This window comes from Hylobates moloch, unplaced genomic scaffold, assembly GCF_009828535.3.
Source record: "Hylobates moloch isolate HMO894 unplaced genomic scaffold, HMol_V3 SCAFFOLD_9, whole genome shotgun sequence".
In the NCBI taxonomy this organism is placed as follows: Eukaryota; Metazoa; Chordata; class Mammalia; order Primates; family Hylobatidae; genus Hylobates; species Hylobates moloch.
In genome coordinates, this window is record NW_026652284.1 from 68604650 (window position 1) to 68665798 (window position 61149).

The 61149-nt window shown below is 35.4% G+C and overlaps 1 pseudogene; it reads left to right on the forward strand.

Moving 5' to 3' along the window:
• Positions 1-46122: 46122 nt before the first annotated feature.
• Positions 46123-47105, forward strand: LOC116813391 (RNA ligase 1-like; annotated as a pseudogene).
• The last annotated feature ends 14044 nt before the right edge of the window (positions 47106-61149 follow it).

Consider the following 61149-nt stretch of genomic DNA (forward strand, 5'->3'; position numbering starts at 1 on the left):
AGTGGGCACCTGGGGTCACCAATTCCAGGCCTTGTCTCATCTATGGGCTTTTCTGGGCCCACCCTGGAATAGAGGGGAGAACAGGCATGGAAGTATTTGCCACAAGCTTACTGAAGAGAGAGACTCAAGCATGGAAGTATTTGCCACAAGCTTGTTGAAGAGTTCTTGGGACTTGAGTGAACATTGATGGTAGCCAGGCAGTACTCACTGCAAGCCTGTGGTAGCAGTGGCCATAGGGAGAGATTTCTTCTGCTTGAGGAAAGGAAAGAGAAGAGTGGGAAGGACTTTGTCTTGTAGCATGGGTGCCAGCTCAGTCACAGTAGAAGAGAGCACCAGGTAGAATCTCAAGGTTCCTGACTTTAGGCCCAGGCTCCTAGACAACATCTCTGGACAGACACTGGGCCAGGGGGAGCTTGTTACCCTCAAGGAAGGACACAAGCCTGGCTAGCTTCACCATATGCTGATGGAAGAGCCATTGGGCCTTGAGTGAACATTGGCAGTAATGAGGCAGTGTTTGCCATGGGCCTTGGATCAGACCGAGTGCTGTCCTGGCTTCAGGTTTGACCCAGTACGGTCCCAGTGATGGTGGCCACAGGAGTGTTGTTTCACCCCTCCCCCAGCTCCCAGCAGCTCCATATGGAGAAAGAGACTTTGTTTGGGAGAAAGTAAGGGAAAAAACAAGTCTCTCCATGTTAATCCAGTGAATCCCCTCCGATCTTACCCAAGATCATCAAGGCAGTACCTCTATGAATTTGCAAGGGCCACATACTTACTGGGCTTGGGGTGCCCTCAATGTAGATTCAGCTGCAGTGACTAAACATTTTGATCAAAACACAATTCCCTTTGAACTTTTGGACAGCCTTTCCAAGAAGGATGGGTACAAATAAGTCCAGATTGCAAAGATGAAAATAAACACCTAACTCTTCAATGTCCAGGTATCAACAAACATCCACAAATATCAAGACCATCCAGGAAAACAGACCTCACCAAACGAACAACCTAAGGCACCAGTGCCTAATCCTAGAGTGGCAGAATATGTGATCTTTCAGACAGAGAATTCAAAATAGCTTAAATTGGGAAAGCTCAATGAAATTTAAATAACACAGAGAAGGAATGAAGAATCTGATCAGATAAATTTAACAAAGAGAGAAAAATACTTTTTAAAAATCAAGCAAAAATTTTGGAGCTAAAAATGCAATTGACATACTGAAATATGCATTAGAGTCAATTTATCTGATTGGATAAACAACCTAATGTTGGGTCATAAAGAATGAGAAGAGCAAGAGCAAACCAAACCCAAAATTAGTAGAAGACAGGAAATAGTAAAGATAAAAGCAGAAATAAATGAAATTTAAATTTAAAAAAAACCACAAAAGAGCAACAAAATAAAAAATTGGTTGTTTAAAAAGATAAGTAAAATTCATAAATCTTTAGCTAGACTAAGAAAAAAAGAGAGACAATCCATCCCCTCTGAAAAATAAAATCAGAGGTGAAAGGGAGACATAACTGATACCACAGAAATTCAAAGCATCATTAGAGACTACAATGAGCAATTATATGCCAATATATTGGAAAATCTAGAAGAAACTGATAAATTTCTAGACACATACAACCTACCAATGTAGAACCACAAAGGAATCCAAAACCTGAATAGACCAATAACAAATTATAGAGTTAAAGCTTTAACAAAATGTCTCCCAGCAAAGAAAAGCCTGGGACCTAATGGCTTCACTGCTGAATTTTAGCAAACATTTAAAGAACTAATAACTAATCTTACTCAATCTATCTGAAATATAGAGGTGGAATGCATACTTCCCAAACTCATTCTATGAGGCCAGAATTACCCTGATACCAAAAACAGACAAAGACACATAAAGAAAGAAAACTACAGGTTAATATCCCTGATGAACATTGATATAAAAATCCTCAACAAAATACTAGCAAGCCAAATTCAACAACCTATTAAAAGTAGCATTCACCATGACAAAGTGGGATCTATCCCAGGAATGAAAGGATGGTTCAATATACACAGACCAATCAATGTGATAGATTGTATCAATGGAATAAAGTACAAAAACCATATGACTATTTCAATTGATGCTTAAAAAGTTGACAAAATTCAACATCCCTTTATGATAAAAACCTTCAAATATTTGATATGGAAGGAACATACCTCAACATAATGAAGGCTGTATATGACAAACCTCTTCAATCTGTACATTAAACAACCGAACAGTTACAAGTTCAGAATTTGGAAGAAAAATCTCAAAGAAAAATATAAGTAGAAAGTGAAAGAGAATAATAAAGTAATAGAACATACTGGCAAAGATGGTTACCACAAAGAAATCCTATTTGAATTGACTTTCATCATTTTTTAGCACAATTCTCAATCCTGATCTCTTCAGCAAGTATTTAATTAAAACATGGAGTATCTATCTTGTGCTAAGCACAGTGCTAATCACTGAGATACAATGATAAACCAGACAAGTTTCTTGCCCTCATGCAGCTTGTATTTATCTAATAATTCTTAAAAGAAAGATATTGGTACATTGTTTTATATAGTAACTATTATAAAAATAAATATGTATTTGGTCTCTGCCTCTGGTTTCTGACCCAGAGCTTTAAAAATTCTTATTTCCGCCAGGCGCGGTGGCTCACGCTTGTAATCCCAGCACTTTGGGAGGCCGAGGCGGGCGGATCACGAGGTCAGGAGATCGAGACCATGGTGAAACCCTCTCTACAAAAAACAAAAAATTACGGCATGGTGGCGGGTCCTTTCTTATTTCCTGAGTAATGGGGCTGATAGCAGCATCCTACACAGAGTTCCTAAATCTCTTGAAATTTTCTGGGTGATGGGAGGGTCTTTTAGTCTAATAAGGCTCTTGGTGGGCTCCTGGATAGCTTCTTGGTAAGCACTGGTCACCAGAAATATGAAGCCGTGATTAGAAGGGTAGAATTTTCAGCCCCATACCCTCATCCTTTGGGGAGGGAAGAGTGGGTGGGAAGTAAATGAATAATCCACCATTCATACATGATAATGCTTTCATAAAACTCCCTGAACTACAGGGTTTGGAGAGCTTCTCAGTTGGTAAACACAAACATGCACTGAAAGGGTAGCACATTCTAACTCCACAGGGACAGAAGCTCCTCTCCTCTGAACCCTGCTAGGCCTTGCTCTATGTACCTCTTTATCTGACCGTTCATTTGTATCTTTTATAATATGCTTTATAATAAACGTATAAGTGTAGGCAGTGTTCCCCTGAGTTCTGTGACCATTAAGCAAATAATGGAACTTGAGAAGGGAGTTGTGGGAACCCCATAATTATAGGCTAGTTGGACAAGTGTAGGTATCCTTGGCACCAAATACTTATGGCTGGTGTCTGAAGTGGGGACAGACTTGTGAGAATGAGCCTGTAAGCCGTGGGGTTTGCACTAAGGCTGGTTTGTTAATGCTAGAATTAAATTAAATAGTTGGATACTCAATTGGTGACGGTAGACAACTGGAGAATTGCTTGATATGAAAAATCCACGTTTAGCGTTAGAAGTGTTGTGAGTAGAGAAACACTTTTCCTTGCTACTTTAAATGACATTGCGTCTAACAGATGTTTGATAGTAAGGAGAAATATAAAGTTTACATCAGTATAAAGTGACATCCAGAAGGAGTCATTCTTGCATATTTTGGCAAATGTTCGTACTTCAAATTATAGAACATATCAGTAAGGACTCAATTCAGATACAGGTTTTGATGTGTTACTATAATTTCAGAACAAATTGGTACATAAAATTGCATATCCATTCAACATACTTTGTCATTTTCAAATAGTTTTTTTCTGGAACAACCTTCCTCAGAATGTTATGTGGCAGGTAATTTCCTGGTCAGTACTGTTAGCAAAAAGAAAGAGCTTTTGAATTGCCATGCCTCCATCCTTTTCCTACCTCAAGGCTTTTCGTAGTAAGAGTAAAGAAATGTAGTACACTTTCTTGGAACATATAGCAATTTCACTATAAAAATGCCTGAAGTGTCAGCTTCAAAGGATGATATTAGTAATTAAATATTTTCTCTATTTTGACTGTAATGTTAAAAAAAAAGTTTTTGAAAAGGCAAGTGAAAAGCCAGTTATACATCTTTACAATCATTATATTTCAAGACAATATGAAGGGAGCAGACATGAAAGTAAATGAATGTGATACATTTAGTTAGTATGAAAATATGATAATACAGATTTCAGGTCTAATTCTGTAACTTTTATTTAGTTTCACATACATAGATGGAAGTATGTAAATTATTAGTGATTATACTTAAAGAAAAACAAAAAATGTAGCTCTAATTTGGAGATGAAAAATCGCACACATGTTCATAATTCTGATTTAAGATTAATGCTGTCCTAATTACACCCAATGAATGTAAGCAGAAATTTTGTCTCCCAAACTAGTTTTGTCTGATTAAATATTTTTGATGTGTTAATGCTAAACTAATAGATATATTGTGAAGAGGTTTCTAGCTAGATTATTACTTCCCATTACATGCATTACCATGAATTGCCTACACTGTCTTCTCTTGTACCCATCAGCCTGTGAAAATTTATTTGATTACTATTATAAAGTTGATGGTGTGAGTACTCTTAGGTATATCTGCTATTCCCCATTCCCCAACAATAATAAACATATTATGATAGTTTGCAATTAACTCATGGTGGTTTAATTATATGGTGACCTAAGCAGTTAGCTCTCACAAAGAGTTATTCTCTTTGTCCCATAATTTTTTAAAGAAATGCTTTTTGTAACATTTAACTATGCATCATGAAGACAAATAATAAAATCGCTAGAGTCCAAACTTGTTTTTGGATATGTTTGCATAAAATAGATGAGACTTAAAGATACTGAGACGTATAAATCTTGCCAGTAGACTGTTTTTCCTATTTTTATAGATTTCCCATTATTAAAATGTTTTTCTATTTCGGTTAAGTGTCAATGATTTAAAATTTACCATATCACTTAAAAATTTTAATAAGTTTTAATCACTGCTGTTGAAACATACTATACATTCTTTTATTTAATGAAAAAATACCTAATAGAAAACTAAGAGAACTTGGTTTCCATCTTTGATATAAAAATCTTAAACTTGTTAAGATTTTTAAAGCTATTGCCAAAGGATAATTAGCTCTGCCATGGACCAAAACAGGAATGAGATAAAAGAAAGATTTCTGAAAAAAGGTGACATATAAATTTAAATTCAAGACTTAAATGTACTCATGATGGAGGAATTGAACAAAATTGGATGTAGGCAGCTAGCTCATTAATCAGTAAACTGAATTATTTTATTTAGGATGAAGAGAAAATGAAATGTAGGACTGGATGAAGAAAATGAAAAAACAGGCTCACAGACTGAGATAATTATGCTGCTAGACTATTACTACATTTTTTTGACAATTCCATTAGAAGTGCTACAAAAATCAAAATGACAGTTTCTTGATTTTTGACATTATATGAGATCGTTTAATATGAGATTAACTTTCACTTTTATATCACACTTCATAAGAAAATAATCAGAACAATAATGTTATCTTTAAAATAGCCATGAAAGAATACACAGGTATGATCAAAAATAAATTTAAAACTAAAAATTTACTCATACATTAGAAATGTAACTAAACATGAAAGAGCTGTTTTAGAAAGAGAACTATCATGAATCAGTTCTGATGAAATACTCTTATGAGAATTCCAAAGCTAACTTTATTTAATTTTTTATAAATTTTCTGGATGGCCAAGTCCATTTACAACTTAGCGGAATGCTGGTTTCATTGTAGAGCAAAACTTAATTCATATACTATTCAGTATTTATATATTGGTTGGTATGCAGAAGTTATACTAAGGTAATGTTTTATTATTAAGAAAGAATTTGCTATGCAAGGATTCAATCAGTGAAATCAATTACTTTAACTATATTATTTTTATGTTATTTCAGCTGCATTATTATGATTACATGTTAGGAGCAGATATTATTTTATTGCTGCATGTTATGGTATGAATGTTTGTGTTCCGCCAAAATTCATTTATTGAAATCCTAACCCCCAAGCTGATGGTATTAAGAGGTGGGGCATTTGGGGAGGCAGTTACGTCATAAAGATAAAGCCCTCACCATTGCAATTAGTGCCCTTATAAAATAGTCCCAGGGGAGCTTCTTTCTGTGTCCTCACATGGTGGAGACGGTCAGTGTCTTCTGTAAGAAACCAAGTTCTTACCAGACAACTAATGCTGGCACCTTAATTTTGAACTTCTCACCTTTCAGAACTGTGGGGAATAAATTTATATTGTTTATGAGCTGCCCTGTTTATGGTATATTGTTATAGGCGTCCAAACAGACTGAGGCACTATACTAAAATTATACAACAGTGTTCTCCCTTTTTCATTGTTAGAACATACGAAATTTCTGTATAAAAACAAATTTTATATTATAGTATCATTAGGGATAATAAAAATATCTTTCAAAAAGCATTTCTTGTTAAATACAATTTGTAAAAGTTTTAGATTTTAGAAGTTGCCAGAAATGAGGGCTGTTCCACAAACATCTAATTAGCAGCAAATTAAAGCCAATTAGCAAAACAGGAATTTTCTGTACTGAAGAGGCATAAAATATGCTCCTCTTTAAAGTTAAATTATATAGAGAGTTTTCATATACTCAATACTTACTCAAAAGTATTTGAAAGTAAAACAATTGGCTTAATCATTGTAAGATTTAAATTTTACATAAATTTTACTTCTCATTAATGCAGAAAATGTCTGTTTTGATGAAGATTGTTTGATAGAAGAAGTATTAATCAGAGTAAAGTGGAGTAATGCAATTATTCTTTTTCCTTCGGGAAATATAAACAATAAATTCTGAGACTAGAAAATATTAATTACTATAATATTTTTCAAATTGTCAGGTAAATTATCAAATTTTAAATTTATTTTTGTGACAAATTTGAAAATTTTTTGTAGGCTCCTATGTAAGTTTAATTCAAGTAATTGAAAGCCTGAATATCTATGAGAGGCTCACACCTACTTTCCCAGAAAATACAGTTCTGTTTTTATGTTAAACTGTTTAAAACATGACTACACTTTTTTTCTTTTCTTTTTAGGGAGTTCTTACTTCACATAGGAAATCAAATTTAAGATTGGTTAGCCATATGTTACAATTCATTTTTAATCTGTATCAGATGGAAAATATATAGTAGAAATGACATGCCAGTCTTTACTCAGAATATTGAAAAACATGTAGTCTTCCTGATTGAAGGCAGACAGCTTGAGTATATATATTTTTGAATCAAAGGGACAGACAATAGAGGGCAAAAAGACCGTTAAGTTTTCCCCAAAGTAATGAAATTTAAAGGTGGAAAATTTTAAATCACTGTTCTAAAGATTTGTAACCTAATTAGCAAAAATAGTGAGAATAGGAAGCAAAGAGATAGAAGGAGCTGGTAATAATCTGACCTATTCTTGGGCCATATCACAAATTACAAATGGTTAATTTGTGAGTGATTTCACCTGTTTGTCCTACAGCAAAACTTGATAATAATTTTAAAAGACAATTTACTACTTTGGCACATAAAGTAGAAACAGTTAAGTCTTCAGCTAAATTTGCTTAAAATTCTAAGACAGATTGCCTTGAACCATACTTAAATTATACAAATGTTGAGGATCGGGGTTGAGGAACACTAACTTTTTTTTTTTTTTTTTTTTTTTTGCCTCTTCTCAGCAGTGAAGAAACTGAATAGTCAGTGTAGCTGGACTGCGTACCAAAACTTTCTAAAAACCAAATTAATGACGTCCTCAATTTTATATAAGATACTCTAAGTCATTAATCAGAATTAATACAAGTATTTCAATTACCATGAATATATATGAATGGCTTCATATAATTCTTAGGAAAGAATTGAGATTGAGATATTTCCAGGTGGCACATATAAATTAACAAAGATTATTTTACACTTCTGATAATTAAAGACACAAGGAAGGCAAATTGCTGTGTTTTACCACATTAGCTGGGAAAAAGAAATACAAGTAGCTCTAGGATCTACTGTTTGAAATATATCAATGCATATAATCTTCAATGCTTTTAGAATAAGTTAAATACAACATTTAGAAAATCAGAATCCTGAAGTAATTCGGATATTCTGAAGATAATTTTGGAACATGGACTAACATTTAGCTTTTTGACATATCAACATTTAAAATAAATATTCATGTTATTAGAATATGAATGTTTACTTCCTTTCATTCAAATTGCTTATACTACTGCAACAATTAAACAAAATATTGAATTTTACATATTCAGGCCACGAAGACTAAAATACTCTTCATGTAATGGCATTTCAGAAATACAGCAAAAAAATTGCAAAGGCACTGATTTTTAACATTTCAAATCAAATAAAGAAAAACAAACTCAGATTGAAAAATAATTATTTATAGCTCTATAATGGAAATGCATTTTCTTGTATTTAAAAGAAACTCGCAATTATTTCTTATGGTGGCTCAGGCTTTTACAGTGTTTTAGTGTTTAATTCTTTTGTACCTTATGGTAGTTAAATCTTATAGACGAAGGTGTGTATGTATGTGTGTGTGTATATGTAGAAAATAAAGACAGTGTTCTATAATTTAACCTTTGAAGTGGTTTTGAATTTTATGTGAATATACATTTTTAGAACTCATTCTACTCTCATCTTTTTAATTCTACTAGAAATAATTAGATTAAGACAAATTATCTTAAGAAAGAATTTTATGTTTTTCTTTTTCAAGTTTTTAGATTCAAGGTATACATGTGCAGGATTGTTGCCTGCATATATTGCATGACGCTGAGGTTTGAGATACAAATGATCCTATCATCTGGGTATTGAGCATAGTACCCAATAGTTAGTTTTCCAACCCTTGCCCCCTCTCACTCTCTCCTCTAGAAGTCCCCAGTTTTGACTGTTGCCATCTTTATGTCCCTGAGTACCTCTTGTTTAGTTCCTTTATGTCCCTGAGATCCCATTGTTTAGTTCTCACTTATAAGTGAGAATATATGGTATTTGGTTGTCTGTTACTGCATTAATTCACTTAAGATAATGGCCTCCAGCTGAATCCATGTTGCTTGAAGGGACATAATTTTATTCTTTTTTATGACTGCATAGTATTCCATTGTGTATATGTACCACATTTTATTTATCTAATTCACCGTTAATGGGCATCTAGGTTGTTTCCATGTGAACATGTAAGTGCATGTGTCTTTTTGGTAGAATGGGTTGTTTTCTTTTGGATATTCATTCAGTAATGGGATTGCTAGGTTGAGTGGTGGTTCTGCTTTTAAGTTCTTTGAGAAGTCTCCAAACTACTTTCCACAGTGGCCTTACTAGTTTACATTCTCACCAACTGTGTAGAAACATTCTCTTTTTTTCACAGCCTTGCCAGTATCTGTTATTTTTTGACTTTTTAATAATAGCCATTCTGACTGGTGTGAGATGGTATTTTATTGTGGTTTTTATATGCATTTCTTTGAGGATTAGTGATGTGAAGCATTTTTAATTAAAAAATAATATTTAAATAGTAATTTGAACTATGTATTTTAATATGAAAAGATTAAATTGAGATAATAAATAGATAAAATTACATGAAAAATTTTTATAATTATCTAATGGAAAATGTTCAATTCTGTAAAGTTATATATATATATATATTTTTTTTGAGACGGAGTCTCGCTCTGTTGCCCAGGCTGGAGTGCAGTGGTGCAATCTCGGCTCACTGCAAGCTCCGCCTCCCGGGTTCACGCCATTCTCCTGCCTCAGCCTCTCCGAGTCGCTGGGACTACAGGCGACCACCACCACGCCTGGCTAATTTTTTTGAATTTTTAGTAGAGACGGGGTTTCACCGTGGTCTCGATCTCCTGACCTCGTGATCCGCCCGCCTCGGCCTCCCAAAGTGCTGGGATTACAAGTGTGAGCCACCGCGCCCGGCCCAAGTTATATATTTTTAAAATAAAAAGCAGTGATAAAATAATATATACCACTGTAAACAGGACTGGCATGGTTGGGTCCAAGCTTCTGCTTTTCTCTAAGAAAGCTTTTTTGGCCTCCAGATTTAAAAGAAACTCGCAATTATTTCTTATGGTGGCTCAGGCTTTTACAGTGTTTTGTTGTTTACTTCTATTGTTCCTTATGGTAGTTAAATCTTACAGATGAAGATGTGTGTGTGTGTGTGTGTGTGTGTATGTGTATGTATGTACGTAGAAAATTAAGGCATGAGTAAAGATAATGTAGATGAAAGATTCTGATTCAGTCACTGATTAGATATTATATAAGTACTTCGAAATTTTGATACTGATACAAAAATCTATGGTATTGTTTTATCATGATGTTAAATGAAATAATTTATGTAAACTCTTTAGCATAGTGCATTACTCCTAGAAAACAATAAATACAGAGTAACTATTATTACATTATGAGATGTCAGTTCCTCATACAAACACATGTCCCACCAATGCCATCCGCTAAAATACTAGAAACAGGACATATAATTTTTTTCTGTTACCAATATACAGTGAAGGGAGAAACGACCTTACTGAAAATAGATAAAAATAGACTTAATATTCCACAAATAACTTCTCTGTAAAGAAATAGACTGATACTTATTTTAAAAATTTACATAGGTATGTTCCAAGTTCAAGAAAAGTTATTTTAGACTACAAAATTGATTTTCCTGTTATGTAAATAATAGCCTTGTATCTGAATCTAGCTGCACAATTTACTCAAAATGTTACTTTGGAATATAAAAGTTTGTTTGACTACCCAAATGAAAATAAAAAGGTAATTTTGAATGCCCCACTGTAACTTATACTGTACTGTGCAAGTTAAAGAATAGAATTTTCACAATTAGTTGTCAAATGATTGCCAAATTGTGCTATAAGTTGATTTAACCCAAATGCAAGCCTATTACTGGTTAAAGTGAGCCCTCTCATTATTTCAGACAAATAGAACTTGTGACTTCATTTCTGAAAAAAGTCTACATTAAAATGTTAACCAATTAGAATAAAAATTAAAAATCCTATTGTTTATTCAATATTTTCAATTTCTAAAATTAGAATATTTTATAACAAATAGAGGTTCGGCTGGGCTCGGTGGCTCACGCCTGTAATACCATCACTTTGGGAGGCCGAGGCAGGAGGATCATCTGAGGTCAGGAATTCGAGACCAGCCTGACCAACATGGAGAAACCCCGTCTGTACTAAAAATACAAAATTAGTCGGGTGTGGTGGCATGCGCCTGTAATCCCAGCTGCTCAGGAGGCTGAGGCAGGAGAATCACTGGAACCCGGGAGGCAGAGGTTGCAGTGAGCCAAGATCGCACCCTTGCACTCCAGCCTGGGCAACAAGCGTGAAGCTCCATTTCAAAAAACAAAAGGCAAATAGAGGTTCATGAGTAGTAAAATGTCATGTTTTCCCTATTGTATACATATTTTATTTTTGATCATAATCATCACAATTTATTAAATATCAAATGAGTCTCAGGATTATGTTGATTGTGGTGGCTAGTATTTCTGCCAAGTTGAACTTTATAGTATGCTAAAATACAATATTTTATTTATTTTTTTAAATGTGTAAGAAAATATTTGACTTAACTGATAGTTTAAATATCTTTGAGTCTTTAAAGTAATGTATAATAAGAATGTACAATAAGAATTGTTCATTAAAATAATATACAATGTACAATATAAAATGATGTATAAAAATATAAAATAATGCCTAAGAAAAGCAAATAACCAATTTAAAAAAATGAGAAATAGATCTAAATAGATACTCCATTGCAGAAGATACACAAATAACAGACATATGAAAAGATAGCATCATATGACCTTAGGGAACTGCAAATTAAAACAACAATGGGATACCACTACACAACTCTTAGAATAGCTGAAAACCAAAACATGAACAATGCAAATGCTGGCTAAGAAGTGAAGCAAAAGAAAAATTATTCTTTGTTAGTAGGAATCAAAATGATACAGCCATTTTGGAAGACAGCTTTGTAGTTTCTTCTAAGAATAAACATACTTACACCATAAGATCCAGCAATCTTACCTGTCTACCCAAATAAGAGGAAAACTTATATCTACACAAAAACCTGCACATAAATGTTTATAACAGCATTATTCATAACTGCCAAAACATGAGCTTAACCAAGATGTCCTTTAATAGATGTATAGATAAACAAATTATGGTATATCCATACAATGGAATGTTATTCATCTATAAAAAGTAATCCATTATCAAACCATGAAAACACATGAAGAATTTTAAATAAATATTGCTAAGTGAAAGAAGCCCATTGAAAAGCCTTCATACTGTGTGGCTCCAAATTTATGACATTCCGAAAATGGCAAACATATGAAGACTATAAAATGATCTGTGGTTTCCAAGAGTGCAGGGGGAAACACACGAGATATAAATAGGTGGAACACAGGTATATCAGTGAAAATGTTTTGTATGATATGGTGTATACGTGTAATTATATATTTGCCAAATCCTACAGAAACATACAATACAAAATGTGAACCCTGATGTAAACTATAAACTTTAATAATAATGTATCAATATTGGCTCATCAATTACAACAAATGTGCCACACTGATCCAATATATTAATAGTAGAGGATAGGTTGGGGGAAAAAGGATCATATGGAAACTCTGTTCCTTCTACTCAATTTTTTCATAAACTTAAAACTGATCAAAACATAAAGTCTCCTAATTTGAAAAAAGAAAGCTAATAAAAGCTTAACATCTCTAACCCAAAAATCTGAAACCCAAAATGCTCCAAAATCTGAAACTTTGTGAGCACTGATATGACACCACAAGTGGAAAATTCCACATGTGACCTCAACTGCCAGGATTCAGTCGAAATTCAGTGCAGAACACACAGTTTATTCAGTACCTGCAAGGAAAAAAGAGACCCTCCTAGCCCCCTTCATCTGCAATATATCTTTTCTGAGCATGCCCAGATTCCTCCCTACAACCATGCCCACAAAGGGAATTACAATGGCACATATGTAAGTTTGGATGTGTCAAAGGCAGGTTCCCTATGATGCTCCACATGGGGCCATGACCTACTTGTATTACTCACTGCGTATTATCGATGATTCTCTTTCTGTGGTGTAAAAATGTGGATAATGTCAAAATGGCATAAAGATACTCCTATGGGTAACAATGATAAAAAAAAAAAAAAGGAAGCACTTATGTTTATCTATAGCACAGAAAGTCAAGCTATTGAAGAAAATCAGTATGGTGTTGGAATAACCACCATGTATGACCTGAAGAAACAAAAGAATAAACTGTTGAAGTCCTATGCTGATAGTGATGAACACATATTAAGTAAGATTAGAAAAGCACTACATAAAGCTAAAAGTGAATAACTTGATAGTATATTTAAAGAGTGGGCATATTAATCTGTTATCACACTGCTAATGAAGACTTACCCAAGACTGAGTAATTTATAAAGGAAAGAGATTTAATGGTCTCACAGATCCACATGGCTGGGGAGGCCTCACAATCATCTAGGCAAGCAGAAGATAAAGAAAGAGCTAAGGCACATCTTACATGGTGGCAGGCAAGGGGCCTTGTGTAGGGGAACTCCCCTTTATGAAACCATCAGATCTTGTGAGACTTATTCACTATAATGAAAACAGCAGGGGAAAGACCCACTCTATGACTGATTACCTCTCACGTGGTCTCTCCCATGACACATAGGAATTATGGGAGCTACAATTCAAAATGAGATTTGAATGGGGACACAGCCAAACCATATCATCCTGCCCCTGGCCCCTCATCCTCACATTTCAAAACCAGTCATGCCTTCCCAATAGTCCCCCAAAGTCTTAACTTATTACAGCATTACCTCAAAAGTCCACATCCAAAGTCTCATCTGAGACAAGATTAGTCCTTTCTGCCTATAAGCCTCTAAAATCAAAAACAAATTTGTTACTTCCTAAATACAATGAGGATACAGGCATTGGAGAAATATAGCCATTCCAAATGGGAGAAATAGGCCAAAACAAAGGGGCTAAGGGTCCCATGCAAGTTGGAAATACTGTGGAGCTATAGGCCCCACCCATGCAAGTCCAAAATATTGTGGGGCAGTCAAATGTTAAAGTTTCAAAATGACCTTCTTTGACTCCATGTCTCATATCCAGGTCATGCTGATGCAAAAGGTGAGCTCCCATGACCTTGGGCAGCTCTGCCCCTGTGGCTTTACAGGGTACAGCCCCACACCCAGATGCCTTCATGGCTGGTGTTGAGGGCGTGTGGCTTTTCCAGGTACATGATATAAGCTGTCGGTGGGTCTAACATTCTGGGGTTTGGAGGACGGTGGCTCTCTTCTCACAGTTCCTCTAAGCAGTGCCACCATGGAGACTCTGTGTGAGGGATCACATCCCACATTTTCTTTCCACACTGCCCTAGCAGAAATTCTCCATGAGGGCTCCACCCCTGCAACACACATCTTCCTGGCCATCCAGGCATTTCTGTACATTCTCTGAAATCTAGGCAAAGGTTCCCAAACCTAAATTCTTGACTTCTGTGTACCTGCGGGCCTAAAACCACATGTAAGCCACCAAGGTATGGGGATTGCACCATCTGAAGCCATGGCCTGAGCTCTATGTTGGTCCTTTTTAGCCATGGCTGGGATCCAGGCACCAAGTCCTGAGACCGCACAAAGCAGCAAGGCCCTCGATCTGGCCCACAAAACTATTTTTTCCTCCTAGGTCTCTGGGCCTCTGATGGGAGGGGCTGCTGTGAAGACCTCTGATGTGTCCTGGAGACATTTTCCCATTGTCTTGGTGGTTAACATTTGGCTCCTCATTACTTATGCAAATTTGTGCAGGTGGCTTTACTTTCTCCTCAGAAAATGAGTTTTTCTTTTCTGTCACATCACAAGGCTACAAATTTTCTGAACTTTTATGCTCCACTTCCTTTTAAAAAATAAGTTCCAATTCCAAACAGTATCTTTGTGAATATGTAAAACTGAATGTTTTTAACAGCATTCCAATCAACTCTTGAATGTTTTGCTGTTTAGAAATTTCCTCTGCCAGATCCCCTAAATCATCTCTCTCATTTGTTCAGTGTTCCACAGATCTTTAGGGTAGGGGCAAATGCCGCCAGTCTCTTTGCTAAAGACTAACGAGTCACCTTTGCTCCAGTTCCCAACAAGTTTGTCATTTCCATCTGAGACCACCTCAGCCTGAACTTTATTGTCTGTATCACTATCAGCATTTTGGTCAGTCATTCAACATGTCTCTAGGAATTTCCAAACTTTCGCACATCTTCTTGCCTTCTTTTGAACCCTCCAAGCTGTTCCAACCTCTGCTTGTTACACAGTTTCAAAGTTGCTTCCACATTTTCTGGTATCTTTGCAGCAGTGCCCTACTCTGGAACCAATTTACTGTATTAGTCTGTTATCATGCTGCAAATAAAGACATACCCAATACTGAGTAACTTATAAAAGAATGAGGCTTAATGGCCTCACAGGTCCACATGGCTGGGGAGGCCTCAAAATCATGGAAGACAAGGGAAGTGCAAAGGGACATCTTACCTGGAGGCAGGCAAGAGAGCTTGTGTAGGAGAACTCCCCAAGTCACCATCTTTGCTGTTGGGCAACTTAGCTGTTCCAGCCTTTGGGCTTCAGAGTGTCTGAGGTGATCAAGGGCTGAAGTGGACCCCCAGCACAGTACAGCTGCTCTAACAAAATGTGTCCAGATGCTTTTTTAAGTGGATCCCCATCCTGTTCCTCCTCACAGGGTGGAACTTCCCAGCTGGAGCCTCCAGCCACTTCTTACAAGTGCCTTTGGGCTGGCAATAGGTCTGTACCTCCCTGGGACAAAGCTTCCAGAGGGAGGGACAGGCGGCCATCTTTCCTGTTTTGCAGTCTTCACTGGTGACACCTCCAGGTTCTGGAAAATCTGAGGTGATTAGGGACTGTAGCGGGCCCCAAGCAAACCACAGTAGCCATACAGAAAAGTGGCCAGACTCACTGGGCAGTCCTCTAGTCTTGGGCCTCCAGCCACCCCCATATCTCCTCACTGGGCAGGTCCTCTAGGCCTGGGCCTCCAGCCACCCCCCATCCCCACCAGAGCTATTGAGCCAGTACAAACTCAGCAACTCCCTGGAAAGAGCCTCCAATGTCAACTGAAACCTTCTTAGCCACGGCCTCTGCAGTGGAACTGCTCTTGCCACACTCAGACTAATGAAGGAGCAAAGGCCCTTTTCCACACCTCCAACAAGCTGCAGTTGACTCAAGGAGAGAAGGCCAGTTATTTCCCATGGGTCCCACACACACCCCATGGCTCACCACCAGACAGGTTTCTCCTTGCTTGGGCCCACAGCACAAACCCTCCATCTTGGGCTGACTGCAATGAGTGACTGCTGACCTGCATCTCTCTGAGGTGGAGCCCCCAGCAGTCAAGCAAACTACGTTTGGCCACAACTACTGCTAAAATTTCTTCCTCTGCTACCTCTAAGCTGGAAAGGGAACATAAATACTGTAATTGCCCCAGAGCTGCAATGGGCAGCCCAGGAGTGCCAAGTTGTGAACTATAGCCAGCAATCAAGGGGGAGAGAAACCCACACTTTCAGAGCACCAAGAGGGAACAAGGCTGCAACTGTGAGGAAACAAAGGGGAGCTACACAACCAAACAAGAGTCTACCAGCTGACTTATAAGCCTAAGTGTCACCTGCTGGATAACACCTCAAAGCTTCAACATCAAAAATACCTCACTAACATACCCCCCTTTGAAACCAGAGACAAGAGGTCAGCTTTAAATTAAGACTGTACACAAAGCCTCAGCCAAGTGAAAACGTTCAGAAAAGAAGCCTACTGACTGTACTCAATCCCCACGGCAGTTAAAGGATCACCCACATGCTGATATGAGAAAAACCAATGCAAGAACTCTGGTAACTCAAATGTCCAGGGTGTCATATGTCCTCTAAATGACCGCACCAGTTCTCCAACAAGAGTTCTTAGCCAGGTCAAACTGGCTGGATGGACAGAAATAGAATTCAGAATATGGATAGGAACAAAGATCATTGAGATTCAGAAGGATGGGGAAACCCAATCCAAGGAAAATAAGAAACACAATAAAGTGATACAGGAGCTGAAGGATGAAATAGATGGAGTAAAAGAGAACCTAAGGAGTCTGACAAAGCTGAAAACAAAATACAGGAATTTCACAATGCAATTGCAAGTATTAACAGCAGAATAAATCGAACTGAGGAAATAATCTCAGAATTTGAAGAATGGTTCTCTGAAATAAGACAGTCACACAAAAAATAAAGAAAAAAAGAATAAAAAGGAATGAAAGAAACCTCCGAGAAGTATGGAATTATGTAAAGAGGCCAAGTCTACAAATCATTGGCATCCCTGAAAGGGAGGGGGAGGCAGCAAATAACTTGGAAAATATGTTTCAGGATATCATCCGTGAAAACTTCTCCAACCTTTCTAGAGAGGCCAACAGTCAAATTTAGGAAATACAGAGAACTCCTGGAAAATTCTACACAAGAAGAGTATCTCTGAGACACAAAATTGTCAGATTTTTCAAGAATGAAAGGAAAGAATGTTAAAGGCAGCTAGAGAGAAAGGGCAGGTCACCTACGAAGTGATCCCCATCAGGCTGACAACATACCTCTCTAGTGAAAACGTATAAGCCAGAAGAGATTGGGAGCCTATATTTAACATTCTTAAAGAAAGAAATTTTCAATCAGGAATCTCATATCCAGTCAAACTAAGCTTCCTAAGTGAAGGAGAAATAAGACCCTCTTCAGATAAGCAAATGTTGAGGGACTTTATTACCATCAGACCTGCCTTATGAGAGATCTTACAAGGAGCACTAAATATAGAAAGAAAAGACTGCTACCAGCTAATAAAAAAACACACTTTAACACACAGACCAGTGTCACACATAAACCATATAAACAAGCCAACTTAATAACCAGCTAAAAGAACAATGACAGAATCAAATCCACACATATCAATACTAACCTTGAATGTAAACAGGCTAAATGCCCTGCTTAAAAGACAGAGTGGCAAGATGGATAAAAAAGCAAGTTCCAATCAATAGTATGCTGTCTTCAAGAGACCCATCTCACATGTAATGACACACATAGGCTCAAAATACAGGGATGAAGAAAAGCCTCCAAGCAAATGAAAAAAAGAAAAAAGCAGGGTTTCAATTTTAATTTTAGGCAAAACAGATTTCAAACCAACAATGATCAAAAAAGACAATGGAGGGCATTACATAATACTAAAAGGGTTCAATTCAATAAGAAGACCTAACTATCCTAAATATATATACACCTAACACAGGAACACACATATTCACAGATACTTAGGGTGAAGATGAGAAAAAAAAAAATTCCCCCTGCTTCCTGAAGGGGTAGAAGAATTTAACATTTCAAATACACTCATTGTGTTCTGTTCTCAATAACAAAGACCTGTTCTCAAGGGAAACTGTTTTGCCAGAGCCTAACCTACCTACAGAGAAAGGGAAGATAAATACCCATCTCCAGTAACCCTCAGGATTCCTGTCTCACCTAAGGAGATTGAAGGGGAGCAGAGTTCTTGTGAAGGTCACAGCTTAGAGATACTGGGCCACTTAAAGACTGAGATATGATGTGGCAATATAGAATGTTTCTGACCCCTCAACCCTTGCCCCTGTATCTACAGACCTCCTGTATGATAACTGAAAATTAAAACTGAAAAAAATGTAAGATTCAACCTTCTTCAAGAAGGAATCTCTAGGAAAACTCAAAAATAATGTGAGAGACAAAAATGAGGTCAGAAGAGGAAAATTTAGCCCCTAATAACTACAGTTGTAACAAATGGTAAACACAGTCTAACTCTTAGCCAGAAAATCATAAACCCTAAGATGACTATAAACTTTTTTAACTTAGTGATATGTATCTAAGTTTCATCCATGGAATTTTATTATGGTTTAATAGCTCATTTCTTTTTTATTGTTAAAGAATATTCTGTCATATGGGTGTTATAATTTATATACTCACATATTGGATTATATCTTGTTGCTTCCAATTTTGGGTAATTATGAATAAAGTTGTTAAAAACTTACATGTGCACAATTTTGTGTGGACATGGGTTTTCAAATCAGTTAGGTAAATGGATAGGAGTACAATTTCTGAAAAATGTAGTAAAATTTTGTTCTTCTCTGTAAGAAACTGCCAAGCTGTTTTCCAAAGTGTCTGTATTATTTTGCATTCCTGCCAGCAATGAAAGAGATTTCTTATTGCTCTACATTCTTGCTAGCATTTTGTATTGTCGGTTTTGTTTGATTAAAGCCATTGTAACAGGTATGTAATGGTATCTTATTTTTGCTTAAATTTGTAATTTCTTAATTACATATTATGTTGAGCATTTTTTCATGTACTTATCATCTGTATACCTTCTTTGCTGAGGTGTCTGTCAAGATCTTTTGCCTATTTATTTATTTTAACATTTATTTTCATTTCAGTGGTACATGTGCAGATTGGTTTCATAATTAAATTGTATGTTGCGGTGGTTTGTTGTACATATTACTTCATCATCCAGGTAATAAGCATAATGCCAAATAGTTTTTCAATCCTCACCTTCCTCTCACCCACCAACCTCAAGTAGGCCCTGGTGTCTATTATTTTCTTCTTTGTGTCCTTGTGTGCTCAATTTTGAGCTCTCACTTGTAAGGGAGAACTTGTGGTGTCTGGTTTTCTGTCCTAAATTAGTTCAATTAGGATAATAGCCTCCAGCTCCATCCATCTTACTGCAAATGACATGATCTCATTCTTTTTTATGACTGCATAGTATTCCATGGCATATATGTACCACATTTTCTTTATCCAATCTACCATTGATGGGCATGTAGATTGATTCCCTGTCTTTGCTATTGTAAATGGCTGGAATGAACATATGTGCTTATGTGTCTTTATGGTAGAATAATTTATATGCCTTTGGGCATATACCCAAAATGGTATTGCTGGGTTAAATGGTAGTTCTACCTTCTTTGATAAATCTCAAAAGTTCTTTCCACAGTGGCTAAACTAGTTTACATTCCCACCAGCAATGTATAAGCGTTCTCCTTTCTCTGCAACCTTGCCAGCATCTACTAGTTTTTGACTTTTTAATAATAGCCCTTCTGACTGATGTGAGATGGTATCTACCTCATTGTGACTTGGATTTGCATTTATCTGATGATTAATGACATTGAGCCTCTTTTCGTAAGTTTGTTGGCTACATGTATGTCATCTTTTTAAAAGTATCTGTTAATGTCGTTAGATTACTTTTTAATTGGGTGGTTTGCTTTTTGATTGTTAATTTGTTCAAGTTCCCTATTGATTCTGGATATTAGACCTTTATCAGATGCATAGTTTGCAAATATTTTATCCCATTTTGTGGGATATTTATTTACTGTGTTGATAGTTTCCATTGCTGGGTAGAAACTCCTTAGTTGTATTAGGTCTCATTTGTCAATTTTTATTTTTGTTACAATTGGGTTTGAGGACTTAGTCATAAATTCTTCCCTAAGGCTGATGTCCAGAAACGTGTTCATTAGGCTTTATTCAAGGATTTTTATAGGAAAGGGTCCAGATTCAGTCTTCTGCATATGGCTAACCAGTTATCCCAGCACCATCTACTGCTTGTTTTTGTCAATATCAGATCATTGCAGGTATGTGGCTTTATTTCTGGGCTCTCTATTCTGTTCCATTGTTCTATGTGTCTCTTTGTACTAATATCATGCTGCTTTGGTTACTGTAACCTTGTAGTATAGTTTGAAGACAGGTAATGTGATGCCTCCAGCTTTGTTCTTTTTGCTTATGATGCTTTGGCTATTGTGCTCATTTTTGGTTCCTTGTTAATTTTAGAATACTTTTTTCTAATTCTGTGAAGAATGTCATTGGCAGTTTGATAGGAATAACACTGAATTTGTACATTGCTTTGGACAGTATGGCCATTTTAATAATATTAATTCTTCCTATCTATAAGCACAGAATGTTTTTCTATTTGTTTGTGTAGTCTCTGATGTTTTTCAGCAGTGTTTCATAATTCTCATTGTAGAGATCTTTCACCTCCCTCATTAGCTGTATTCCTAGGTATTTTATTTTTGTGTGTGGCTATAGTGAATGTTGCTCATTTTTAAAATTGGGTTGTTTATTTTCTTATTGTTGAGTTTCAAGTGTTTTTGTATATGTTGCATACATATCGGATATTTGTTTTGCAAATGTTTTTTTCTGAGTCTATGGCTTGTTTCTTTTATTCTTTTTGCAGTGCCTTTTTCATAGTAAAAGTTTTTAATTAAAAAACTTTCATATCATGTTTTTCTTCATGGTTTATACTTCTGATATTTTATCTACAAAGTCAAGCCAAAAGCAAGATCCCCCATATTTTCTTCTGGAAATTTTATAAGTCTAGGATAAATTCTAACTTAATTATTTGTGTAAGGTGCAAATTCAATGAGGTACATTTTTGTGTATCAATATCCACTTATTCCAACATCATTTGTTGGAAAACCTAATCCTTTACATTTAAATTGCCTTTGTCAAAGATCAGTTGACTATGTATGTTTGGGTCTATTTGTGGCATTTATACTTTGTTCTGTTTATATATTTCTATATTCTTTGACCAATACCATGCTGTCTTGATAACAGTAGACATATAGTAAGTCTAGAAATAGATTGTGTACATCACATATACTCAAACTTGGTTCTTCTTAAGTTTTGTGTTGGCTATTCAAGGTCTTTTCCCTTTTTGTATAAACTTTAAAATAAATTTTGTTTAATGTGGCATTGAATCAATAGATCAAGTTAAGAAAAATGAACTTTTTAACAATATTGAGTCTTTTTATCCTTTCTTTTTTTTTTTTTTTTGAGATGGAGTCTTGCTCTGTCACCAGGCTAGAGTGCAGTGCAGTGGTGTGTGATTTTGGCTCACTACAACCTCCGCCTCCCAGGTTCAAGTGATTCTCCTGCCTCAGCCTCCTGAGTAGCTGGGACTATAGGCATGCACCACCACACCCAGCTAATTTTTGTAGTTTTAGTAGAGATGAGGTTTCACCATGTTGGCCAAGATGGTCTCAATCTCTTGACCTCATAATCCACCCGCCTCAGCCTTCCAAAGTGCTGGGATTGTAGGCATGAGCCACTGTGCCCGGACAACAATATTGAGTCTTTTAATTCATGAGCTGCCTTTCCATATTTAGAGCTTCTTCAACTTTTTTCATTGGTATTTTATAGTTTACTCATATATTGGTTTTTAAATATATTTTGTTAGATTTATACCTAAGTATTTCTTTTTTCGTGATATTATAAATGACCTGTTTTCAAATTTCAAATTATAAATATTCCTTGCTTGTATATAAGAAAGCAATTGAATTTTTTTTTTTTTTTTTTTTTTTTTTTTACTGTAAGCTCTGGGATACATGTGCAGAATGTGCAGGTGTATTATATAGGTATATATGTGCCATGGTGGTTTGCTGCACCAAACAACTCGTCATCTAGGTTTTAAGTCCCACATGCATTAGGTGTTTGTCCTAATGCTCTCCTCCCTGTATTCCCCACTCCCCAACAGGCCCTGGTGTATAACGTTTCCCTCCCTGTGCCCATGTGTTCTCATTGTTCAACTCCCACTTATGAGTGAGAACATGCAGTGTTTGGTTTTCTGTTCCTGTGTTTGCTGAGAATGATGGCTTCCAGCTTCATCCATATCCCTGTAAAGGACATGAACTCATTCTTTTTTATGGCTGCATAGTATTCCATGGTGTATATGTGCCACATTTTCTTTATCCAGTCTATCATTGATGAGCATTTGGGTTGGTTCCAAGTCTTTGCTATTGTAAATAGAGAAAGCAATTGACTTTTACATGTCAACCTTATGTCCTGCAACTTTGCTATAATTGCTTATTAGTTCTAGGAGTTCTAGAAAATTTTAAATAGATGATTTTTTGTTGAAGATTAAATATTTCTGTTCATACTCTTCTTTCTTGCATGTTTTCTGGCAGGAAGTATAATTCTTATATTTATTCCTTTACAGTGAATGTCTCCTGCTGCCCCCCCACTTTGAAGATGATCTCTTTATCTTTGGTTTTCTGCAGTTTGGGTAAGATGCACTCAAAGTTTTCGTTATTAACCCGTATGATGTTATCTGAACTGCCTAGATTTGTGGTTTGGTGTTCATCATTAGTTAAAAGAAAAATTTTGTGCCATTATTACTTCAAAAATTTTTTTGCACCCTTCCTTATTTTCTTTTGGTATTCCAATTATGTATTTCTTGCCTCTTTTGAAATTATCTTATAGTTTTTGGTTATTCTTTTCCACTCGTTTATTTTTCTCTTTGAATTTCAGTTTTGGGAGCTTCTATTGACTTATCTTTAACTTGAATAATTCCTTTCTCATATTTTTTCAATGTACTATTGAATTAAAGAAATTATTTATTAAAGGAATAATTATTTATTTTTTGTTACAATGTTTTGGATTCTAGAATATTCTTTTGATTTTTTCTTAGAGTTTTTTTTGTATGTATATTTCCCATCTGTACTTGTGTGTTTTCTACTTTTTTCATTAACACCTTAACATAATAATCATAATTGTTTCTAATTTCCATTGTGAAAATTCCAAAGTCTGTACCATATCTGAATTTGTTCTAATGATTGGTTTGTTTTCTGAAAGGTTTTTCTTATCTATTAGCATATCTTGAAATTTTTTTTATTGAAATATGAACATGACATACTATTTAATAGAAGCTGAGGTAAATGAGCCTACCTTAATGTGACCTTTATGTTAATCTGGCTATGATTTGGGTTGTCTGCTATAGCTGTAAGTGTTAGAGGTTACAATTTCTTCTAGCTCCTGTTTTTTGTCTGCTCTGTTGTCTTTGGTTTTCCCTAAGAATTTCTTCTTAAATAGAGTCTTCACATTGTAATTCTTTCAGTTGTAATCCAGTTATTATACTGAAGCTCTGGTGATGTGGTGTAGGGTGTAGGGAAGAGAAAGAGTTCTCTAACACTATGATTAAATATTTATCAGTCTTTTAATGAGTCTGTATCCTGAATCTCTGACCTCACAATGTTTCTACATTTTTGCTCCCTTATGTGAGACGGTGTGTACAAGGAATTGCAGTGGGTAATAGCCGTTCCCCCCAGGTTGGATAAGGCCCCGTAAAGCCTTTTCCTCTGAGTATTGGCCTTTGTTTGGAAAAATGTTCCGGGAATATTTTAAATTGGTTGCATTTTTTCTCCCTTGCCAGGAAGATGAAGATTTTTTTTTTCTTGGCTCTTCACTGTAAAAACCTGGTGGGTTTTGTAGATGTAACATGTACAAAAGTGGGGTGTGTGTGTGTGTGTGTGTGTGTGTGTGTATGTGTGTGAGAGAGAGAGAGATGGAGAGAGAGAGAAGGAGGGCTGCTAAGACTATGGCCCCAGGAGTTTTTTACCTTTATGGTGCTCCACATTGAGCTTCTCACAGTTCTTCAAAGCTAACAATCAAGGATTCTGACTAGTTTGTAGATCCAATGTCCTCTTCAAGTAAGCTGATTGCAGCTGTGATTCTCTATATTCTCTATATTTACTTGTCTCTCCAGATTTCAGTGTAGCAGTTTGCTGCATAACCTCAATATTTTGATGGGTTGAAGAAATATAATCAATTTCAGTGCCGCATGTTTTCTTGTTGCAAGGATCAGAGTTAAAACTTCCAAGCTCTTTATTTGTCTGAGCTGAGAGCAAAAGTCTTGATTACTTATTTTAATAGTATATAGCAACACACAAATGCCAAAGTTTTTACTAAAGTTAAGATTTATTGAAAAATAGATGTAATTTGTTAATAGGGAGAAACTATATATTTAGATTAAATTTTAAAATACTTGGGAGTAGAAGGTGAAAATGAAAAGAAAGAAAAAATGGCAAATTCAGCTTTTCTATTAAACAAAGTAAAAATTGTTTTATTATCAATATTGAGAAGTAAAAAAGCATAATACACATAAACGTGACTACAAGTAGAAATAAAAACAATATATATTTCTTCCAAATTATCACAGAAATAAAACATTCTGTAAGACATTTGGTAGGGTGGAATATATAGCATATTTGTTCAATTTTCACCCTACCAAATTAGAGAAAAAGAAATTTCAAAGACATAAACAAAATAATAAACATTAGGCCAGACAAGTACATAATTTCTGTTACAGTGAAAGGAGATTTTAAAAAGTGGCAAAATAACAGAGAACATAAAGCAAGCATAAAACAAGATAACAGAAAACAAATATCTCTAAAGGAACAAAATGCTATTCTAAAAATAACTATTTTTATTATGTTTAAGAATGAAAGCACAATACACAGAAATAGAACATTAGAGATTTTGAACACCACTAACATTCAAAGAAAATCCAGAGAGGATTCAAATTCTTTAATAATCAAAGTTGAATTAATACAACTATATTTAACTTTGAACCAAACCATCAAGGAATATCTCTTCTAAAAGCCCTATGCCAAAAAATTACTTATATTTGACATCAAAGTATGTGCCAGTAAGACCTAATAAGGCGTATAACTTCTTGAGATTTATTTTTGACCATTATGAATTAAAAGGAGAAATCAGTAACAAATTTCTGGAAAAAATACCAATGAGAAATTAAATAGTGCCTGTATATTGGATAAAGGACATAAAATATATATTTCTAAATTATTTATAGAATAATGAATATTGCATCAAATCTTATATGAAGTAGTGAGAGCCAAACGTACTGGAGAAATCCAGTCCAGTCTTAAATTATTTCATTTGGAAATAGTGACTTTGGGAGGCCGAGGCAGGCGGATCACGAGGTTAGGAGATGGAGACCATCCTGGCTAACATGGTGAAACCCCATTTCTACTAAAAATACAAAAAAAAAGATTAGCCGAGTGTGGTGGCGGGCGCCTGTTGTCCCAGCTACTTGGGAGGCTGAGGCAGGAGAATGGCGTGAACCCAGGAGGCAGAGCTTGCAGTGAGCCGAGATCATGCCACTGCACTCCAGCCTGGGCTACAGAGCGAGACTCCGTCTCCAAAATAAAATAAAATAAAATAAAAAATAAATAAAATGAAAGTTCTGAGTCGTCATCACAGGAAGTTAAAAGAAATCAGCAAAATCTGCCTAAGAAATATAAATAAATAAAAATGAAAATGAAGTTATCTTAATTCACCTATGGGCTGTGGAACAAAAATCAAGTAGCTCATTATTAGAATAATTCTTTATTTGAAATTAGTGGGCTTCAGAAGTTTCAAAGGAGTATTCCAACTTGAGGACAAGGGCTGATTTTTTCTTTTTTTTTAAATAAGATGGTCACCTGATTTATAGCATAGTTTCTGGAAAATTCTCTCAAGAAATAAATTGCTCTTTTGAATTACTTGCCATTGTTTTTGCAATTTAGATTTTATCATGGGGGTGGAGAGAAGCATTTAGGGGATTAGGTCACGTGTAAGAGGGAGGAGGAGGAATGGCTGTCGGCTACAATTACATGAATGGGCCACAGAGGAAGGTTCCCAGTTCTTCCATATCTCAGGCATGAGGTAAATAAACCTGTTGACCAGACTCTAAGGTGTTCTTTACTTTGTGGTCCCAGCCTTCTGGTATTCATGCGTTCATATAATCCTCGCTCATAACTTCTTTGTAACTATTAGGATATGTCACAGATAATCATGATTATGTTATTTTATATGAAAGACTCCATCTTGCTAGCTGACTCATTCTAGATGATGTTTTTGTTGGTTTAATAGAATAAGTGGGGATATTGGGAAAGTGTATGTGACAAGCAAAAGCAAGAAGCTTATAGGAGCTGAGGGTGACTGCAAGCTGACAAGTAGCAGGATGTCAGTATGCTCAGTTTTACAACCAAATGGAAATTCATACTGTAAACTTGGGTGGGCTTGTAAGCAGATTCTTCCTGGCCAAGCTGCTATACGCAAACACAGACCAGACTACACCTTTATTACAATGCTGAGCTACTCAAATTAGGGGACTCAGTTAAGCTGTGCCTAGGCTTCTGACCCATAGAAACTGGACAGCATTAGGAGATATACCTAATGCTAAATGATGAGTTAATGGGTGCAGCACACCAACATGGCATATGGATACATATGTAACAAACCTGCACATTGTGCACATGTGCCCTAAAACTTACAGTATAATAATAATAATAATAATAATAAAAATTATATCAAAAAAATTGAAACTACAAAAAAAAAAGAAACTGAAATAATAAATGTATGTCATTTTAAGCTACAAAGCTTGTAGTAAACTGATGTCCAGCCATGCATAAGTCACACAATGCCAAGGAAAAAACAAACTAGGAAACTGTAGCATTGGTGAAAATCTATCTGTTTTCATACATGGGAGATTTTACTAAGCACAGAATGGTGAAAGACAAAATAGAACTATTGTAAATTTTAATACATATAAATTAAGAACTGCCTATAATAAAGGAAAATACACATAATATCACACAGCAATATGCATATATTTGCAAAAATTAAATTGCATATATAGATGCAATGTGTGTAACAAAAACAGTATAGTCAAATGAACAGCAAAAAGATGAACAATTAAACTTAAAAATTAATAGTTTTAGAAATTAATTCATTAAATAAATTATAAGAGGAAATATGTGTAAATAAAATTAGAAAGAAACATGAAAGCGACAATTATAGCAAGGTATAATTTTCTATCAACTTAGCAAAAATTTAAAACACTTCTGTTTTTGGTGCAGTTAAATTGGCACAATTTTATGGGAGTGATTTTAAAATGTATATAATTAGCCTTAGATTATACTGTAGCACATCCTCCAACAGTAGATTTTCCCTGGAATTTCTTTTCAAGGAAATAAAAAAATTTACTCATTTAACAAATAAGTATACAACTTTATAAATTTTTACAAGGTGAACACATTACTATAACTCCATACAGGTTGAAAAAGACATTACTTGCACTCCATAAACCACTTATGCCTGTTTCCAGTAATTACTATTTTTCAACACCCAACTCTAAAGAAAGTATCCACTATCCTGATTTCACACATTCTCACTTACCTGACTTTTTAATTATAACCATTTTGATGAGTGTGCAGTGTAACTTGTGGTTTTATTTTGCAATTTTTCTAATGGCTAAACAGATTAAATACCTTTCCGTTATTTATTGGTCATATAAATATCTTCTTTTATGAAATTCCTGGACAAGTTATTGGCCATTTTTCTATCAGATTTTATTTTTGTTTTATTGATTGTCAAATTTCTTTATGTATTCTGAAAGAGTTATTTGTTGGATAAATATACTGAAAATATTTTTGCTCATGCTTTGGTTTGTCTTTTCACTTTCTCAATGTGGTCTTTGGCAGAGAGTTCTTATTTTAATGTAGCAAAATATATTAACTCTTTCTTTATGGGTCTTGCTTTAAACATCCTATTTAAAAAATATTTACCTACCTTTAGGTTTGTAGATCCTCTTCTATGTTTTCCTCTAAAAGCTTTCTTTGTTTAGCTTGTAAATTCACATTGACAGTTCATCTGGGATTTATTTTTAAGATTTGTGTTAGGTAGAAATTAAGATTCTTCCTTTCCCCAATCCCCACTCCACCCACATAAAGAGATCCAGTGTATATGTATCTAGCACCACATATTAAGAAGATCGTTTTTCATTTGTAAATCAGTGTCTTCTTCTTTGTAGTTGCAGTCCTCTAATTGTACCTGGATCTTTCTGGTGGCCAGCACTCAACCTGAAGCTATCTAGGGATGCTCCCTTGACCCCTGCCACCAGTCTCATTAGCATAAAAAATCACTGTTATTATTCTGGAGGTTCCAAAAGTCTTACGCTCTTGTGTAGAAACTGGGGACAAACACCAAATATTATTAACAGAAGATGTCCCTGCAACCCCGTATCACTCAGGAAGCTACAAAGGTTTTTATAAACTCTGTTACAGGAAACTGGGGCAGAGACCACATATATATTCATTTTAGGGTACAATACCACATTTAAAATATATTTAAATTTTAAAGTTGTTGATAATATAGAGAATACAAATAATTTTTATATGTTAACTTTGTAATTTTAAACCTTGCCAAATTCCCTCAATAATCCTAACAGTTCGTAGTTGCATTCTTTGAAGTCTCTATATACCTGACCACTTCATCTGTAAATAATGTAATTCCAATCCCTATACATTTTATTGTATTGTATTTGCCTTATTGCACTCTGTAGAACTTTCCTTATAGTATTGCACCCTATATCTCTTTTAATTTCAGTGTCTTTATCTTCTTAAGGATTTGCCTCTTGAAAGAGAATGCAGTTGTGTTTGTGTTTGTTTTCTATGCAGTCTGACAGTCTTAGTTGTCAAATGGAATCTTTAATTTATATGTATATTTAATGCAGTTATTGTTATTGATATATCCTACATTTTTCTGTATTTTTATTTGTTTCACAGTACTATGTTCTCCTTTCTTCCTTTTTTGATTTGTTTTGGATTAAGGGTATTTTATCATTCATTTTCCCTGTGATTACCTTGTTAATTTTATATTTTTTAGTTGTTTTTAAAATATATTTTCCTAGGGATTAAAATATGTATCCTTGGATTTTAGAATATATTGATAATTTTAGAAAGTAGTCATAAAAATTGCCAAAAACATAAAAAACTTACTCCCACTAGTTTTTATAACCGATGTCATGTATTTTGACTCTACCTATATTAAAACCCGCCAGACATCATCATCATTATTATTGTAATTGTAGAACTTAGTAGGTTTTGATTTGATTGCTTGTTCAGTGGCTTTTCTTTCTTTATTACTTGGTTTTTGCTTGAGATCATTTTTTTTTTTCTGCATGAAGAATTCCTTTGAATAACTTGTTTACTGCAGGTGCATTGATGAGAAATTTTGTTTTGGTTTGAATACAAAATTCTTTATTTCCTCTTCACCATCTAAAAATGTACATTATAGCAGCGAGCCGAGATCATGCCACTGCACTCCAGCCTGGCGATAGAGTGAGACTCCGTCTCAAAAAAAACCCAAAACAACAAAACCACTTGGGGAGGCTGAGGTGGGGGGATCACGAGGTCAAGAGATCGAGACCATCCTGGCTAACATGGTGAAACCCCGTCTGTACTAAAAAAATACAAAAAATTAGCCGGGTGTGGTGGCGGGCACCTGTAGTCCCAGCTACTTAAATGGCTTAATACAGTATGCTAAGATGAACCCTGCGTTACCTTACCCAAGTGAAGAAATAGACCTTTGCCAAGCCTCTTACACATCTCGTTCATGCGCCTCAACCCAATCCAACATCCTTCCACTTCCTAGAGAAAATAATGGTTCTATCAACTGTATTAATCATCTCCTAGCATCTTTCCAAAAAGTCCTACATTCTTTTAAAGAAGTATTATTTGAAGACAAAAATCTGTAATGTAAGGATGGTACTTCCCATTGATTTAGTCATTTTTCTTGGCAATTTCAGTGTACAGAGCTAGGGTACAAACATATATATTCATGAGTTCATATTAAAATTCTAATTCTAAATTAAACCACAGAGATTTTATTATTCTACTCTCTATTACATTGTATTTACATGTTGAGTACATTGGTTCTAAGGAACATAGACATTGATAGAAATAGAATATAGCCATAATTAAATGTAAGATTACATATTGAGTATATTGGTTCTAAGGAACATAAACATTGATAGAAATAAAATATGCCATAATTCAATCTAAGATTTATTTCATATTTTACACACTTTAACAATACTAATGATATCACCAATAGAATTATAGAAAACATAAAAATTTTCATATGTTTCTATCATTCTCATTTTAAAAAACTTATTCTATATCTACATTGATATAACTAACATCTATTTATTACACATAATATACTGCTCCTGTCAAAACTCATTTAATCTTAAATGGTTCTATATGCAATAATTAATAAGTGCTTACCAACCTTTCTTATCACACTTCATGGTGATGTACTTCCAGTCATTTTGATTTTCTAAAGCTTATTCCCTGGCAAGATACTTTATGAAATTTTCAAGCAAACACAATTCCCTGATTTTTTGCATGTTGAAAAGTTTGTTATATTTATACTTTAAGTTTCTATTTTTTAAGATAAAATTCTTTACTTATACCTGCATTTTTTTACTATTTAAATATTCCAATTTTTACTTGTGTAAAAACTTGTTCTTAAAACATCTGATGATAATCTAGTTTTCTTTCCCCTTATAAGTCATGTTCCTTCTTTTAGAGCAACAAAGATTTTTAGAAAAAAATGCATGCAATAATTTTACCAGAATATACTTTGATGTTGAAAATTTAGGTTAATATTCTCAGTTTTGTGGGCCCCTTTCAAAATATAGTTTTAAATTCCATTAGAAAATTTTTTTGAATTATATTTTTGGTATTGTCTTATTTCTTCAGTTTGATTTTCCTCCCCAGATATTCCAAATATTCAGATGTTCAAAATTCTTAGGCAGTATTAGCATTCCTCAATTTCCTAGAAGTTTTCACATCTTTTAAAACTTATTTTATGTTTTTAAATTTCTTTTCCTTTTGATTTTTTATTCTGCTTGACACATTTTTCTATGTTCATTTGCTGTGTGCTTCTATTTAAGCCTTCCTTTTTAAAATAAATTTTTCTCTTTTTAATTTACTTCTGTGCTTTCCATTTTTATATTCTTTCTTGTCTTCTATAATTTTCTTAATATTCTTTATTTAGTTTTGAAATAAGTTATAGTTTTGTTTTGTTCTGTGGGCACCTATTTCTAGCATGTTTTCATAGTCTGTAAGAATGTTACATTAATCTACTCTCATGCTGAGAACATCTGAGACTGGGTAATTTAAAAAGGAAAGAGATTTAATTGGATCACACTGAGGCATGGCTGGGGAAGCCTCAGGAAACTTACAATCGTGGCAGAAGGGGAAGCAAACACGTCCTTATTCACATAGGGGCAGGAGAGAGAAGTGCAGAGTGAAGGTGGGAATAGACCCTTAAAAAAAAAGCAGAGCTTGTGAGAACTAAATCACTATCACCAGAACAGCATGGGGGAAACACACCAATGATCTAATCATATCCCACAAGGTCCCCCTCCAACATATGGAGTTTACAATTCACATTACAATTCAAGATGAGATTTGTGTAGTGACACAGAGCCAGACCATGCCATTCTGCCCTGATGCCTCCCAAATTTAGTCTTTTTCACATTTCACAACACAATTCCTCCTTCCCAACAGTTCCCCAGTCTTAACTCATTTTAGCAGTAACCCAAAAGTCCAAGTCCATAGTCTCATCTGAGGCAAGGCAAGTCCCTTCTGCCTATGAGCCTGTAAAATCAAAACCAAATTACTTCTAAGAAACAATGGGGGTACAGGCATTGGTAAATAACTCCTGTTTCAAATGAAAGAAATTGGCCAAAACAAAGTCGCTATGGGCTCCACGCCAAGTTCAAATCCCACAGGGCAGTCATTAAACCTTAAAGTTCCAAAATTATCTCCTTTGACTCCATGTCTCGTATCTGGGGCACACTGATGTAATAGTTGGGCTCCCACAGCCTTGGGGAGGTCCACTCCTGTGGCTTTGCAGGGTATAGCTGCAGTGTGCACATGGAAAATGCCAGCTCAGGAAAGCACCCAGGAGGGCAGCTGTACCCTGCAAAGCCCTATGAAGCAATGGCCTGAGTTGTACCTTGGCTCCTTTTAGCCATGGTTGGAGCTGAAGCAGCTGGGATGCAGGGTACCATGTACCGAGACTGCACACAGCAGGGTGGCCCTGGCCCAGCCCACAAAACCATTTTTCCCTCTTAGGTTCCAAGCCTGTGATGGGAAAGGATGCCAGGAAGTTCTCTGACAGGCTCTGGGGACATTTTCCCTTATTGTCTTGGTGATTAACATTTGGATCCTCATTTCTTATACAAATTTCTGCAGGAAACTTGAATTTCTCCTAAGAAAATGGTGTTGTTTTTTTTTTTTCTATTGCGTCATCAGGCTGCCAATTTTCCACTTTTATGCTATGCTTCCTCTTGAATGTTTTGCTGCTTAGAAATTTCTTCTCCCAGATACCCTACATCATCTCTCTCAAGTTCAAGTTTCCACAGATCTCTAGGGAAGGGGCAAAATGCCACCAATCCCTTTGCTAAAGCATAGCAAGCGTTACCTTTGTTCCTCGTCTCCATCTGAGACCACCTCAGTCTGGACATTATTGTCCATATCACTCTCAGCATTTTGGTCAAAGCCATTTAACCAGTCTCTTGGAAGTTGCAAAATTTCCCACATTTTTCTATCTTCTTCTTCATCCTTCAAACTGTGTCAACCACCACCTGTTAGCCATTTCCAAGGTCACTTCCACATTTTTGGATATCCTTATAGCAGACCCTACTCTCTGCCATACCAATTTACTGTATTAGTCCATTCTCACACTGCTATAAAGAACTGCCTGAGACTGGGTAATTTATAAAAGAAAGAGGTTTAGTTGACTCACAGTTCCACATGGCTGCGGAGGCCTCAGGAAACTTACAATCATGGCAGATGAGGAAGCAAACACATCCCTCTTCACATCGCAGCAGGAGATAGAAGTGCTGAGCAAAGGAGGAAAAGCCTCTTATGAAACAATCAGATCTCGTGAAAACTCACTCACTATCATAAGAATAGCATGAGGGAATGGCTCTGATGATTCAATTACCTCCCACCAGGTCCCTTCCCCAACACATGGGGATTACAATTCAAGATGAGATTTGGATGGGGACACAGAACCAGACCATAGCAAATTTTATTTTGCTTCTTAGTATATTTTTATAATGATAATTTTGTACAGATTATATCTTGATAGTCTCATATTGCTTATTTTTACATACATTATTCTAAATTTCAGATCAGGATTGGGTTCAGGAAATTTCATTTACTTTAATAGAGCTCCCTCTTTGTGGTTTTGGTAATATTGTATTACATGGCAGTTTGCTTTCAGAGGTTTGTTGATACTTTTATCTTTTTGCATTATGGTCTGAACTTTCTCTTTTCTTCATCTATCCTGTTCTTCTCTTCCTCAGTTTTGACTCTATTTGCATTATTTTCTTCTGTGTGATAGTTCTGTCATGGAAGAGAGATTTGGTTGATAAATTTTGAGAGTTAATGGGCCAAAATGCTCCAACCTGTTAAAACTTCTTATGTCATGTTTCTTGTACTCACCTTCTGCTAGAGAGGGCAAAATTACTCCCTGTTCAATTGCTGTTCTCATATTGCCTATCCACAATTTGTTATGAGTACCGGTTAGCATTTTGAGGTTCTCTTATTTTTGACTCAGTTGCTACTTTCATTGCTTCCAAGAGTAATATTGGCAGCTGGCTCTTAATAGAAATGTTGAAAGCTAGAAGGCAGTATAACAATGTACTTAATGTACTAGGGAAGATATTCCTAACAAATTAGAATTCTGTACCCAGTGAAAATGACCACAAGTGACTTATAAAAGTGATAAGTCACTATAAAAGTTATAGAGGACTTTGGGAAGAGGATAGCATCAGCATTGTTTTTCAATACCTCTAATTACCCACGTAGAAAAAGAGCATCAAGATAGCAAAATAAAAAACCATGGACAACATCTACAACACAACTAAGAAATGTATTCCTGAAAATTCCCAGCTATAGCAATTATATTCAAATGGTCAACACTGGTAAACCAATACAACTTTTCCCTAGAGATATTTGAATATTTAATATGAGAGCATTTTGCTGCATTATAGAGGTATTGCTTTTTAATTATAAGCCATTATATTTCTCAAATCTAAAATTCCTTACATTGCTTTATTATTAATATAGGAACAATCATATGTTTTGGGGGGACAAGATTGCTGACTAGACACAGACAAGTGGAACAGCTCCCACAAAGGGACTGAGTCAACTGGTGTGCTTTTAAAAGATCTTCAGAGGGAAGGCACTTCAAGTAGATGGAGGGAAGACACAGAGGCGGGGCTGAAGGGTGAGAAAGCTGGGAACCTCACACGACAGGCTATTGTGCACTGGGACTCATTTTTGAACCACAACAGCTCAGGGAGCATGGGTGAGTTGAACTGACAAGGAACAACCCACTCTCACCACAGGACTCTGGACCTCCAACAGGAGGGGACCCCTTGACCACTACAGACATTTGAGGTGGCAGAGAGAGATGCTTAGAGAAGTGGTGGGACAGCAAGCCATCTGACGTGGAGCCCAGAGGGTTTGGTGCAGGAGCATCTGGAGCAGAGCATGGCCAGGGACAGCCATCCTTCTAGACTTGACTTGCTCCTATGGGAGAGTTTAGGCCTAGGGAACTGTTGGGCCTGATCTCTGCAGGATGGTCATGTATCAGATTGGGCTGGTATGACCTGAGCACTTGTTGTTCTGCTGGTCTCCCCGAGGACCCCAGCCTGGTCATGCCTACTTACAGGGCAGCTTCTGTACCAGCAGAAGCAAGGTGGCCCCTATGGCTGAACACCAGCCCACATATTTCCTCTCCATACTGCAGTTTCTCCTGAGCCCATGGCAACTCCCCACATCACTTTGCTGGTGCATGTCTGCATCAGCAGGTTTGCTTTACTTGCCCTGCCAGCCTGTAGAAGTGAAGTATGCCACTTAACCCCTGCAGACTGTCATTGCAGATGCAGCCTTGGGGGTCACAGAGTGAGCAAGCCCTGCCCCTGACAGTTCCCTGCCCTTGGGCTAATGCTGTGCAGACAGAACAGTGTCCTCAACATGCCAAGCAATCACTCCTGCTTGTGAGGCACAGTGAAGTCACCCAGATGTGCATAGGCCAGCACCCTGTCCCAAGCCAACACAATCCCCAGTGCAGCAACATGCACAGTCTCTAGCAGGGGTCCCCTGCTTTCCCTCCCGGTGCCTTGTCTCAGCTGCTGTGGTGAATACCTGCAGGGAGGCAGGCCCCCCTGTATCCACTAGCACTCTGCTGCTGCTGCTGCATTTCAACTTTCCCCAAGTGCAATGGATGCCAAACCTTGAGGAGGCAGAGAACATCAGGGCCCAATACAATTTTCCCACAGTTGGACCATGCAGCCCAGGAGTTTGGAGCTGAGCACTGGCCCCCTAAAATTTCCCAGAAATGAAGCCAGTTGTCTGATTCCACCTAAATCTACAATCAAATCCTTCAGGTCATCAAATAGGATTAAAGGGAAAAAAATCTAAATGTCAGCAATGACAATCTCAAAGATTGAAGGCAGATAAGCCCCCAAAGATGAGAAAGAATATGCTTAAGAACACCAAAAACTCAATGAGCCAAAGTGCCCCTTTTACTCAAATGACCACTTCATCTCTCTAGCATGTGTTCAGAACTGGGCAGATGCTGAGATGGCTGAAATGACAGAAATATAATTTAGAATGTGAATAGAAATGAACTACATTGAGTTACAGTAATACATTGTAACCCAATGCAAGAAAACTATCAATTATGATAAAAAAAATACAGACAAACTAGCTGGCATTGAAAAGAGTGTAACTGACCTGATAGAGCCAAAAAAAACCACACTACAAGAACTTCACAATGCGATGACAAATATTAATAGGAGGATAGACCAAACAGAAAAAAATAATCTCAGAACTTGAAGACTGGCTTTCTGAAATAACACAGGCAGACAAAAAGAGGGAAAAAAAAGAGTGAAAAGGAATGAACAAAACGTTCAAGAAATCTGGGATTATGTAAAGAGATCAAATCTAAGACTGATTAGTGTACCCTAAAAAGATGTGGAGAATGGAATCAATTTGGACAATATATTTTAGGATATCATCCATGAGAACTTCCCCAACCTAGCTAGAGAGGCCAACATTTAAATTTAGAAAATGCAGAGACCCCAAGTAAGATACTTCACAAGAAGATCATCCCCAAGACATATTATCATCAGATTTTTCAAGGTCAAAATGAAAGAAAAAGTATTAAAGGAAGCTAGGGAGAAAGAAAGATCAGGTCACCTACAAAGGGAAGCTCATCAGGCTAACAGCAGACATTTCAGCTAAAACCCTAAAGCCAGAAGATACTAGGGGCCAATATTCAACATTCTTAAAGAAAATAAATTCCAACCAAGAATTTCATATTCAGCCAAACTAAGCTTCATAAACGAAGGAGAAATTTTAACCTTTTCAGACAAGCAAATGCTGAGGGAATTTTTTTAGCACCAGACCTGCTTTACAAGAGCTCCTGAAGGAAGCACTAAATATGGAAAGAAAATACCATTATCAGCCACTTCCAAAACACACTGAAGTACACAGACCAGTAACACTATGAAGCAACTACATAAAAAAGTCTACAAAATAACCAGCTAGCATCATGATGATAGGATCAAACTCACATATAACAATACTAATCTTAAATGTAAATGGGCTAAATGCCTAAATTAAAAAGCACAGAATGGCAAGCTGGATAAAGTGCCAAGACTCCTTGGTCTGCTGTATTCAAGAGACCCATGTCATGTGCAGAGACACACATAAGCTCAAAATAAAGGGATGGAGAAAAATTTATCAAGCTAATGGAAAACAGAAAAAGCTGGGATCACAATCCTAGTTTCAGACACAACAGATTTAAACCAATGAAGATCGAAAGGGAAAAGAAAGGTATTAAATAGTGGTAAAGGGTTCAATTCAACGAGAAGAATTAACTATTCTAAATATATATACACCCAATATAGGAACACTCAGATTCATAAAGCAAGTTCTTAGAGAATTACAAAGAGACTTAGACCCCCACACAATAATAGTGGGAGATTTTAATACCCCACTGACAATATCAGACAGATCATTAAGACAGAAAATTAACAAAGATATTCAGGACCTGAACTAAGCTCTGGATCAAGTGGACCTCATAGATATCTACAGAGCCCTCTACAAAAAAACAACAGAATATTTATTCTTTTCATTGCCACAGCACTTACTCGAAAATTGATAACATAATTAAAAGTAAAACATACCTCAGCAAATGCAAAAGAACTGAAATTGTAACAAACAGTCTCTCAGACCATAGCACAAAATTAGAAGTCAATATTAAGATATTCACTCAAAACCACACAACTACATGGAAATTGAACAATATGCTCCTAAATGACTCCTGAGTAAATAATGAAATTAAGGCAGAAACAAAAAAGTTCTTTGAAACTAATGAGAACAAAGAGAGAGCATACCAGAATCTGTGGAATACAGCTAACGTGATGTTACGAGGGAAATTTATAGCACTAAATGCCTATATCAAAATGCTAGAAAGATGTCAAGTTAACAACCTAACATCACAATTAAAAGAACTATAGAACCAAGAGCAAAGAAACCCCAATGCTAGCAGAAGACAAGAAATAACCAAGATTAGAGTTGGACCTAAAGAAAGTAGAACCATGAAAACACTTGAAAAAAATCAATGAATTCAGGAGCCAATTTTTTGAAAAAATTAATAAAATAGATGGCCAGCTTGAATAACAAAAGAGAAAAAAGAGACAAATCAAATAAACAATCAGAAATGATAAGGGGGATATTACCACTGACCCCACAGAAATACAACCAACCATCAGAGATGACTATCAACACCTCTATGTACATAAACTAGAAAATCTAGAAGAAATAGATAGATTCCTGGACACTCTCCCAAGACTGAACTAGGAAGAAATTGAATCCCTGAATAGAACAATAATGAGTACTGAAATTGAGGCAGAAATAAATAACCTACCAACCCTAAAAAAGCCCAGGACAAGATGGATTTAGAGCTGAATTCCACCAGTGGTGAAAAGAAGAGCTGGTACCCTTTCTACTAAAACTATTCCAAAAAATTGAAAACAAGGGAATTTTCTCTAACTCATTTTATGATGTCAGCATCATCCCAATACCTAAACCTGGAAGAGATACAACAAAAAAAGAAAACTTCAGGCCAATATCCCTGATGAACATCAATGCAAAAATCTTCAACAAAACACAGGCAAACCAGATCCAGCAGCACATAAAAAAGCTTGTGCACCACAATCAAGTTGGCTTCATCCCCATAATGCAAGGTTGGTTCAAAATACACAAATCAATAAATGTGATTCATCATATAAATAGAACTTAAAACAAAAACCACATGATTATCTCAATATATGCAGAAAAGGCCTTCAATAAAATTCAACATTAGTTCATGTTAAAAACTCTCAATAAACTAGGTATTGAAGGAACATACCTCAAAATAATAAGAGCCATATATGACAAACCCATAGCCAATATCATAATGAATGAACAAAAGCTAGACGCATTCCCCTTGAAAACTGGCACAAGACAAGGCACAAGACAAGAATGCCCTCTCTCATCACTCCTATTCTGCATAATATTGGAAATTCTTGCCAGGGCAATCAGGCCAGAAAAAGAAATAAAGGGATATTCAAATAGGAAGAGAGGAAGTCAAATTATCTTTGTCTGCAGAAGACATGATCTTATGTCTGGGAAACCCCATTGTTTCAGCTCAAAAGCTTTCTAAGCTGATAAGCAACATCAGCAAAGTCTCAGGATACAAAATCAGTGTGCAAAAATTGCTAACATTTCTATTCAGTAACAGCAGACAAGCCGAGAGCCAAATTATGAATGAACTCCCATTCACAATTGCTACAAAAAGACTAAAGTTCCTAGGAATATAGCTAACAAGGGAAGTGAAGGACCTCTTCGAGTAGAACTACAAACCACTGCTCAAAGAAATCAGAGAGAAGACAACACAAACAAATGGAAAAACATTCCATACTTAGGAAGGATCAATATCATGGAAATGGCCATACTACCCAAAGTAATTTATAGATTCAATGCTATTCCCATTAAACTACCAGTGACATTCTTCACAGAATTAGAAAAACTATTTTAAAATTCTTATGGATCCAACAAAGAGCCCACATAGCCAAAACAATACTATGCAATAAGAACAAAGCTGAGGCATCATGTTACCTTCAAACTGTACTACAAGGCAACAGTAACCAAAACAGTATGGTTCTCATATAAGAACAGACACATAGACCAATGGAACAGAATAGGGAACTCATAAATAAGACCACACAGTTGCAACCATCTGATCTTTGACAAATCTGACAAAAGGAATGGGGAAAGGATTCCTTATGTAGTAAATGGTTTTGGGAGAATTCACTAGCCATGTTCAGAAAATTGAAACTGGACCCCTTCCTTACACCTTATACAAAAATTAACTCAAGATGGATTAAAAACTTAAATGTAAAATCCAAAACTATAAAAACCCTAGAAGAAAATCTAGACAATATCATTCAGGATATAGGTACAGGAAAAGATTTCATCACAAAAATGCCAAAAGCAGTTGCAACAAAAATCAAAATTGACAAATTGAATTTAATTAAACTAAAGAGCTTTTGTGCAGAAAAAGATACTATCATCAGTGCAAACAGATAACCTATAGAATGGGAGAAAACTTTTGCAATCTATCCAACTGACAAAGGTTTAATATCCAGTCTACAAGAAACTTAAATTCACAAGAAAAAACAACCCTATTAAAAAGTGGGCAAAGGACATGAACATACACTTCTCAAAAGAAGACATATATACAGCCAAAAAATATGAAAAAAGCTCAATATCACTAATCATTAGAGAAATGCAAATCAAAACAACAACGAGATACTATCTCATGCCAGTAAGAATGGGTATTATTAAAAAGTAAAAAATATAACAGATGCTGGCAAGGTGTGGAGAAAAATGAATGCTTTTACATTTTTGGTGGGAGTGTAAATTAGTTCAACCATTGTGGAAGACAGTGTGGTGATGCCTCAAAGATCTAGAGGCAAAAGCACCAATTGACCCATCAATCTTATTACTAGGTATATACCTAAAGTAAAGATAAATCATTTTATTATAAAGATACATGTATGGGTATCTTCATTGCAGCAGTATTCACAATAGCAAAGACATGGAATCAACCCAAATGCCCATCAATGATAGACTGAATGAAGAAAATGTGGTACATATACACCATGGAATACTATACAGACGTAAAAGGAACAAGATCATGCAGGGACATGGATGGAGCTGGAAGCCATTATCCTCAGTATCCTCTGGAACAGAAAACCAAACACTGCATGTTTTCACTTACAAGTGGGAGCTGAACAATAAGAACACACGGACATATGGTTCATGGAACAACACACACTGCGGCCTGTTGAGGGGAGTAGTAGGGGGAGGGAGAGCATCAGGAAAAATACTAATCGATGCTGGGCATAATACCTAGGTGATGGGATGATCTGTGCAGCACAACATTATGGAACACATTTATTTATGTAACAAACCTGCATTTCCTGCACATACACCCCTGAACTTAAAATAAAAGTTGAAGAAAAAAAATTCCAATATTAAATTTAGTGTAGCCTTATTGCACAGTGTTTACAGTAGTGTACAGCAATGTATCAGGCCTTCACATTCATTCACCACTCACTGACACATCCAGAGCAACTTCCAGTTCTGCAAGCTCCATTCATAGTAAGTGCCCTATAAAGGTGTACCATTTTTGCCTTTTATTCTGCATTTATACAGTACCTTTTCTATCTTTAGATATGTTTATAAACACAAAAACTTACCATTATGTTACAGTTGCCTATGGTATTCAGTATAGTAAAATGCTGCACAGGTTTGTAGCCTAGGTGCAATAGGCTATATCATATAGCCCAGATGTACAGTAGGCTATACCATCTAGGTTTGTGTAAGTGCACTCTATGATGTTCAAACAATAATAAAAAGCCTAACAATGCATTTATCAGAATGTATCCCTGTCACGAAGTGACACATAACTATATTTTGATTTAGAAAAAGGCAGAAAGGAAATCCTTGATGGTTAAAGAGTTAGCGTGAGTAATCTCTTTACATATTTTCATGTAGTCCATCACTTTATTTTGAGATTATTTGTGTAACTGCATATGAGATGTATCTCTTGAAGACAGCATACTAATGGGTCTTGGTTCCTTATTAAGCTTGCCACTCTGTGTCTTTTAAGTGGGGCATGTAGCTCATTTACATTGAAGGTACATATTGATTTGTGTGGATTTGATCCTGTGATCATGATGTTAGCTGGTTATTTTGAAGACTTGTTTATGTGGTTCCTTTACAATGTCACTGGTCTCTGACCTGCCTCACAAGAGTTCCAGAAGTACTAAATATAGAAAGGAAAGACTGTTACCAGCCATGACCAAAAGACACTGAAGTACACAAACCAGTAACTATAAAGCAACCACATGAACAAGTCTGCAAAATAACCAGCTAACATCATGGTGACAGGATAAAATCCACACATATCAATATTAACCTTAAATGTAAATGGGCTACATGCCCCACTTAAAAGACACAGAGTAGCAACCTCAATAAAGAACTAAGACCCATTAGTATGCTGTCTTCAAGAGACACATCTCACGTGCAATGACACAAATAGTCTCAAAATAAAGGGATGGAGAAAAATCTATCAAGCAAATGGAAAACAGAAAAAACAGGGGCTGCAATCCTAGTTGTTGACAAAACAGACTTTAAATGAACATAGATCAAAAAAGAAAAAGAAGGACATTTCATAATGTTAAAGAGTTCAATTAAACAAGAGGATCTTACTATCCTAAATAGATATGCGCCCAACAGAGGAACACCCAGATTCATAAAACAGGTTCTTAGAGACCTTCAAAGAGAATTAGACTCCCACAGAATAATAGTGGGAGATGTTAACACCCCACTGACAATATTAGACAGATCATTGAGACAGAAAATTAACAAAGATATTCAGGACCTGAACTCAGAATGGGAACAAATGGATTTGATAGCTATCTACAGAACTCTCCACCCCAAAACAAAAGAACATACATTCTTGCCATTGCTACATGGCACATTCTGTAAAACTGATCCCATAATCATAAGTAAAAACACTCCTCAGCAAATGCAAAATAACTTAAATCATAACAGTCTCTCAGGCCACAGCAGAATAAAATTAGATTCAAGACTAAGAAGTTCACTCAAAACCATACAATTACATGGAAATTGAATAACCTGGTCCTGAATGACTTTTGGGTAAATAATGAAATTAAGGCAGAAATAATAAGTTCTTTGAAACTAATGAGAACAAAGATACAATGTACCAGAATCTCTGGGACAGAGGTAAGGGAGTGTTAAGAGGGAAATTTATAACACTAAATGCCCTCATCAAAAAGTTAGAAATATCTCAAGTTAACAACCTAACATCACAACTAAAGGAGCTAGAGAACCAAGAGCAAATGAATTCCAAAGCTAGAAGAAGATAAGAAATAACCAAAATGAGAGCTGAACTGAAGATGATTGAGATATGAACAACCATACAACAGATCAATATATCCTGGGGCTGTTTTTTTAAAAATAAATAAAATAGGCCAGTAGCTATGACCACTAAGAAGAGAAGAGAGAAGATTCAAATATTACCACTGACCACACAAGAAATACAACCATCAGAAAATATGAACACCTCTATGCACATAAACTATAAAATCTAGAATACATGGATAAATTCCTGAACATATACACCCTCCCAAGAATAAACCAGGAAGAAATGAAATCCTGAACAGATCAATAACAAGCTCCAAAATTGAGCAGTAATAAATAGCCTACCAACTAAAAAAAGCCCATACCAGATGGATGCACAGCTGAATTCTACCAGATGTATGAAGAAGAGCTGGTATCATTTCTACTAAAACTATTCCAAACAATTCAGGAGAAGGGATTCCTCTCTAAGTCATTCTGTGAGGTCAGCATCATCCTAATACCAAAGCCTGACAGAGATACAACAAAAAAGAAAACTTCAGGCCAGTAGCCTGGATTCAATGCAAAAATCCTCAACAAAATATGGGCAAACTGAATCCTGTAGTACATAAAAAAGCTTATCCAGCATGATCAAGTAGACTTTATCCCTGGCATATAAGATTGGTTTAACACAGGCAAATCAATAAATGTGATTCATCACATAAACAGAAGTAAGGACAAAAACCACATGATTATTTCAATAGATGAAGAAAAGCCTTTCAATAAAATTCAGCATCCATTCATGTTAAAAACTCCCAATAAACTAGGTATTGAAGGAACATACCTCAAAATAATAAGAGCCATCTATGACAAACCCACAGCCAACATCATACTAAATGGGCAAAATCCGGAAGCTTCCCCTTGAAAACTGGCACAAAACAAGGATGCCCTCTCTTACCACTCCTATTCAACATAGTACTGGAAGTCCTTGCCAGGGCCATTAGGCAAGATTGAAAAAAAAAAAAAAAAAAGGAGATCTAAATAGGAAGAGAGGAAGTCAAACTATCTCTTTTTGCAGATGACAAGATTCTATTTCTAGAAAACCCCGTGGTCTCAGCCTGAAAGCTTCTTAAGCTGATAAACAACTTCAGTAAAGTCTCAGGATTCAAAATCAATGTACAAAAATTGCTAGCATACTTATACACCAACAGCAGTCAAGCTGAGAGCCAAATCAAGAATGTACTCCCATTCACAATTGCCACAAAAAGAATAAAATACCTGGGAATACAGGGAAGTGAAAGATCTCTACAAGGAGAAATACAAAAGCTGCTCAGAGAAATTAGAGATAACATAAACAAATGAAAAAACATTCCATGCTCATGGATAGGAAGGATCAATATTGTGAAAATGGCCATACTGCTGAAAGCAATTTATTGATTCAATGTTATTCCCATTAAGCTATCAATGAGATTCTTCACAAAACTTTAAAAAAAACTATTTTAAAATTCATATGGAACCAAAAGAGTCCAAAGAGCCAAGGCAATCCTAAGCAAAAAGAACAAAGTTGGAGGGATCATGCTACATGACCTCAAACTATACTACAGGGATACAGTAATCAAAACAGCATTGTACTGATACAAAACAGTCACATAGACCGATGGAACAGAGTACAGAACCCAGAAATAAGACTGCACAGCTACAAGTATCTGATCTTCAACAAACCTGACAAAAACAAGGAATGGGGAAAGTACTTCCTATTCAATAAATGGTGCTGGGATAACTGGCTGGCCATATGCAGAAGACTGAAGCTGGACCACTTCTTTATACCACATACAAAAAATTAACTCAAGATGGAATAAAGACTTAAATGTAAAACCCAAAACTATGAAAACCCTGGTAGACAATCTAGGCAATACCATCCAAGACATACACATGGGAAAGGATTTCATGATGAAGACTCCAAAAGTGTATGCAACAAAAGCAAAAATTGACAAATGGTATCTATTTAAACGAGAGGGCTTCTGCACAGCAAAGGAAACTATCAAGAGTAAACAGACAACCTACAGAATCGGAGAAAATATTTGCAATCTACATCTGACAAGACCTAATATCCAGCATCTGTAAAGAACTTAAACAAATTTACAAGAAGAAAAAAGCAAATAACCCTATTAAAAAGTGGGCAAAGGATATGAACAGACACTTCTCAAAAGAAGACATACATGTGACCAACAAACATATGAAGGAAAGCTCAACATCACTGATCATTAGAGAAATGCAAATCAAAACCACAATGAGATACCATCTCACACCAGTCAGAATGGTTATTACTAATAAGTCAAAAAATAACACATGCTTGTAAGACTGGAGAAAAAGGAGCACTTTTGCTCTGTTAGTGGGATTGTAAATTATTTCAACCATTGTGGAAGACAGTGTGGCGATTTTTCAAAGTCCTAAAGACAGAAATAACAATTATAATAGTGATTTATATTCCTTTACGTATATATTCAGCAATTCATTTGGGTATATACCCATACCATTGCTGGGTATCTACCCAAAGGAATATAAATCACTCTATTGTAAAGACACATGCATGTGTATGTTCATTGCAGCACTATTCACAATAGCAAATAGTTGGAATCAACCTAAATGCCCATCAGTGATAGAGCAGATAAGAAAATGCGGTACATATACACCATGGAATACTATGCAGCCATAAAAAAGAATGAGATCAGCAGCCGTGGTGGCTGGGCATGGAGTGTGAGTGGCCTGAGCCCTGCGGGTGACTGCTCCAGGGCTTCTCCCTGCCTGCACCAGGTGCTGTTCGAAAGCGTGCCCTCCACTCGCACTGCTTGTTGGGCTCATCATGAAGCGCTTGAACACTGTGCAACGGAAAATGCCGTGTGTTTGTGACGGAGGTGAAAGAGGAGCCTTCCGCCAAAAGGGAACATCAGATCAGCCATAGCTTTGGGTTCGACTAGATAGAAAGCCCAACAAACAAGTTGAAAAAAGATTTTAACATTTTCTACATTCAAATGAAAACCCAAAATAATTTTTTTTTGAAAGGTTGAGGAGGACTTCAAACCGGTTCTAGAGTGCTGGATACCAGCAAAGGAAATAGAACAAATAAATGGGAACCCAGTGCCTAATGAAAATAGATACATTCCTGATTGGGTACCAGTATAGAAAAATAACAAATAGTATTGCTGGCATTCCTCTGTAGTTAATTATGAATTTGAAATTGCCCTGGTACTAAAACATCATGCTGATGATTCTGAACTTCTGGAAATTACTGCAGTGCAACTATCAGATCTCTTAGAACAAACACTGGAGCTCACAGGAAAAAATATCAATGGAAACCCATATGGATTAGGGAGCAAGAAACATCCATTACATCTTCTTATACCACATGGAGCATTTCAAATAAGAAATCTACCTTCGTTGAAGCACAATGATCTCTTGTCCTCGTTTGAAGGTTGCAAAGTGGGTAAAATTGAAGAAATAGTATGGCATCACAGTGATGGCTGTTAATAAAGGTGCTGGACATACACAGTCAACCAAACAAGGTGTCTGCCTTCGTGAAGCTCACATTCTAATGGGGAAGATAGACAATAAACAAATGTGTAATATGTCAGGAGAAGAACAACTATGAAAAAAAAACAGGGTCCATCGTCATCATCTTGGCTTATGCTGGTCAATTCAAGATACTTACATGAATTCAAGAGCAGTTATTATCAACATGAACCTGAACAAATGTGACTCTGCCTTTGATATTGTTTGTTTAATCATTTTTGAAAAGTAGATAATCAGAAATTTGCTAGACTCAAAGATAAAATATTTGATGTATAAAATGCAAATAAAATTAGTTTATTATTGTTATATTTTAATATTGAATAGTCTACCATGTTTAAGAATATCTCAAGGTTCCTGTTCATTATGAAACATCAATTTGTCTTCTACCATTTGTGAAGAAATGAATTTTCCATTTTCAAATATCTATTTAAAATTTTATTAAAAACCAGTAAATTAATTTTAATCTCTAGCCATAGAAACATAAGTAACAGTAAGCTCCTAAGCTTGTACAAAGGCTGGATTCTCTCCACTATAATTGAGTGCTAATTTAAAGACAACAATTAAACCAAGAATTTAATGTCACTAATTTTCAAAATTATATAGTTTAAGCTCAATTTGATTTTGCTAGGTGTTTAACAAAACATATGGCTCAACTTCATAACCTATATGTGTGTATGTCTACATCTGTATTTATATATATCATAGTTAGGATTTGAGAGTCTTAACGTATGTATAAATAAGTATATATAAACTCCAATTTCAAATATTAGAATTGCTGAATTTACCCTCATACTCTTTAAAAAACTTAAAACATTATGAATGTAGAGAAATTCACCAGAGTTCATTGCCTATTTGATGGCCATAACTTATTCTAAGTCTTCAAATATATACTTTTATAATAGGTTGAAAATTTCATATAATTTTATTTATTAAGAATTCCAATCTAAGTATAAAGGTACAAGGTAGTGAGAAGGAAACACTACAGCTCAGAGAATTTCTTATTTCCAGGTGGATTTTAACATATAAAGTTAATAAATATTTAAATGAAACAAAGTTTATAGGTGACCTTTAGTAAGTGGGGAAATTAACAGGACTTTCTTCTTCATCTTCAAACTCTTCAGAAGCAGCAATAGGGCTAGTTAATTCAACTCCCAATTGTTCTGAAAGTTTTTTTTTAACCTTCTCTTCTAAGATAATATTGTTATTATTGTTCTTCACTTCTTCCTTGTAATTATACTTCAGATCTTCAATTTCTTTGAAAAATGAGGGATCAAAATTTTGGAGTTCTTTTTTCAGCTTTTTTATTTCCTTCTAATAGAAACATTATCTTTAAAAGTTACATATAGGAAATATATATAGTCTTGAACTAAGAGATTTAACTGTACATATGAAAGCCAACGTATTCCTGAATGGTCAAATACAGCTATAAAAGCAGAAGTATTAAGATTTTTGTTTGTTCCATTGTACAGCGTAAATAACTAAGTTGTTAACTGTCAAGTCCACTTATCTATTCTGTAAGTTGTGTTCTAGTCTTTGACTAAAATTTATCAACTCTTATAAAGGGATTTAATCTTTCTCTAAAAGCACATAAGATCCTCTCAATACAGCAATCAATCAAGATTTTGTGATTCATATCATTGAAGTTAGTCTGGTTAGGAGTTTTGGGTTAGGCTTAATTTATATTTTCATTACAAATATCTAATTTTTAATGAATAATGATCAACTTTTTACAAAGTTATTAATATGATCAGGGAAACCTTTGGGACTTCTGCCAGTTAGGCATCTGGTAAAGAGAGAATTCAAGCCTTAGTGAATATTTAGTCAGTGATCACTAGCTAACGCTTATATCCATGCTTTTTTGTCCTGTTTACAGTCTTCAAGGAGGTAAAACATAGCAAATATATTTTTTAAGGGAACTATAACCTTAAGATTACTGAAAAGAATTTCAAAACAAATTAAAGACACTGTTGCCAATGTGACCCAAAACTTAAGAACATACTAATGGCATATATTTGTTACAACTAAAAAATAAATTTACTATTTAATCCTGAAAAAAAATGAGATCGTGTCCTTTGCAAGGACATGAATGGAGCTGGAGGCCATTATCCTAGGCAAACTAATGCAGGAACAGAAAACCAAATACCCATGTTCTCACTTATAAGTGGGAGCTAAATTATGAGAACACATTGACACATAGCGGTGAATAACACACACTGGGGCCTATCAGAGGGTGGAAGGTGGGAAGAAGGAGAGGATCAGGAAAAATAACTTATGGGTACTAGGCTTAATACCTGAGTGATGAAATGATCTGTACAAAAAACCCCTGTGCCACAAATTTACCTTTGTAACAAAACTGCACATGTACTCCTGAACTTAAAATAAAAGTTAAAAAAAATCCTGAATTAAGTATTCCAATTATGAAGCTAGAAAATTAATAGTAAATAAAGAAAAGGCAACTGGAAGGAATAAAGTATGAAATACATATAAAGGCAAAGAGATAAATATACTAAAAACCTGAAGATCACCACCTTTTAAATATTAAAAGAGATATAAATCAATTATAGCTGTCAAAATGATGTTTGAGTATAAAACTGTTTTGTAACATCATGTGCCAATAAGTATGAGAATACAGATTTTCTCCAGCAAAATATAAACAATTAAATTGACCCTACAAATGAATAAAAACTTGAATAATCCAAGAACCACAGAAGAAATCAGAAAGTGATTAAAAGGCATATTATTTTAAATACACCAAAGCCATATGGTCTTTTACTGAGATATAATAAGGCCTTAAACTATATATTTCAACATTTTAAAACAATATAGACTGTAGAAAAGACAAAAATGATTGGTTATATTATGTTAATTGATATAAAATCTATTTAGTATAATAAGAAATGTACATATTAATTTGTTAGGTAAAAGATTGAAATATTAGCAAATTAAATCCAGTGGTATATTCTAAGTGCTACTTCTCATGCATAGGACTGTGTTTGGCACACATTAAGTGCTCTATAAATATTGGTTGATTAAAAAATAAACCTTTAGTTTATTGGAATAAGAGCAGTAGCCACATATGATTATTAGGAAACATATTATCTGCCAAGTAATTTTTACAATATAGTGTTAGTATAATCACACATTTATGATTATGTCAGTTTATATGTAAACATATAGAAAATTATTGAAGGATAAATACCAAGTTATTAAAATCAGGTACAGGAGACATGTTCAGTGAGTATGTATTATTTTAGTTCTTAAACATGTAGTAACATAATTTTAAAAAATTACTATCTGGAAAAAAACTTATGACTAGATAATTGATTCCAGTTAGAGAATACAGAATTGCAAGAGCAGTGAGCTGAGGAAAGAACCCTAGACATACCAACACTGGTGAGAGTAGCCGACTATTATCTGCAACTTATGTGTAATTTTTCTGGTTCTTAACTCAGTATATAATACACATTTTCTCAAGCTTGAAATTCTGAGTTCTTTCACTTTTAAAAATACCTTACCCAATAAATAACCAAATTCTGTCATATTTACTTCTTAAATATTCTCAGTCATTCATCTTTCCTTTTCATTGCCCCTGCCTTGCCTTAACACAAAATTCATACTTTTCAGTACTATTTTACAACCTCTGCAAAGATTTCAATTTTGTCTTCCTCCCATGCATTTTCTGAATCATAGTCATAAGTTTCCTCATATTAAGTCTGAAATAGAACTCTTGATATTTTGCCCCTGGGCACATTATAGCTCCTGTCTTCTTCAATTCAGTAAGTGGTTCTATCATCCATTCAGTCATAGCCAGAAAACTCCCCTTTCCACAGTCTGCTATAGTTCAAAATATATTTGTTTTGAATTTATCCCAACTCTTGTCATCTCTATTGTTACTACCTCATTTCAATTTTACAGGGCACTGAGTTGCTTCTTCCACTGCATCCACCTTTATAACTATCTTTTCCTCTTTCCCAACTTCTGCATTATGCCAGATAGCTGTAGTAAGGAAATTGCATCAATATGCCAGTTTATACAATTTCAAATGTATGGTCTCAAGCTCCAGGTAGACATTCAGTGCTATTCAGAAATTTGTCTGCATGTCATGTTCAAAGTTTTTTTCTAATTTACCAAAAAATTTACAAAAGTTTTGCTGACCACTGCAATGAACATCTACTTGAGGATTAACAGTGGCTTTACTTTCTTCTTCAGAGAGGCATTAGTCAGGAATTTTATTAATTTATTGTTCATCCAGCACCCAGCTATTCATATCAACATATCTACATTTTCAACTTTTCTTACCCCTTCCTTCTTTAAGATATCAAAGTATACACTGTCTCTTGGTTGTATACGGTTCTGACACTCTGGGACTTTGAAACTTCAATTTATGCCCTATTACCGCAATATCAGTAAACATGTCCTCCTTAGAAGATGCTTCCTCTCGTAAGGGGAAGAGACACAAGTCTCTTCCATAAAAACTTTTACACACAATACATCTGTTACTTTCACACATGTACATTCACCTGCTGTCCCTCTTACACACAACACATCTGTTACTTTCACACACGTACATTCACCTGCTGTCTCTCTTACACACACACACACACACACACAAACACACACGTGTGTTCTGCATCCTCATAAAACTGTTATCTGTTACTTTCACTAACATACATTCTCCTACTTTCTCTCTTACACACACACACATACACACAGACATACACACGTATTCTGCATTCTCATAAAACTGTTCACAATGTGTCCTCTTCTAAGTCCCTCCTTGTTTTCAATAAACAAACTCTGGAAAATTTATTTCTAATTATAATTGTTTACACTTCCTCATTAAAGAACTTTGGTCACCTGGTCACATTTTCACTTTCCTAATTCTATTGAAGTTATTTTCAGCTTTCTACATATGGCTAGCCAGTTTTTCCAACACCATTTTTTAAATAGGGAATCTTTTCCCCATTTCTTGTTTTTGTCAGGTTTGTCAAAGATCAGATGGTTGTAGATGTGTGGTGTTATTTCTGAGGCCTCTGTTCTGTTCCATTGGCCTATCTTTCTGTTTTGGTACCAGTACTATGCTGTTTTGGTTACTGTAGCTCTGTAGTATAGTTTGCAGTTGGGTAGCATGATGCCTCCAGCTTTGTTCTTTTTGCTTAGGATCGTCTTGGCAATGCGGGATCTTTTTGGTTCTGTATGAACTTTAAAGTAGTTTTTTCCAATTCTGTGAAGGAAGCCATTGGTAGCTTGAGGGGGATAGCATTGAATCTGTAAATTACCTTGGGCAGTACGACCATTTTCACAATATTGATTCTTCCTATCCATGAGCATGGAATGTTCTTCCATTTGTTTGTGTCCTCTTTTATTTCGTTGAGCAGTGGTTTATAGTTCTCCTTGAAGAGGTCCTTCACATCCCTTGTAAGATGGATTCCTAGGTATTTTATTCTCTATGTAGCAATTGTGAATGCGATTTCACTCATGATTTGGCTCTCTGTTTGTGTGTTATTGGTGTATAGGAATGCTCCCTTCCTTACACCTTATACAAAAATTAATTCAAGATGGATTAAAGACTTAAATGTTAGACCTAAAACCATAAAAACCCTAGAAGAAAACCTAGGCAATACCATTCAGGACATAGGCATGGGCAAGGACTTCATGACTAAAACACCGAAAGCAATGCCAATAAAAGCCAAAATAGACAAATGGAATCTAATTAAACTAAAGAGCTTCTGCACAGCAAAAGAAACTACCATCAGAGTGAACAGGAGAAAACTTTTGCAATCTACCCATCTGACAAAGGGCTGATATCCAGAATCTACAAAGAACTTAAACAAATTTACAAGAAAAAAACAACCCCATCAAAAAGTGGGCAAAGAATATGAACAGACACTTCTCAAAAGAAGACATTTATGTAGCCAACAGACACATGAAAAAATGCCCATCATCACTGGTCATCAGAGAAATGCAAATCAAAACCACAATGAGATACCATCTCACACCAGTTAGAATGGTGATCATTAAAAAGTCAGGAAACAACAGATGCTAGAGAGGATGTGGAGAAAGAACACTTTTACACTGTTGGTGGGAGTGTAAACTAGTTCAACCATTGTAGAAGATAGTGTGGCAATTCCTCAAGGATCTAGAACTTGAAATACCATTTGACCCAGCAATCCCATTACTGGGAATATACCCAAAGGATTATAAATCATGCTACTATAAAGACACATGCACACGTTTGTCTATTGCAGCACTATTCACAATAGCAAAAACTTGGAACCAACCCAAATGTCCATCAATAATAGGGTGGATTAAGAAAATGTGGCAAATATACACCATGGAATATTATGCAGACATAAAAAAGCATGATGAGTTTATGTCGTTTGTAGGGACATGGATGAAGCTGGAAACCATTATTCTCAGCAAACTATCACAAGGACAAAAAACCAAACACCGCATGTTCTTACTCATATGTGGGAATTGAACAATGAGAACACTTGGACACAGGGCGGTGAACATCACACATGGGGGCTTGTTGTGGGGTGGGAGGCAGGGGAAGGGATAGCATTAGGAGAAATACCTAATGTAAATGATGAGTTAATGGGTGCAGCAAACCAACATGACAGATGTATACCTATGTAACAAACCTGCACGTTGTGCCCATGTACCCTAGAAATTAAAGTACGATTAAAAAAAACAAATTCTTTTCAACAAGGTAATCAATAAATTAATTGAGACATGCAATGCACTGTTTAAGTTTGTTTTATTTTTTTACATGAAAACATGTTGAATCTCTCACCTTCTATTTCAACCATAGCATCACCCTGCTGATTTTTCTAAATTTAAAAACAATGTTGACTTTTTATATTTAAAAATGGAGTTGTAGTTTTTTTCTTCAATATAAATGTGGCACATGCTTATTAAGTGTTATGGGGGAAGCTGACATAAATAAAATCATCATCATTTTATGTGAAAAATAAAATGAGTTGGAATATTTACTCAACAAAGTGTCCTTGACAGTGATTAGCTATGTATTCAATGTGTTTATTGAATGAAAAAAAGGTAAAATATCAATATTAGTTGCATTGATGATGATTATAGAACTATGATGCTCAATTTTTAGATAAAAAATAAAAATCTAAACAGTGGATTGAATAGAGGAATATATATATATATATAGGATAGTAAATCAAAATTTAATTAGTATATCTGCTTAAGGTATAATAATAGTAATAATAATGTTATGAATTACATGTGCAGCAAATATTTCATTTAATGTTCACTGCAACCCTATGAGGTAGGTGATATTACTAGCTGCATTTTGCAAATGAGGAAACTGAGTCAGAAATGGCTAAGAAATATGTCAATGCTACATAGCTAGTCACCAGTAGAGCAGATAGGTTATGTAAACATTGCGACAAAAACATACGGTTTAAAATGATGATATCTGCTGATAGAAAATACAGGCAGAGAAAATAAACACTTGGATAGAAAACAACAGGCCTAAAAATTGTAACCCCTTTTTTGGCTGCTAAAATATTTTTTAAGAATGGTGATCATACAGGGTTCTCAATCCTAATTATATTTCTTTAATGCTTTGTGAGTTTTATGCTGTTAAATTAATGCTATATTTTATTCAGTAAACAAAACTGATATTAAGCAAGCCTTTGTAAGATCAATGTTCCTTGTAGGAAATTTAGGAATTTGCTGAAAATCTTAAGGAAGAAAATTAAAAATTTGTAACCTCATAAGTGTCCCTTGTAAATTGCACCAATTTTTCTTTCTAGCTCCTCATATATACTTGAATATTTTTGGAAGTTGAAAACTACTAATTTCTCATCATTATAAATATATATTTTTGAATTATCCTAGTTGATAATGAAAAGTTTTCTTTTATCTCTACCCTGAGTATTGTAAAGCATTAGGATTCTGGTACCTGGAAGTAGGCTGAGGACAGATAGAGACTTGTAAGTTACTGGCATGTAGTTGACATTTGAAATCCTAACAATAGATGGATGTTTCCCAGGGATAATATGCAGAGAGATAAAAGAAGAAGGCCAAAAAGAGATGCTGAGGAAATAACAACACCTAACAAGCTAGTGGAAGGGGAGACGTCTTCCATGACCACCAAGACAAAGGGCCTGGAAACAGGAGAAAAATGTAGACATGGTTTCTAAATAAGGGAGAAGTAAGTACAGATGCTCCTTGACTTATGATGGGGCTACATCCTGATTAACTCAACATAACTTGAAAATATTGTAAGTTGAAGATGCATTTAATACACCTAAACTTCTGAACATCATCACTTAGCCTAGCCTACGTTAAACGTGCTCAGATTTACATCAACCTACAGTTGGGCAAAATCATCTAATACAATGCCTATTTTATGCTTAAGTGTTGACTATTTCATGTAATTTACTGAATACTGTACTGAAAGTGAAAAACAGAATGGTGGTATGGTAATCACCAAAGTACAGTTTCTGCTGAATACGTATCACTTTCTTACCATAATAAAGTCAAAAAATCTTAAATTGTACCATCCTATGTCAGAGACTGTCTGTAATGAATGACAAAGACTCAAAAGTATCAAATGCTACAGAGAAATCAATTAATATAGAGACCATAAAGTAATATTGATTGGACTCAGAAAGTAGGCATTTATCATTAATCTTGTCAAGGAAATTTTTGCTAGAGTTGGAGAGACACAGGGATGGGTGTGAAGTTAAAAACTGTGACTGAATATGAGACGAGAAAGTTAAGAAGGCCAATGGACCTGACTTGAAATAGAGAGGCGGACTTAGAAACGGCTGGGAGTTATTTGTGATAGATGACACTGCCATTGGTAAATCAATCAATATTTTTAACCAGACTATTATAAACTCCAGGCAATTCAGCATACATAATCATCATCCTATTCAAACTAACAAAAGACCAAAGACATAAATAGAAACAATTGTTACATAAATAATTTGTATTTTCTATCTACTACATATTTAAATTTCAACTAATACAACATTCTGAATATTTTCTGATTAGGAAATTTTAGTCAGTTATCACTGGGCTGATTGTCTAATGATACATGATATTTCATTTAGAAAAAAATAGTTAGCAACACACACATTTATTTCTTTATCTTTAATAGAATCTACTTTGAATGGAGGAAAACATTCTTTATCTGGTTAGAATTGCTCTATAATTTTGTGCTCTAGTTTTTGGCAATAATGAAGAAAAGCTTTGTGAAAGCCTATGATTATTGGAGTTTTATGAGGACAAATCATGGCTGATAATTTGAGGCTATCAGGTCCTTTTCATCTTGATAATTATCAGGTATTTAATATTTTGTGAACATTTCCAAATTAATCATTAATTAGTCCATTTTTGCAAGTCAGGTCAATCCTAGTATATATTTTGTTTAAAAAAAAAAAAAACATGCAGACTGGCACGGTGGCTCACGCCTGTAATCACAGCACTTTGGGAGGCCAAGGCAGGTGGATCACATGAGGCCAGGAGTTTGAGACTAGCCTGGCCAAAATGATGAAACCCCGTCACTACTAAAAATACAAGAATTAGCCGTGTGTGGTGGCACACGCCTGTAATCCCAGCTACTCGGGAGGTTGAGGCAGGAGAATCGCTTGAACCCAGGAGATGGAGGTTGCAGTGAGTTCAGATCGCACCACTGCACTCCAGTCTGGGCAGCAGAGCGAGACTTTTGCCTCAAAAAAAAAACAAAAAACAAAAACAAAAACACAAAAAACCGTGTCACGGCAAATGACAAGCCTTTCGTAGAACTCCTTAGAGTAGATGTTTGGGGGATATTCAATACTAAAGAATAAATCAGTACTGAATGCTGTGAAAGTTTAATAAACTTCTCCCTAATGTTGTTTAGGACACTTCTGAAAAGTTTGTGGAATATTTCTAAATTAGCTTGAAAGATTGTGAGTCAAAGATTAGAATCTTTAAAAGACTGTGAACTTCACATTGGAAACATTTTTTTTTAAGCAGCAATAATAAACACCATTGGGCTGGTGCTATATAAACAAACTTTACAGAGTTGAGGAGGGAGAATATTTTGGTTATTATAAACACAATGCCAAGGCAATGAATACAGTGCAAAGTGCAGAAGAGGGACTGAAAAGACTTTAGAATTACTAGAGTACTGTTAATGGAGAGTTGGAATGCATGCAGTATGGTAGAATGACTCTTAGTGTGGAAAATTTTTAACTTTCATCACTGTTAAAGAAAACCAAAAAACTCAAAAACAACCTAAGTGATTTTAAAATCTGCATTTATTTTCTTTCTTTTCTTATTCCTCTACTTAAGGTTAACACCCAAGTCCTTAGGTGCCAAGATCAATAAATCCCTTTCCAGGTTGGGCACGGTGGATCACGTCTGTAATCCCAGCACTTTGGGATGCCAAGGCAGGCTGATCACCTGAGGTCAGGAGTTCGAGACCAGCCTGGCCAACATGATGAAACCCCATCTCTACCAAAAATTCAAAAAATTAGCCAGACGTGGTGGTGGGTGCCTGTAATCCCAGCTACTTGGCAGGCTGAGGCAGGAAAATCGACTGAACCCAGGAGATGGAGGTTGCAGTGAGCCGAGACCTCCCACTGCACTCCAGCCTGGGCAACAGAGTGAAACTCCATTTCAAAAATAAAATAATAAAATAAAATAAAATAAAAAGTAAAGTAAAGTAAAATAAATAAATCCCCTTCCAGGTTCTCATATTAATTACTCTGCTTTTCAATACTTTCTTTACTATTGGAGCACAAATTGTTTTTTCTTGTGTACTTGATTGTACCCCTAAACAATTGAAAAAAGATGTACTTCTTCTGGGATTATTAGTTGTACCTAGGGGATAGTTTTCAGGTTTTATTTGATTGGTGCAAAAATAATTATGGTTTTTGCTGTAATTATTTTCTGCAAGTAATGGCAAGAACCACAATTACTTTTGCAGCAAGCTAATATTAATCTGCCATATTACTGTAACCAGAAGACAGTGAGTGTTTTCAAGTATGATAAGTATAATTTTATAATCATTTAAGTACCGTGCTCAATTCTATTTTTAATACTAGGTTATTTCAATTGTGTAGTTTTGAAAATTTAGAATATTTTCAATCTTTAGCTATTATGAAAAAGGCCATAATGAACATCTTCAGATACTGCAAACTACTGAGAATATTTCCTGTATGGAAACTGAGACTACCTAGTAACCAACCTGAAAGTATGGTTTTCTTCTCATGGAAATAGATGCAATTAGCAGGTGTTACCATTGTTCTTAGAGGAAGTATGCCAGGATCTGTGTATCATTTTCAAATAATAGTTTACATAATTGCAATGAGAGAGTAGAACTCATTGCAATTATGAATCATCTTTGCTTGACTTACTGATGTATGTGTACTCATCTATTTCGCTTATACGAAATAGGAAAATTTTTGTTTCTTATTGTCTTAAATAAGTTATTTTTTCAAATTTTCAAGTTGTGATCAGAAGTCATAAATTTTATTTATTCACAAAGTAAAAAAATAAAGAAAAAATATAGATTCCCACTTTCATACCTCCAGGAATTGACACATGGCTATTCATACAGGGACTAAGCATCAGGCCTTGACAGCCATCCTTACTGATTGCCACCATTATGATCACGAGGTAGCTTAATCTTCAGTAGGGGTCCACAGCTATAGCTGTGGGCCAATCCCAACCTACTTTTTGTTTTTGTAGGACTCCTGAGTGAAGAATAATTCTTAAATTTTTGAGGATTGAATGAAATCCAAAGAACAATAATATTTCATGAAATAAGAAAATGAGACTATTATTCTAAGTGAAGTAACTCAGAAATGGAAAACCAAACATCGTATGTTCTCATTCATAATTGGGAGCTAAGCTATGAGGATGTGAAGGCATAAGAATGATATAATGGACTTTGGGTACTTGGGTGAAAGGGTGGGAGGGAGGTGAGGAATAAAAGACTACACATTGGGCAGTGTACACTGCTTGGGTGATGGGTGCACCAAAGTCTCAGAAATCATCATTAAAGATCTTTATTCATGTAACCAAACACCACCTATTTCACAGAAACCTAATGAAATAAAAGATTAATTTAAAAATTAATTAATAAAAGCCAATAAAATAAAAAGAAAATCATATGATATTCAAATTTCAGAGTCCATAAATAAAGTGTTATTGGAACACAGCCACACTTATTTATTTTCATATTGCCTATGGCTGCTTTTTCACTACACTGCCTACCTTGAATAGCTGCCACAGGGACCTTCTGGCCTGCAAAGCTGAAGAGGTTTACTATTTACTAAAAAGTTAGACCATTTACTAAAAAGTGTGCTGACCACTGTTCTGCTTGAACTATGGGTCCTGTTAATGTTCATGTCCTTGAAGTCTCCGACTATGAGGAAGTTGTAGGAATAGAAAGATTAATACCTTGCATGATTACTATCAGGATGTGAAGTGTAAGTGAAACCCTTTATTTAACTGACCTCAGTTTCTCCCTAGAGTCATGTGGGTTTTAATCTGTTGTGATCATAAAAATTAAAATGCAGGATAGCACTGAAGATAAACCAGAAAAATGGCATGTATAAAAACATATCCTTGAGCTAATTTGAGTTTCCTTAACCTCATTTTATGCACACATGTAAGGTATTAAAACATATTGTGCCATTCTTATTTGTACAAATAGGGTCAATTTTCTTTTTTTTTTTAGATTATTTTTCTTTCATTTTTTAATTGTGGTAAAATACACATAACATAAAGTTAACATTTTAACCATTTTAAGCTGTACAGTTCAGGGCATCCCTAATGTTGTGCTACCATCACCACCATCCATCACCAAAACTCTTTTCAACTTATAAAACCCATCAAACAATAACTCCCCATCCTTTCCTCCCTCCAGTCCCTGGCAACCACCATTCTACTTCTGTCTCTATGATTTTGGCTACTCCAACTACCTCATGTAGTGGAATCATATAATATTTGTCTTTTTGTGACTTCCTTATTTCACTTAGCATAATGTCCTCAAGGCTCATTCATATTGTAGCATGTATCAGAATTTTGTTCCTTTTTAAGGCTGAATAATATTTCATTGTATGTATATACTACATTTTGGTTATCAGTTTATCTGTTGATGGACACTTAGGTTGCCTCTGCATTTTAGCTATTAATACTGATATGAACATAACTGTATACTTACTTACATTTTAAAAGCCTTAGTTTCCTAATTAATATCAGGAAGATAATAATGGCATCTATTCCAGAGGTCAGAAAACTTTCTGTAAAGGACCAGAGGATAAATATATTAGGCTTTTCAGGCCATATGGTCTGTGTTGCAACTACTAAATTCTGCTGTTGTAGTTTGAAAGCAGATATAGATAATATGTAAATAATTGAGCAGGACTGTGTTCCAATTATACTTCATTTATAGACACTGAAACTTCAATTTCATATAATTTTTATGTGTCATGAAATCTTATTCTTTTTAATTTTTTTTCCCAACCATTTAAAAGTATAAAACCCATTATTAGCTCATGGGCTGTACAAAGGCAGGTGCAGGCAGCAGGCTGGATTTGGTCAACAAGCTGTAATTTGCCAACTCCTTATTTCTTTCATTGGGTGTGAATTCAGTATTATGTGTTATGTAAAATGTTTAATGCCTGGCACTGGCATTTAAGAAATTATCACAATTATTTAGTAAAATTTTTTATTATTTTTATGGTCCTTAAAACTTGTGGGTGTTTTTTGAAAATTAAAGTGTATAATATTTTGATTTTAGTATAAACTGAAAAACTGGCCACCAACTATTTGCATCTGATTCCATCAAGAGGTTGTCCACTTTTCTCAACCTTTGAATCTGGGCTATCCTGCTGACTTCTTTTTTTTTTTTGATTTTTTTAAATTTTATTATTATTACACTTTAAGTTTTAGGGTACATGTGAACAATGTGCAGGTTTGTTACATATGTATACATGTGCCATGTTGGTGTGCTGCACCCATTAACTCGTCATTTAGCATTCGGTATATCTCCTAATGCTATCCCTCCCCCCTCCCCCCACCCCACAACAGTCCCCAGAGTGTGATGTTCCCCTTCCTGTGTCCATGTGTTCTCATTGTTCAATTCCCACCTATGAGTGAGAACATGCGGTGTTTGCTTTTTTGTCCTTGCGATAGTTTACTGAGAATGATGATTTCCAGTTTCATCCATGTCCCTACAAAGGACATGAACTCATCATTTTTTATGGCTGCATAGTATTCCATGGGGTATATGTGCCACATTTTCTTTTTTTTTTTTTTTAATTATACTTTAGGTTTTAGGGTA